Source organism: Rutidosis leptorrhynchoides, chromosome 3 (assembly GCF_046630445.1).
Source record: "Rutidosis leptorrhynchoides isolate AG116_Rl617_1_P2 chromosome 3, CSIRO_AGI_Rlap_v1, whole genome shotgun sequence".
NCBI lineage: Eukaryota > Viridiplantae > Streptophyta > Magnoliopsida > Asterales > Asteraceae > Rutidosis > Rutidosis leptorrhynchoides.
In genome coordinates this window covers 400,282,218-400,354,306 of record NC_092335.1, presented here as the reverse complement: position 1 = coordinate 400,354,306, position 72,089 = coordinate 400,282,218, and the positions used below count along the sequence as shown (strand labels likewise).

At 32.1% G+C, this 72,089-nt stretch overlaps 3 protein-coding genes across 5 annotated transcripts; 2 read left to right on the top strand and 1 right to left on the bottom strand.

The window, feature by feature from the left end:
• The first annotated feature begins 16,763 nt into the window (after positions 1-16,763).
• LOC139901365 (protein FAR1-RELATED SEQUENCE 5-like) lies at positions 16,764-28,444 on the top strand. The gene is made up of 5 exons (XM_071884087.1): positions 16,764-16,827; positions 17,543-18,350; positions 18,443-18,462; positions 27,783-28,006; positions 28,124-28,444. Exons 1-5 carry the CDS (start codon positions 16,764-16,766, stop codon positions 28,442-28,444), a joined length of 1,437 nt encoding a protein of 478 aa, XP_071740188.1.
• Positions 28,445-57,184: 28,740 nt separating this feature from the next.
• LOC139901364 (uncharacterized) lies at positions 57,185-58,886 on the top strand. Its single transcript, XM_071884086.1, has 4 exons — positions 57,185-57,386; positions 58,011-58,100; positions 58,195-58,291; positions 58,641-58,886. Exons 1-4 carry the CDS (start codon positions 57,185-57,187, stop codon positions 58,777-58,779), a joined length of 528 nt encoding a protein of 175 aa, XP_071740187.1. The 3' UTR covers positions 58,780-58,886.
• Positions 58,887-58,908: 22 nt separating this feature from the next.
• LOC139897730 (uncharacterized) lies at positions 58,909-61,667 on the bottom strand. Of its 3 annotated transcripts, none has more exons than XM_071880421.1 (3): positions 61,545-61,664; positions 60,978-61,118; positions 58,909-59,461 (listed from the first exon to the last, which is right to left on the bottom strand). In XM_071880421.1, the coding sequence occupies exons 2-3, from the start codon at positions 61,113-61,115 to the stop codon at positions 59,093-59,095; spliced, it is 507 nt and encodes a 168-aa protein (XP_071736522.1). In that variant the 5' UTR covers positions 61,116-61,118; positions 61,545-61,664; the 3' UTR covers positions 58,909-59,092. The 3 variants fall into 3 exon arrangements, with proteins under 3 accessions (XP_071736522.1, XP_071736521.1, XP_071736523.1); XM_071880420.1 differs by having other exon boundaries at positions 58,910-59,461; positions 60,978-61,166; positions 61,546-61,667; XM_071880422.1 differs by lacking the exon at positions 58,909-59,461 and adding an exon at positions 59,589-60,170 and having other exon boundaries at positions 60,978-61,166; positions 61,546-61,667.
• Between the last annotated feature and the right edge of the window lie 10,422 nt (positions 61,668-72,089).

The following is a 72,089-nucleotide window of genomic DNA, read 5'->3' as shown; positions in this document are numbered from 1 at the left end:
TCACATTAATAAGTTACATTGTACGTTCTTCGAATCTGATTCAACAGTCTTTTACTATCCTACTTACATCCATCGATATACAAATTCGCTCACCACTGAATAACCATATTCATCCAATTTTATATTTGGATTTTGATTTATCAGAATCCAACAAGTGGCATAATGAAGAAAACATTGGACAAAATAAAATTTATTAGAAACAAACAAACTAACTATGAAAAATTTTGTTAAGAATCGACGCTAACTGTTCCTAGCGAACTGTTAATTCCGTATTACCTTTTATTTTATCGCATTTTATTTATCGCAATTTTAATTATCGCAATTTTATTTATTGTCATTTAATTTCTGTTATTTATTTTACGCATTTTAAATATCGGGACACGTATACAAGGTTTTGACATATCATATCGACGCATCTATATATATTATTTGGAATAACCATAGATACTCTATATGCAGTAATGCGGGAGTTAGCTATACAGGTTTGAGGTTGATTCTACAATAATATATATAGTTTAAGTTGTGATCGAGTCTGAGAGATGTACACGGGTCACGATACGTATTGATTAATTCGAATATTATATATTTAACTATATATGAATTATTGAATTGTTAACTGTGGACTATCAACTGAGGACTACCAACATTGGACAATTAAAATGAATTAAAATATTGATTATAACATATGAAACTAAACAATTCTTCAAGTTTGCCACTTGATTTTATCTTAAACCTCATTTGTATCTTGACGATTACAATCTGCGTTCAAACCTTTCATGATTCTTGAAAACAATTCAGTCGAGAAGACGAATCAACCGTACTTCATCTACATAAGAAGAGATTGATGCATATAGTTATGCACTTGAAAACACTCAGAACCTGTGTAAACGTTTAAACATAGCTGTGTTAATTCCATTAGTGTTATTATTACCCAAAATAACTTTGCAATCTCTTTCCAAATTAGCCAATTTTGTCACAGCTCCAGCAAGTCAACTTCGACTTTTCGTTCGAAACAACCTTATTATAACCTTGATATATATGCTTGCTCTTTTATTGTTACCAGGGAATCTTTTATATTCCACCATATTACCAGCAGATGTACCAATTACCTCGTCGCTCCTTGGTTTAAATCCCTCCGACAAATCACTTTCTTTATCTATTGAAGTCCGATCATGTACTCATCCGCATCTTTTAACAAGAATTGCCATACGAATCATCGGAAATTAGCAATCAGTATTTTGAAATCTCACAGCATGCCTATGCCAATAGTTATCTGTGCACATATAACGTCTATCATCTGGACTTACATGCTTGAATGTGAAGTTTCTGAAAAACACCCTGAACTGCGAACTAGTCATCGAAATGCTGATGAAGCAGCAAAAATCGTAAAATGACATTAATCGTCAGAAGTTTTATGATAAAGAATAGTATGTTGGAAAAGCTCAGAAAGGTTGGAACTGAAAAACGGATTGAGCAAACCACGAAGGAGACCAAAGACAAATTCAAGAATCATACCCTATACTCAAAGAATCCAGGTAATTCTGGATCCAATGAAACCTTCAACGAATGTCTTGCTCCGTACTCATGTTAAAACCTTGCGTAAAATCTTTCTTCATCAACCATCGAACTTAGAAATCCCAAAATATCATCATAAATATCTTCGATATTTCTGAGGATATTTTCATAACTCTTCTTGTCCGAAATTAGTTATCTCTTCGTGCTATCCGTATTATATCATAAAGGAAACTATTTTAGTTTCTAAATTTCTTTAAAATTCGAGTTTAAATTATGAATGACTTTTGGAGTAGTGTTGGAAATTGATGCATAAGTTAGTATAATATAATGACACTTGATCAACGTGATTATATTACAGTAAGTCATGCTGAGTTTCTAATGAAACATGATGATTCACAGATTATAACGTCATCATGTGCCATGTTACACGACTCTTGCATTTTATCTGATATATAAACATATCAAGAACATATTTTCTTTATAGTTCTATCTTTCCCGGATATTCTGGTAATTTGACGAATCAAGATCGTGCTATTACCATTTCTTTCTTAGAATATTAACTATGTTCACTTCGAAATTCATATCTATGAATTCTGGATCGTTGCTCGCTTTACTAGAGGACGAGAGGAAAATAAAAAGGCAAAGAGATCCAAAATATAAGAGAAAATATAAAGCCCAATGACAACACCTAAACTGCAAATCGTGGATATCAGTACGTATAGCAATATAAAGATACAGGAGGATTATAAATACAATAATCCCTAGAGCATAATAGAAATAAACAGATTCTTCAGGTGGGAGTTGGAAAAGAAGAACGATCATTACGATAGTTAGAATAAGAACAAGGATCAGAACAGGGTTAAGCATTTTCATAAACCTTTTGAATTTGGGAATTGAGTATAGAAGTGGTGAAAACTAATGGAACGGAAGAGCTTAATTTATAATGGAAATATCAAACAGTGTGATCGAAGCAGATCACCGTATTTAATAGAGAGATCTTAATTTCTTTATTCGCCGAAGAATCAGATCTTATAGATTTCCAAGATTTTCTTTTAAATCCCTTGAATTCCAAAATTCAACCATGACTAATCAAAAGTTATGATGAAACTTGTCTATCTCATTTTACTATTTAGTGATAACTTCATTCGTACGCTTCGAGTGATCAAATCATTTTATCTATATTATTCAATAATGATAAAACTCTATTCATCATGAAAACATTCTTATTGTTAGTTATGACGACCCCACTCAAATTTCGGGACGAAATTTCTTTAACGGGTAGGTATTGTGACGACCCGAGAATTTCCGACCAAATTTAAACTTAATCTTTATATGTTTTCGACACGATAAGCAAAGTCTGTAATGTTGAGTCACCAAAATTTTGAACTGTTTCATATATTCGTTTGACTTTCGATCATTCCCGATGATTCACGAACAACTATTTGTAAATAGATAACATATATATATTTAAATAGGTATTTATAATTTGAAATATAATTTGGAATATTATATAATTTAATTATTAGAATTTATATTGTAAAATAAATAAAATGCGAGGTAATGGAAACTATATTTAATTATATATAGATAAATATAAATATGTATATAAATATTACTTGTAAATATATGTAGTGATATTAAATCTATTTGTTTAAAAATATATTATATTATTGTTTTAGTAATTAAACTTGATATTTTAAAACTGTTTATATATATACATAGTGTATATTAAATATAATTAATTTTGAACTTAAATTGTAAATGTCTATAACTTTCGGTTGACGTTTAGTTATTTTAAAATAGACCTAATATATGTATATGAAGTTTTAAAATAAAAGTTGAACTGTAAATCGATTACGAAGATTTTAGTTTTGTTAAAAGTATTTTTACCTTTTTAAGTTTAAATATTAGTACTCCGTATATATAAATCGGAACAGAAAATAAATAATTTTTGAACCTTTTTGATCAGGTTTCAAACAGTTAATGAGTGAAATAATTAAATATATTTAATCTAAAAGTTTGGGATTTTTTAGAACACTTTTATACATTAACTGTTTAGCAAGGGACATGATATAACAGTACGTAAATTGAAATATCTACAGATCATGATAAGAAGCCGATGGCTTCACTATGGTATTACTGTTTTGAGTTTGATTCTTTCATAAAGTAGTCTCTTTATATATACACATGTTAATTGTTAATTATTAATTATATTATAATTATATATTATTATTAATATTTTATGTAGATAGCTGATTGATTTATTTCTTTGTCTCATGTATCATTCATTTTTTGATATTATACAGATATATCATATGGATATATCATAAACCCATCAAATCTCCCTACAAAACCCACTTGGTTACTAACACTTTCTTCTTTGATCCGATCACCATTTCTTTGTTTCACATCTTCGTGATATCAACCAAGAACACCACCTTGTCCCACAATAAACCGAACACAAATACCATCGAGTCATCACCATATGAAACTCATTTAACCACTCTCAAACTACTCTTTGTTCCTTTTCGGTTTATCACCTGCTCAATTTATATTACTGTCTTAATCGTAATCGAACCACCACAACCATCACTATTTGGACTTCTGTTACTACTTTTTTTTGTTTCTATTTTTCTGTCGAGAAAACCACACCGCCGCCACCATCTCCGGTCATCATCTCAACCATTCCATCGCCAACCGTTTTTATTTATTTATTTATTTTTGTTTGAAGATCACAAAACAACCACCATGTATCATTTACTTTCAAGCGAAAACCACACCCAAAACGGATACAACTGTTATACTATTTATGTTTTATGTTTTGGTTTGAAAATACCACAACCGCCACCTATCACCACTATACAACCATGATCATCACCATCGTGATCCTCCACCGCAACCACCTCCCTCTCTAGGCCATTGGCCACCAAACAAAAACATAATCATCGCCATCAGCCCCGTAAACCATTAATACCGCTTATATATCTTCTGTTTTCTATTTGAAGTGAAACACCACACACCACCACCTTTTTGATCAATCACTGTTCTGCTACTACGTGTATTCTACTGTTAAACGAAGAAAATGATAATGAGGAAGATGATGAACAGTAGATACACGATGATTATTGATTCTGTGAATATGATTATGATGCTTGATGATGACGTTCGATAATAATGATGATGATATGATTAACGAAGGTAACAATGATGATTATGATAATATTATGTTGATGATGATGATGATTGATATATTTATGATTATGATTTTATGTGGTGTTGGGGGTGACGTGATGATATTTGATGATGAGAATATCGGTGTTACGAGAGCGATAATGATTTTGATAATTATGTTGTGATGCATGAATTATGGTGGTTACGGATGAACATGGTGAGGATGATCACGACACCATGATGATGATGAGGGTAAATAGTTCCGGGTCTTTGTTTTGAGAAAATGAAGAACAACAGTTAGATACGGGTTTTATAAATTTAGGATTAGAATAAATCAGAAACTAATGGATGGAGGGAGGGTTTGGGTATGTTGGAGGGGAAACGAGAGGTCCTGAGTTCGAACCTAGGCCATGACAATATTCTTTTTATTATTAAGAGAAACTGTTGGGCTGCCAGATTTTCCTGTTGGGCTGAGATATGTTGCTGGTGAACGTACAAAGAAAGAAAAATGGTAACATAATAAAAACAAGTTAAATAAAAACTAAGTGGGAAATAAAACAGAAAGGCAGTCTAGATTAGACAGTTAAGAGGATGTTTGGATGTGCGAGAGGTCGAGGATTCGAGCCCGAGCTTGGGCGCGGATGGCAACATTTTTTTTTACTCTTTGTGAGGTAGTTTATCACCATTATTTATTATTGTTATTATTATTATCATCATTATTATTATTATTATGATTATCATTGTTATTATTATAGTTAGTATTACAATTATTGTTATTACCATACTTATAAGTATTATAATTGTTATTACCATAAGATTATTATAAGTATTATTTATATAATTAGTATCACTAGTATTATAATTAAATTATAATTATTATTATTATTATTATTATTATTATTATTATTATTATTATTATTATTATTATTATTATTATTATTATTATTATTATTATCATTTTACCATTACAAATATTATTCAAAGTATTATTATAATTACTAGTTTTAACAAAACAATTGATATATATATATATATATATATATATATATATGAAAATAAAATTTTTATATATAATATAACAAAAATTTATAATTTTACTTATTTAACTATATAAAAAGAATATAAGCTATCAATATAAAAGTATAACATTAATATTAATATAGATATATTTGTTAATTATAAGTACGTGTTTTAATATATATACAAATAATATAGGTTCGTGAATTCGAGGCCAACCTTGTATTGTTCAGTTGTTCAATATAGTCATATGTATTTTTACTACAAAATACATTAGGTGAGTTTCATTTGCCTTTTTACCCTTTACATTTTTGGGCTGAGAATACATGCGCAACTTTTATAAATATTTTACGAAATAGACACAAGTACTTAAAACTACATTCTATGGATGGATTATTAAACCGAATATGCCCCTTTTTAGTCTGGTAATCTAAGAATTAGGGAACAGACACCCTAATTGATGCGAATCCTAAAGATAGATCTATTGGGCCCAACAAGCCCCATCCAAAGTACTGGATGCTTTAGTACTTCGAATTTATCATGTCCGAAGGGAGTCCCGGAATGATAGGGGATATTCTATATGCATCTTGTTAAGGTCGGTTACCAGATGTTCACCATATGAATGATATTTTTGTCTCTATGCATGAGACGTATATTTACGAGAAATGAAAATCTTGTGGTCTATTAAAATGATGGAAATGATTATTTATGTTAAACTAATGAACTCACCAACCTTTTGGTTGACACTTGAAAACATGTTTATTCTCAGGTACGAAAGAAATCTTCCGCTGTGCATTTACTTATATTGGATATATTACTTGGAGTCATTCATGACATATTTTAAAAGAAGTTGCATTCGAGTCGTCAAGTTCATCAAGATTATTATTAAGTCAATTATAGTTGGATAGATTATGAAATGTTATGCATGCCGTCAACTTTCGATGTAATGAAAGTATGTCTTTTAAAAAAAAATGCAATGTTTGTAAAATGTATCATATAGAGGTCAAGTACCTCGCGATGAAATCAACTCTTGTGAATCGTTTGTAATCGATATGGACTTCGTCCAGATGGATTAGGATGGGTCGCTTCACCCTAATCATTACTACATTAAATAAAACCCTAATTTACTAAACCCTAATTTATGAAACCCTAGGACACTAATTACTAAACCCTAGTTAATTAAATACCACTTTAAATAACAAACTCTAATTAATGAAACCCTAATAATACTATTAACATATATACACTATTACTATTACTAGCACCTATAACCTACTACTTATATTATAACACTTAAGAACGTTTTGGGATATGTATTAGAGATGTATAGATCTTCGAACTTTCTTGACGAATGGTTCTACGAGACTCTAGGCAGAGGGTTTGGACTTCTGATTTAAAGGGTCCTATGGCTCAAGCCCCTAGATCTCAAATGGCCATTCGAAGGGAAATGGGTGATTGGAAGCTGATCTAATACGACAAGTATCCTAAAATGGAAAACACTCTTTAAGTAGAAACTTTCTAAGTATAGAAACTTACTAGGAACAGAAATTTAGTGAAACAAACTATACATAAACACGTACTTAAACTCAAACATGGGCAAAACATTTAACTACTCTTAAATGTCAATAGGTTGACTTTCCTGCTCACTCGTTCAACTCTCTATTCCGAGGAATAACTCTCTCTCTACTTACTAAGGTGAACTCATAGCCCCTCTTTATTGCTAGCAAATTTACTTACTTTTGGGGTGAGACACATGCTGTTTTTACTTTTTACACTTTAGACACAAGTACCAAACTACTTAAACTATGCTATACCCGGCTATGTCCGACTAAGTCCCTACAGTGATATTTTTAAGTGCTGCGGCATGCTTAATTATTGGGGGTAGGCCTATCGGGAGTAACGTCCCCGATACATTTGACTAAGTCTTTGTATTACTTGAAAATGAAATTTAACCGACAAGGAGAACTAACTTGTCATGCGGCAAACTTAAACATTTAGTCTAAATATCACGCATTGGTATAACTTTTGATCTTGCGAGATCAACTTTACAAACTAAGTCTTGTGGTCTAAAACAACGGTCAAACTTTTGTTAAACCTATGAACTTCACTCAACCTTTTTGGTTGACACTTTAGCATGTTTTGTCTCAGGTGCTGTTTGATTCAAGCTTACCTATCTACTGCTTATGTGATGCTACTTGGACATAGGATCAAGAGATTATCGCATATTTTACCTTTGCATTTGAACAATTATTTATTTCTGATTGTAACGACATTTCATTTTTCCGCTTCGTACTCATTCAAGTTAATTTAATCATTTAGTTTTGTTCTCGTTTATATAATATGTTGGTATATTTTGTTATTAAGTCACATTTCACCCAGGCCCTAACTGGGGGTGTGATACCTTTGTACTGCACGTTCTGGTTTCTAGTAAGGCCCAAGATGGACCCTATCTCCTCGCAGTTAATTGATTTATCCGAGTGATTCTGAGAGCTTTTTGTATTGTTGTTATTGGATGAGTTCTTGGTTTTGATATAACTGAGATAGCCTTTCTTGGGTTGTTTCCTAGCATGAGATTTAACGTTTGAGAACTTGGATGAGGAGTTCCACTGAATTAAATTTGACCAAAGAATATCTGCAGAGCTTAAGGAAGACTTTCATTCCTTCAATTTTTTCTTCTTTTTGTTAGCATTCACCGCTAACTTTTGCTTTTTTGATGGTTTTACAGCGGTCAACTTGGTAGTCAGCTCTTTAGGCCTGGGTAGATTAGTTATAGAGGGATTAACTATAGGGGCATGAGGTGATTGAGTATCATTCAATTCAATCGGGGATTATTGATTAGTGGTTTGTTCGACCATCAGATCATTGAAGCAGGGTAGGGAAAGACCCAGGAGTTCATGTTCAAGATTTCCATTGTTTGAAGGTGAATTAAATTTATCGATGGGTGGATCAGTTGGATTGAACTCATGAATATCGACGATAGGGCTAGAAAGATGGGTTGGCTTTGGGTTGGTGATTGGATTATTTGGTTGCTGGGCGTGAAGGCTTATTAAGTATTATTGGGCTTGGCATTGTGTGGTTCAGATTTTTAGTTGGGCTTGATTGAAGTGGATTTGGGCTTATAGGTGAGTTAGGTGGGGGAGAGTAATTATTTTCTGGAAAACCCCGTTTGGTAGCTGTGGAAGACAATGAAGGGGATTTTGGGGAAGAGTTCAAGTTTGCATTCAATGAGTTGGACTCCAGGTCAATTTTTTCCTTTTCCAAGTTAATATCATCATTTAGTTTCGAGTTTTGCGTCTCGCTTACTGAACCGTCGGATTTTTCTATTATGGGGTTGCTTTCTAGGTCAGCATTAATTGGTGAGAAATTAGCTTACGTGGCAAATATTCTGGATCCGTTGTGACTTCTGGTGGCTCTCGGAGACTTTTCTGCCGGCGGGACTTTTCCATCGTCTTCGTTTTCAGATTCCGATGAATCAATGTCCGATTGTCGGTCTGAGCTGCCATCCAGATCAGATTGTTCGTCAATGGAGTTGGTATCTTCAATTTCTTCCATCTCAATCTCTACTATGCCCTTTACATCCTCGATAAGTTTTAGATAGACAATTTTTCCACTTGCTTTGGCTTGAGTCGTGGTGTTCAATAGTTCATGAGCCCAGAGTTTTACTAGAACTTTGCCCACCACTAAATTTTGGTTTCCTTGAAGTTCACAATTGTAGCAATCGTAAACCTTACCGTACCAAAGTTCTTTTCAGTCCAACAGGAGATTGGCATACCAATGATGTTTAACCAAGTGAGCCTTGGTCTTTGATTGTATTTGTCTTCTAGCTTTCTAATGTTTTGCCGCCAATTTCTAAGGATATGGTCCTTCGATTCTAGGATATTTTTGACTGTATCATCATTGTCGAACATAAGGCATAAATCTAAGCCACCCAAGTATTTGATATTAAAATTGGATAGGCCCTCCGCCGTACACAAAGATGGAAATTGTTCGATAAGGTCGATGTCGATGATTTCACCAACTATGGCGTGTTCTAGTGCATCCATGTTCTGTTTGTCTTCTTCAAGGTCAATTACTCTTGGTTTATTTGGATCGATTCATTTATGTGAATTGTTGTTAACCGCTTCAGAGAAATAACGGCTATCACGAAAAGCATTACTGTAGGAATGTTGTTCATTCACTTTTGGAGTAGAATTTTTAGGGTTGGTTGGGGTGGACTCAATGGGTTTGACTCTGTATTGCTGTGGAATGGGAAAGTTGAGTGTTTTCCGGTTTGGTTGCAGTGGCTTCCTTGTGTTTTCGTGTTTAGGGAGTTGCTCTTTTCTCTCATGAGCTCGATAGGCTCTTAACCAGCTACCATGGATGAATATAGTGTTAAGTCTATTGAGCAGAAAGTTTACATCGTATATGCCCTCGAATCGAACAAATCTAAATGTTTCCAATTTTTGAGGTACTTGGTGTTAGAATTCACCCATGGATTGTTATTGATCACATAAGTCAAATATATAATACATGATTTGATCTCATATCCCTTGATTTTAGGAATCCTACATTTAATATGAGATATCCATAGATATGCCTACATTTAATGCTAGATATTACATAAGATATTGTCTACGTCTAATATCCGTTAACATCCCCCCGCAGTTTGAACGGGAGAGGAATGAACGGTCAAGCTGGATTAAAACGCTAAAAAACTAAATAACATTCTTCTGTCCGAGCAGACTGATATTCGTTGATGTGGTTGTATATTGCTTGACTGCGTTTCCTTTTCCGTAGCGTTTTTTTTTTTTTACGATGTGGCTTGCTTTGCCTAAGGATTGAGCAGGACTTGGGCATAGAACTTTGTCGACGATAACCAGTCTTTATCGGAAGAGATTATTATTCTTATTATTTTTTTTTCGAGGTTTGGAACCTAGTCTAGCTAGGCGGCTCATCCTCACGCCGATTTATAAAATTTTAATTTAGGAGTGGGGATAAAGGACAAAAGTACTAATACTCCGTAATAACTAAGAATAATAAGGAATAGTGGGTAGGTGTCAAAAGTAAAAAAGAAATGCTTAAAAAGATGAATATAATAAGCTAAAGGTGATAGAGGGGAGATGATGATGATTCCAAATACAAAAAGTGAGGCTGAGAGTCTTCTTTTCACACACCACACACGAGCACTTTTTAATAAATGTCTCTCTCATAGCAAATACATCGGAAGGAAAATAGGCGGAGATCGACGGCGAGTGGATGTGCTGTGGTGGTTGGAACAGAGAATCGAAAGAGGAAGATGGCATGAAGTGAAAGAGCATGAAAGAGCAGAAGAGAAAGAGGAAGCGCATGAAGAGCATGAAGGTCTTGGAATTATCAGTAGAAGAGGAAGCGGAAGTGAAAGAGCAGAGGTACACTCTTCTTTTTTTTTTAGAAAGGGTGACAGATTTAGAGATTTTAGAGATGTCACGGTGTAGATTTCAACCGTGATGTAGCTGCTGCGGTGGTGATGCTACGGTGTATATTTCAACCGTGATTTGGGTTTTTTTTTTTTTTTTTTTTTTTTTGATGAATTTTGCAGGAACTTGAAATGCAAAAGAAAATATAGATAGAAGACCGAAGAGGTTCGGTATTGATGGTGGATAGGAAGATTTGCAACGGTGTATATTTCAACCGTGAGTTTTGCAAGAAACAGAAGAAAGATAGATAGAAGAGCAAATTATAGGTTCGGTGGTTGATTGGAAGATTTGATGGGTGGTAGAGCAGAAGCGGCACATATTCGGCCGACTAGGTTTTGGATCAAACCCTCTGATACCATGTTAGAATGTTATAATTCACCCACGATTCTTATTGATCAAAGAGGCTAAATATATAGTACATGATCTGATCTCATATCCCTTGATTTTAGGGATCCTACATTTAATATGAGATATGGATAGATATACCTACATTTAAAGCTAGATATTACATAAGATATTGTCTACGTCTAATATCCGTTAACACTGGGGGGGGGCATAGACATCCTTGACTGATACGTATCTAGTGAAGAATACCCGGAGATCGTTGTCGCTCCAGTGATCCGGGTGATTGAAAAACATGATCGATGTGAGTTGATTTGAGTTGGGGTAGAGATGGTTTGGGATTGGAATGTTATTAGGATATGTCGCCTGAGAGATTGGTGGTCTATAGCTACAGTATGTTCTTACCAGGTGTTGGTTCATTTTCCCTGATTTGTTCTTTCTTTCAACATTTATCCATTCTTCATCTTCGTTTTTATTGGTGGTGTGTTGGTTGTTGTGGTTTGATCGGCGATTGCTCACCGGCGTGAAGGGGGATATTACGTTTAATTTTCTACACGAATTCCTTTTCAGTGATTCAGTTGAGTTTCACGTATTTACTTGTTGGTTACAAAATCATAATCCACGTGTATTGAGCTGCATAGGTGGCAACTCAATAGCAACTATGAATACAATATGCTCAGCCTGCACATGTAACATTATATTTCTTCCCTTTTCTAGAAAAATGACATTAATTAGTTTTTGGTATCTTTTTTACCTACTTTATTTCATTCTTTTTGTGCTCGCGTAAGTCGGCGTAACGCATACTTTTTAAATATTTGACAAATACTACAAAAGAAATTATTCATGCATGTAATATTTGAATGGTCACCCTATCGGTTGAAGTCAGTCAGATGTTAGAGAATGTCTAACATTCTACACATAAATTGAAATTGAATGAAATACTTATAATGAGGGTTTCAATATATAATCTAGCTCATACACTCAAATATATCACATTTTATATTTGTGGATTAAATCACTTGGTTACTCTCGATAGAATTAATCTTGAAGAGAGGTTGGATTTTTTTTTCTTCCTAATGCTACTATTAACAATGTATTTAACAATCAATACTATAAAGTCAATATTTAACCGTGGAATACAATATTTTTATACATGCCAATAAATACTATCTTTAAACAATATTTTCTTTCATAAAAAGTTGTTAAAATTTGTGAAGCCTTATTAGTATTACCAAGTTTGTTACCACGTATATTTTACACCGCATGATGTTTTGACATTGATGACAAAACTAAATATTATCTTTAAGAATATTTTTTTCTGTATTACATAGTTTTTTGATAACAAAATAAATGATTTTAGATCATTACTTTAAATTTATGTTAATTTTATAATTTTTTCTATATTTACGCATATAATTTTAAAATTTGACATTTAAATGTATAAAAAGCAAACCTAATTAAACTTCAAATTACCGATTAATCTTTTCAAAATCATGATTACGGCGGAATAACAAGTTTTGCAACATTGCTCCTAACTAAGAAACGTGTACAGGGGTATATTCGTCTTAATAAATCACAACAAATTCTATCAATTTCTTCTAAATCAAAGCGGTTGCGTTACTATCCTTCCATAGAATTCTTTTGAAAAAACAGAAGGGGCTGATCATCATCATCATCGTCGTCATTATCGTTTTAGGAAGAATTGATGAGGCTGCTCTCGAACAGGTAATTTAGTTTTTGTTTTTTTTTTTTTTTTTAAATTATAATTGGTTGATATGAATTTTTTGTGATTGTTGGTTGGAAAAGGAATTAATTTGATTTTGTGGAAATTGAATGGAATGGTACGGAATGCAGTTGCAGAATAGACAGAGGGAGTCTGAAACCTGGTGATCACATATATTCATGTCGTTTGTGTTTCTGTATTTCATTTTCATTTTGTTTTTTGATTATGTGTTGTAATTACTCTAGCTATCAACCTAATTTACACTGACCAATTCAACCTACGTAGTAATTTGATGGAATTTAGGGGTTTTATTGTTATATAAATTTATTGGATTTTGGTAATTTTGAAATTAGGGTTTCAAAGTATTCCCTAAGAGTTGATACCTGTGTGGATCACTATTAGGCTACCTTATGTTGTTTAGTGCAACAACCAAACTCCAAACAACATTGAAACACCAGCGTTGTAAAACTCGGAATTAATCGGTCAACATCCGATTAAATCGGTGACCCTAAATCAGGGATTATTTGGTCAAAGTGGGAATTAGTCGTCAAAATTGGTGAAAGTCGAACTTAGTTGACATCTGATTATTTCGCAATTTTCTGATTACTCCCACCAAGGTCCTGACCGATCGCTCCCCGGTTATTGTTTTTTGAAACCTTGCCAGATACCATATACTTTATATATATTATATAACATTTTTTTTTTTTTTTTTTGTACTTGCAATATTATGATTACTCAGTATTATGTATCAGGAAAAATATATACGGTTTATTAAGAAAAGGTCATGGATGTTTCCGAAAAGTTGGATGTTTTGCTTATAAAAAGGACTGCAAGTCTAATTTTGCTCATAAAATGGATTGAAACTTTCACTATATCTTTCGAATCAGTGAGATTCGGTTTTATCCCCTTATTGTTCTTAACATCTGATTCTCTATTTTCATCTGACGTATTTGGTTTTAAAACTCATGTTTAAACACTCCTTAGGAAAAAAAACAGAATGAAGTTGGCCCTTATTAACAACGCTTATACGTGTTTGAATACTGTCAACGCTTATACGTTCTTTAGTCCCCTGCACCACCTGCACCCACACCGATGCAACCAACGGAGTTATATACCTGTTGACAGTATTCAAACACATATAATCGTGTTTCTCGCAAAAGCCCGTGGTGGGACCTGCACGCTCGCAGTATCGGACCCACCTGAAACAGTAGTCCACCGAGCTAAATACCTTCTTGAAAACGGGTTTGGTTGCTACAATTTGTTCAAGAATAATTGTGAAGATTTCGCGATATACTGCAAGACGGGTCTTCTAGTTGTACAATGGGTCAAAGTGGACAGGCGGTGTTATCAACGCCTCTTAGGCTTGTGACGACAAATGTTTATGGGATGGCGGCTACAGCTGTTGGTGTTTATTGTGCTAGTCGTTATGCTGCTGATATTGGTATGAGAAAGGATGTTTGAAAGTGGGCCCGGAAGAATGGACCCCGAGGTTAGCAACGGGTGCTCTTACGGTTGTTTAACCAAGTATCCAGTCCTTTGTGGATAACAATAATTAATGTAAATCTATTGTCATGTTGTCTTAAAGAATGTTGTATACGTTTTGAACATTGTCTGTTGAACAGGGTCTAAATATGATTGGTCCACAGTTTAGATCGACCGGTTTGAATCAAGCTAGTTTTACTGTAAACAAGACCGGGCGAAACTAACATGAGACTAAGATTAGAAGCTTACAATAGGAGAATGACTCCATCTTTGAGCATATTGCTCATGCAAAGATTTAGGTTACCGAGAAAATATCTTTTTTACCAAAAATATGACGACACTATGTCTAATGATGAAGACATTATGATATTTATAAAAGTACCTCAACAACCATAAATAAACTCTATATGCTTCTCAAGTTTCATACAAACCCCTCAACAGGTGTATAATATCTCCACAGGAGTGACGCTTAGAACACATATGGTGGAGTCAGAGATGCATTGGCATGTTGTACATTACAAGTCTACAATGCATAAACTTTTGTTTCTGTACCATTTTCTACCATTTGTGTTCTCAGGTCACCCCTTTGGAGCGCCCTGTTTCGTATGATAATGATTTACAACTCCTAGATGAACAAAATGAGTGGGATTTTGCTATTTATACCAAAGAATATGTAATTATCCATCATGGGTAAAATACACATCCACCTCTTGACTTGCTGCTATGTTATTATGCTATTTAGCATTGATAAATTTTTATTATCATTCTTAATGATAAATCCACCAAAAGTTGTGCGTTATTTGTGTATACATTACAAGTACAATCAATACAAGTGCAATCTATTAGTGCGCAATTTTGATCAACTCACTATTTTTGATGGATTTATCTAAAAGAATGATAGAACATCATCACCCATGTTCTTATGTCATGAATTCTGTTTTGCCCATGGTAATAGAATTAATAAACTTCATAATTAATCGTGTTTATAGTGATCATTATGTGGGACCAGAGTAGAGTTTCAGCTAAATTAAAACAAAGCAAATAATTTTATTAATATTAGGTGTGTTTGTACATAATGTGCCTGATTGGCAAGTAAGATTTGTCATTCTACAGGGGTAAATAGATAAAGTAGATGCCTTTAAAGTGATTTTTTTTTTTTAAAATATTATATGCCTACTTATCTGATTTTGTATAGTTTTGGATGTACCTCTATCCTTGTTTGAATAATAAAAAAAGAAGTTAAAAAATAAAACACAAAAAACAAAATTACGCCAATTGTTTCTAAGGTTTATCATTATTTTCACCCTGATAAAGTTTAATTATTCCATGGTAACCTATAATGTTAACATTTGGTTTTATAATGTTCCCGGAATTAACTCTTAACTCATCTCCATTAGTTTGAATAACAGGATAGTAGATTGGTCATTCTATGTTAATTAATATTAAAATAAAATGTTAAACCTAATTGTCACATAATACAAAGACAAATACACGTCACATACCTAGAAGCAAGACTTTTCATGAATAATATCAAACAAACGCTAACATCTTCAATCTAATATGGATCAACTTATTGATATTCCTACATACACTATGCGAATTGAATATGCAAACTTGGATACACCTACTTTTGATCAACTACACTATAATGTTTCATCAATTATGTTTTTTTAAAGTTAGAGTTGTATTCCAAAGAAACCATTAAAAAGGTTGAAATCCAAGGGGCATTTCTCAGCTCTTGGATCACTTTTGATCAATGATCCAGATTAAAGCACCAATTAATACAGGGAGAGTATTCTGGTCATTTTACAAAAAATAGAAATCCTACTTACGAAACAAATCACTGCTCGAACGAAAACCTTCAAAAACCCTAAAAGATCCTGGCAATGGCGATTGACGATTATCCGGCGAACAATCAGTCCAATTCCGTGATTAACTCTGATTAATTCAGTCGGATTGCTTGATTATACGATTACCTAACCGTCGTTAACTTAGATTCATAATCACTCGTTCACTCCGAATTGCTTAACATACGAATTCATTGATCAATCAATTCATATACACCTTCAATTTAAGCAATGGAATCAGAGAGGGAATACGATATCAGTGATGAAGACATCAACGAAATCCAGAATGATGAAGGTATGTATATCGTTTCGTCTTCAATCACATGTGATTAGCTTTTAATGAATTAGTGTTTTGTGACTTTAAGTAATGTCTTGTGTAAAATCACATGTAATTTCTTGTAAAAAATCACATGTGAGTGTTTTATGATAATACATTACTGAGATTTAAAAGTGATTACTAATGAATACAATGAAGATGAAGATAAAAATCGAATTGTTGTAAATTTTTACTCATTCAATCACATGTGATTAGCTTTTAATGAATTAGAGTTTTGTGACTTTAAGTAATGTCTTGTGTAAAATCACATGTAATTTCTTGTAAAATCACATGTGAATGTTTTATGATAATACATTACTGGGATTTAAAGTGATTACTGATGAATACAATGAAGATGAAGACAAAAATCGAATTGTTGTAAATTTTTACTCATTCAATCACATGTGATTAGCTTTTAATGAATTAGTGTTTTGTGACTTTAAGTAATGTCTTGTGTAAAATCACATGTAATTTCTTGTAAAATCACATGTGAGTGTTTTATGATAATACATTACTGGGATTTAAAGTGATTACTGATGAATACAATGAAGATGAAGTTGAAAATCGAATTGTTGTAAATTTTTACTTATTGAATCACATGTGATTGCGTTATATGATAATACATTATGTGATATGTATATTGTCTCTTATTTCAGTTAAACATTCAATTAACATTGTAATTTGTTTTTCACAGATTATAATTCACCAAAAGCAACTGCAACACGTAAAAACGAAACACCGGGAGGATCATTGTATTATGCACCAATTGTTGACAAACGTTTCTTACCGGTCATTGGTCATAATTATGGAACACTTGATCAATGTGAAGAGATGTATATGTTATATGCATATCATGCATGTTTTGACATAAGAAAGGCTGGACAAAAAACTGCAAAATCTGGATTAGTCAAACAAAAATATTACTTATGCAACAAGGTTGGCACACCAAAGGAAGTCTACTTTGACACATTACAAGAAACTAAAAAGCCAATTCAGAAAAGTAACATGGAATGCACAGGATGTAGGGCTAAAGTTAGATTCGACCGGGTGTATGGAACATATACTTTCATTCTTGCTGACTTTGAAGAACAACATAATCATGAGTTGCTACCGAAAGAATACAGACATTTAAGTAAAAAGGAAAGACAAATGAGGTATGCGGAGAAGTTGTTTGTATACCATTCGACGGTATCAAATATTGGTCCAACAAAGGCATACGAAGTTTACAGCAATATGAAAGGGTCTGAAAAAAATGTTCATGGAACTGTAATTGACTTCAGAAACTGGAAACGAGATTTGAATGTGTTTATCAATGCAACTGATTCTCAAATGCTCATTAACAAAATGGAAGGAAGGAAAAAATATGTTTCTGGCTTTTCATTTGAGTACAAGCTTGAAAAAAGTCAATTACATTCCATTTTTGGGGCGGATGAAGTTGCAAAGTGCAACTACAAGGAGTTTAGTGATGTTATCTCATTTGATGCAACATATAGAACTAACAGGTATGATACCTGGTTTTTACAGCTTCTAATCACATGTGATTGACAGGTTGTTTGGCTTATCTGAGTTTCTAACATTGTCTTTTTGTTAACAGGTACAACCTTGAAAGGACCCGTCCTAATCCACCTGGACGAAGTCATCAACATTTGGTCCCATTGCGATGATCGGCTCCAAGTAATGTCCTTATATTGAGCAAATGCACAGCGGAAGACTTAATTCGTACCTGAGAATAAACATGCTTTAAAGTATCAACCAAAAGGTTGGTGAGTTCATAGGTTTATCATAACAATCATTTCAATATGTTAATAGACCACAAGATTTCATAATCATAAACATAATACACTCGCAAGTGTATGTAAAGCATTCTAAGATATTGAGCACTTGGTAACCATACTTAACATTTAATCAACGTCGCATATTCCCTTTATTATGAAATCTCACTATACCGTACCAAGTGTAGTCACCAAAACGAAGTACTGTGCAACCGTTGAATACTGGTCGTCCAGTTCGGTTGGGGTTGTCAGGCCCGATAGATCTATCAACAGGATTTGCGTTTACAATACCCATGTAAATAGTAGTTACCAAGCTACAGGGAAATATGCTAGTGGTACTACTCAACGTAGAATATATTTTTAAGTACTTGTGTCTATTTTGTAAACATTTATAAAAGCAGCGCATGTATTCTCAGCCTAAAAATATATATTGCAAAAGCAATTAAAAAGGGAGCAAATGAAACTCACTTTTACCTTGAAGGTATTTAATTCGTCTTGGTCTCCGATAGATATCACGAACCTAACCATATATATAATATATCAACATATTTTCTTTTTAAGTAATCGTTACATATATATATACTTTTAATACTTTTAATATTTTCTTATTCCGTACTTAGCTGTCCGATGTTAGTGGTCCACAATTAGTTGCTTAAATAAAATAAATAAAGACCCCATCGTATTCGTATTGATTAGAATAAATCTCGATCCATGGTACCATGTTGTCAAATGACGTGTTGCGTACATAAAGTACCGTGTTGTCAAATGACGTGTTGCGTACAATCATGAGGTCTTATGATTAATCTTCTCGTGTTGTTTACGGGTGGTCCTGAAATATATAAAATCAAATCATAAGTAATTATATATAAAATATCATATTAATTAGAAAAGATATGATTAATTTACTTTTTCTCCAAATATTTTCGTAGCTAAACTAGTTTCTGATACCCAATCTTGTTTTAGTCGTAGTTTCTTCATTACAACTCCGTTTTTGTTGGTTCAACTTGCCACTTCCTTGGATCGAGTCAAATTTTAAGAATATGAACTGAAAATACCTTAGTTTGTATTCGAAATCATAGGTTATAGGTCAAATTTTGGTGAAACTTATGAAAGTGATCATTTTCCATCATAAAAACAACATTTAATGGTCATTTTTCTAAAAATACTTACACTTTGAGTTAAACCATGAAATTTTTATGTGTTAACATATTCATAAGAAATATCATTTTTCCAGAACATGAACTTCCAATTCAAAGTTCAAGATGGTTTTTAATTATCCAACCCAAAACAGCCCCCGGTTGCACTCCGACGACGTAGATTCAGTTTTTAAGATGTTCTTTGTAAAACCAAGTTATATCTTGTTAGGTTAGCATATCATTATGATATATTACAGGTCTTGAAGTGTTTTAAAAGTCAAGTTAGAAGGATCTATTTAGTTTGCGAACAAGTTTGAAATCATTCAAACTATGTTCTTGTTGTTAAAATTTTATACCAGAAAATAAGATAGCTATATGAATATGAATTGAATAAGATTATGAACAAGGTTACTACCTCAAGTTAATTGGACAAAGTTACTTCAAAAGATAAGAAATAATTTTGGAATCAAAGAGTGGTGGAGTTAGATCAAAAGGTTGGAAGTAAACTTCTTCAAATGGGTGGTTATTTTGATATGTTCTTGAAAGAGTTTTCTTATGGTGTTTAAGGCTTATAATTGAAGCTAAATGATGGGAAAAATGCTTGGAGATGATCAAGTATGAAGTTAGGAGTATTTTTAGAGAGAAATGAGGGTGTAGGTATGAGAAAATGGAGTGAAGAAATGGTGTTCATTTATAAAAACGTTTTTAGTTTATAAAGAAAGAAAAGGATTCCTAATTTTGTTTTCTTACTAATAATTCATACTACTTGACAAATCCTAGTTACCTCATATCTAGGGCAGTAATAATATTGATTAGGATGTTGATTTGATATGTATATACCAATAGTAAATACGTATAGAAGCTGGGTATGATACGGGTACATATACCCTAGATATACGTATAGAAATCTTGAGGAAACGGAACGAGAATTCAAATATAGATATCTTTTGTGAATATACTTATATTGTTTTATGTATTTAAGTCCTTAAAAAGTCATTAAATACATTATATATACGATACATGTATAAGCATTATAGATTATAAGTATATATATCAAAGAATGTTACGTATAGTTATCGTTTTGAAAACTTAAGTTAGTAGTTTCAAAATATACTTATAACTCATTATCATTAGTACACAATGAGATGTTAAACCATCCTTAGATCATGTTAAATATATATAAATACATATATATGCACAAACGTATAATTATCGTATGTTATATAGTTTGTGATATCATCGGTCATATTGGACGGTCAAACGTTGTGTAAAACTCTTTTCAAAAACACAAGTCTCAATAATTTGGATTGCTTATCATGTTGGTATGGTTTAATTTATGTAAATATTAATCTTATAAGTATAATTTGGTCGGAAAATTCCGGGTCATTACAGTACCTACCCGTTAAAGAAATTTCGTCCCTGAAATTTGATAGAGGTTGTTATGGATAACAATAAGAAGGTTTTCATGAAAATATAAGGTGATAATGGAGTTTTATCATCATTGAGTAATGTAGATAAAACGATTCGATTATGCGAAGAATATAAATGAGACTATCGTAAAAGTGTGAGATGAGTAAAATATATTCGTCTTAACCGATGACGTAGTTATGATTGATTTCCGGGATTTAAGGGATTTAAAGAGAATCTTACGTAATAAGATTTGGTTCTTTGGTGATTAAGGAAATCAGGATCTTCTTTGATTATATGCAATAATCTGTTTCGATTGCTCTATCGGATATTTTACTATAAATTCACCCCTTCGTTTCCTTATTTTCCACGACTCACACCTTCTATTCTTTCTCCCTTGATTCTTACTTTAAAGCATTCATCAATATGCTCCATCCAGTCCTGATTCTTGATATACTCCTAACTTTTATATATGTCATTCTTCTTTTTCATCTACCACCAGAAGAATCTATTTACTTCTACTATACTCTTGTGTTTATAGTGTTTCTAATTCTCCCGTGTCTCTATATTGCTATCTGCATCGATATACATGATTTGTAATTTTGGGGTTATTATCGGAGTTTATATTCTTCATTATTTTTCGGAGCTTCATGCTTTCGTTTTCTCTTCCCGACTTCGAGTCAAGTGAGTAATGGTCTGGAATTCGTAGATATGAAATTCAGAATGAACATAGCTAATGCTCTAAGAAGAAAATGGTAATAGAACGATTTTGATTTGTTAAATTACCAGAATACCCTGGAGAAGACCGAGTCATCCAGAAAAATATTCTCTTGAAATGTTTAGAGATTAGATAGAATGTAAGAGTCGTGTAAATGGAACATGATGACGGTACTATGAATCATCATGCTTCATTAGAAACTCAGCATGACTTACTGTAATATAATGACGTTGATCAAGTGTCATTATATTATACTAATCCATGCTTCAGTTCCCAACACTACTTCAAAACATTCATATTTTAAACTCGAAGGTTTCAGAATTTAGAAACTAACACAGTTTCTTTTATGTTGCAGATATTACGGAGAGATAAATGATCTCAGATAAGAATAGTTGTGAAAATATCGCCAGAAATATGGAGGATATTTATAATAGAACATACGAGAATATCTTAGAATTTCTAATATCAATGGATGATGAAGAAGATTTGTCTGTGAAGGTTTAGAATGAGAAATAAGATGTTTGCTAACGATTTCAGCAGGCACAGAATCATTTGGATTCTTTGAAGGCAAACTTATTCTTTGTGATTTGTCCACGGCTTTCTTCATAGTTTCGCATAATCCGCTTTTTGGTACTAAATTTTCTATCGAGCGTTCCTAACACTCCTTTCTTTATCATCAAACTTTTAGCCATTAAGATCATCTAAAACATGCTGCTTCGTCAGCATTTTCAAAGTTAACTGATCTGGGTCATCGGTTATCAAACCGAGGTAGTTTCAGGAGAATTGTGTTTTTTAGAATGATTAATCATTGATGGTAATATTGTGGAATATAAAAGGTTCCCCAGTAAAAATAAAGAGTACGCATATATATCGCGGTTATAATAAAGTTGTTTCAGATGAAAAGTCGGAGTTGACTTGCTGGAGCTGTGACAAAATTAGCTACTTTGGAAAGGGATTGCAAAACGATCTTCGGTAATAACAATGTCAAAGGAACTAGAACAGATACGTGTCAAACGTTTACTCAGTTTCCGAGGGTTTTTCAGGTGCATAACTATATGCATCAATCTTTTCTTCCGTAGATGAAGTGCGGTTGGTTTATCCTCTCGATTGAGGTGTTTTTAAGAATCATGATAGATTTGAACGCTGATTGTAATCGTCGAGATACAATGAGGTTTAAGATGAAATCAAGTGGCAATCTTGAAGAAATGTTTAGTTTCATATGTTATAATCAATATTTTAATTCATTTTAATTGTCCAATGTCATTAGTCCACAGTCGATTGTCCACAGTAACAGTCCAATAATTCATATATAGTTTAATATATAATATACGAATTAATTAATACGTGTCGTGACCCGTATACATCTCAGACTCGATCACAACTCAAACTATATATATTATTGTAGAATCAACCTCAACCCTGTATAGAGAACTCGATCATTACTGCATATAGAGTGTCTATGGTGATTCCAAATAATATATATAGATGCGTCGATATGATATGTCAAAACATTGTATACGTGTTCCGATATTTAAAGTGCGTAAAATAATTACAGAAATTAAATGACGATAAATAAAAGTGCGATAATTAAATTGCGATAAATAAACTGCAATAAATAAAATGTAATCAGTTAGCTAGGAACAGTTAGCTGGAACAGTTAGCGTGGATTCTTAACAAAATTTTTCATAGTTAATTTGTTTGTTTCTAACAGATTTTATTTTGTCATATGTTTTCTTCATATGCCACTTGTTGGATTCTGGGAAGTCAAAATCCAAATATGAAATTGAATGAAAATGGTTATTCTGCGGTGAACGGATACGTATATCGGTGGTTGTAAGTAGGATAGTAAATGACTGTTGAATCAGCTTCGACGAATGTACAATGTAACTTATTAAGATGAAATCTAATTATTCCTCGGGTATTACCTACCCGTTAAAAAAAAATTTTCACCATTAATATTTTGTACAAAAGAACTTTTAATTACAATCTTTATGAAAACATATATACATATATATTTTCTTCAGATGAAATCATGAATTTAATGAGTTAGTATGATATTAATCTCATTTGCTTTTCGGTTTGAGCTAGAATAAGAAATCTCTAAAACTTTTTGAAACCACATATTCTTCGCAGAATATCAATGAAGTTATGGATCAATACTTCATCGTTCATTATTGTTGATACTCCTTGGTATCTATGGTGCGTATGATGTTGATGTTGATGTTTGTGGGACAGATTATGATGTCGAGACGTGTGATGCGGATGTTGTTTGTTAGTGGTGATGATGGTATTGTTGATGTTATTGATGGTGGTGCTGATTATGCTGCTGGTGCTGCTGCTGGCGTTTGCAACCTTCGCACCATGTTCTCCAAAGCCGTCACGCGAGCGCGAAGTTCGTTAACTTCTGCTAGTACACCGGGATGATTGGCTGTTGGAGCGAGCGAATGAACAAGATTTGTAATATGGGATAGTATATAATCGTGACGAGATACTCTAGAAATGAGAGAGAAAATGGTGTTTCGAATAGGTTCGCCGGTAAGTGCTTCAGGTTCATCGCCAAGAGGGCAATTTGGTGGATGGAATGGATCACCTTCTTCTTGTCTCCAGTGATTTAGTATATTACGAACCCATCCCCAATTCATCCAGAATAGATGATGGGAAATTGGTTGATCCATTCCGGTGACGCTGCTTTCGGAGCCCGAATGGAAATCCATATCGGCATAACTGTCGGAATCTGAAGAATTCGAACTAGATGCGGAATCCATCTTGTATAATGGGGAAAATGAACTTTTAGTATGGAATAGATTATAGGAGTTAGATTTGGTACTCTTCAATACTTAATTTACATATGTATATATAATACCAAAATCCCGTAAATTACGGAGAATCTTTGAAAAGGTATCAGTCAAAGTTCGCAATAACAGATATGCTAAGATAAGAATTCATCTATACACTATCAATGCAGTAAATGCAGTAAAACGTGTCTAGACTTATGAATGATAAGCAGGTAATTTCCTAAGGATGATAAGCAGATGATTTCTGACTAGAAATGATAAGCAAAACTTTTGACATGTAGACACGGTCGAAGTCCAGACTCATTAATGCATCCTAACAACTACTAGTTAGACACACTAATGCAAGACCTGGTTCGCTACGACCACCGCTCTGATACCAACTGAAAGGACCCGTCCTAATCCACCTGGACGAAGTCATCAACATTTGGTCCCATTGCGATGATCGGCTCCAAGTAATGTCCTTATATTGAGCAAATGCACAGCGGAAGACTTAATTCGTACCTGAAAATAAACATGCTTTAAAGTATCAACCAAAAGGTTGGTGAGTTCATAGGTTTATCATAACAATCATTTCAATATGTTAATAGACCACAAGATTTCATAATCATAAACATAATACACTCGCAAGTGTATGTAAAGCATTCTAAGATATTGAGCACTTGGTAACCATACTTAACATTTAATCAACGTCGCATATTCCCATTATTATGAAATCTCACTACACCGTACCAAGTGTAGTCACCAAAACGAAGTACTGTGCAACCGTTGAATACTGGTCGTCCAGTCCGGTTGGGGTTGTCAGGCCCGATAGATCTATCAACAGGATTCGCGTTTACAATACCCATGTAAATAGTAGTTACCAAGCTACAGGGAAATATGCCAATGGTACAACTCAACGTAGAATATATTTTTAAGTACTTGTGTCTATTTTGTAAACATTTATAAAAGCAGCGCATGTATTCTCAGCCCAAAAATATATATTGCAAAAGCAATTAAAAAGGGAGCAAATGAAACTCAATTTTTCCTTGAAGGTATTTAATTCGTCTTGGTCTCCGATAGATATCACGAACCTAACCATATATATAATATATCAACATATTTTCTTTTTAAGTAATCGTTACATATATATATACTTTTAATACTTTTAATATTTTCTTAGTCCGTAGTTAGCAGTCCGATGTTAGTGGTCCACAATTAGTTGCTTAAATAAAATAAATAAAGACCCCATCGTATTCGTATTGATCAGACTTAATCTCGACCCATGGTACCATGTTGTTAAATGACGTGTTGCGTACATAAAGTACCGTGTTGTCAAATGACGTGTTGCGTACAACATGAGGTCTTATGATTAATCTTCTCGTGTTGTTTACGGGTGGTCCTGAAATATATAAAATCAAATCATAAGTAATTATATATAAAATATCATATTAATTAGAAAAGATATGATTAATTTACTTTTTCTCCAAATATTTTCGTAGCTAAACTAGCTTCGGATACCCAATCTTGTTTTAGTCGTAGTTTCTTCATTACAACTCCGTTTTTGTTGGTTCAACTTGCCACTTCCTTGGATCGAGTCAAATTTTAAGAATATGAACTGAAAATACCTTAGTTTGTATTCTAAATTATAGGTTATAGGTCAAACTTTGGTGAAACTTATGAAAGTGATCATTTTCCATCATAAAAACAACATTTAATGGTCATTTTTCTAAAAATACTTACACTTTGAGTTAAACCATGAAATTTTTATGTGTTAACATATTCATAAGAAATATCATTTTCCAGAACATGAACTTCCAATTCAAAGTTCAAGATGGTTTTTAATTATCCAACCCAAAACAGCCCCCGGTTGCACTCCGACGACGTAGATTTAGTTTTTAAGATGTTCTTTGTAAAACCAAGTTATATCTTGTTAGGTTAGCATATCATTGTGATATATTACAGGTCTTGAAGTGTTTTAAAAGTCAAGTTAGAAGGATCTATTTAGTTTGCGAACAAGTTTGAAATCATTCAAACTATGTTCTTGTTGTTAAAATTTTATACCACAAAATAAGATAGCTATATGAATATGAATTGAATAAGATTATGAACAAGGTAACTACCTCAAGTTACTTGGACAAAGTTACTGCAAAAGATAAGAAATAATTTTGGAATCAAAGAGTGGTGGAGTTAGATCAAAAGGTTGGAAGTAAACTTCTTCAAATGGGTGGTTATTTTGATATGTTCTTGAAAGAGTTTTCTTATGGTGTTTAAGGCTTATAATTGAAGCTAAATGATGGGGAAAATGCTTAGAGATGATCAAGTATGAAGTTAGGAGTATTTTTAGAGAGAAATGAGGGTGTAGGTATGAGAAAATGGAGTGAAGAAATAGTGTTCATTTATAAAAACGTTTTTAATTTATAAAGAAAGAAAAGGATTCCTAATTTTGTTTTCTTACTAATAATTCATACTACTTGACAAATCCTTGTTACCTCATATCTAGGGCAGTAATAATGTTGATTAAGATGTTGATTTGATGTGTATATATCAATAGTAAATACGTATAGAAGCTGGGTATGATTCGGGTACATATACCCTAGATATACGTATAGAAATCTTGAGGAAACGGAACGAGAATTCAAATATAGATATCTTTTGTGAATATACTTATATTGTTTTATGTATTTAAGTCCTTAAAAAGTGATTAAATACATTATATATACGATACATGTATAAGCATTATAGATTATAAGTATATATATCAAAGAATGTTACATATAGTTATCGTTTTGAAAACTTAAGTTAGTAGTTTCAAAATATACTTATAACTCATTGTCATTAGTACACAATGAGATGTTAAACCATCCTTAGATCATGTTAAATATATATAAATACATATATATACACAAACGTATAATTATCGTATGTTATATAGTTCGTGATATCATCGGTCATATTGGACGGTCAAACGTTGTGTAAAACTATTTTCAAAAACACAAGTCTCAACTATTTGGATTGCTTATCATGTTGGTATGGTTTAATTTATGTAAATATTAATCTTATAAGTATAATTTGGTCGGAAAATTCCGGGTCATTACAAACCTCAAGTTTGTACCATTTACTGGAATAGATAACCACCGTAGGTGTGTCACTGTTGCTGCGGCAATGATCAGGGATGAAACAGCCGAGAGTTACAAATGGCTACTTAATTGCTTCATGAAGACATTCGGGAAAGAGCCAAACATGATTGTGACAGATCAGGACAAATCAATGGCGATAGCAATAAAAGAGGTCTTTAAGACGGCAAAGCATAGACTATGCATGTGGCACATTATGCTGAAGGTGCCATCAAAGGTATGAGTTTTGTTATTGAAGACTACATGTAACTAATCACATGCGATTGAAATGGTTAATGATACATATACATAATTTGCTTAATATGAATTATTAACCAATCAAATGTGATTACAGATTCAAGAAGCAAATCCTAATATTGAAGACAAACAAGAAAAAGACTTCAAGAAGAGATTTGATAAAATTGTGTGGAATATGTACATAGAACCAACTGTTTTTGAAGAAAAATGGGAAAAGTTGATGGACGATTTTTCATTGAAGAATGACAGTTGGTTCAAATATATGTTTGGAATTAGATCAAGTTGGATACCAGCATATTTCATCGAAACTGAAATGTTTGGTTTGATGCGAACTACTTCAAGATCAGAGAGTGAAAATGCTTTTTTCACACTTTACAAGATCTGCATCAAATCTGTTGACTTTTATGGACGGCTTTGAATCTGCCATGTTAAAACAGAGGTCAAAACAAGAATCTTTGGATGTACAGACAATCAAGAAAAACCCAAAATTATTAACGTTGCTAAGAATTGAAAAACATGCATCGAAGGTATACACAAATACAATTTTTCTGATTATTCAACAAGAGATTGTTGCATCTTTGTATAAATGTTCGTTGGATAAAATGGACAAAGAGGAATACACGAAAATATTTGTTGTTAAAGAGAAATTGGAAAAGAGAAAGGAATGCTCGAATGAAGGGAAGAAAAATGAAGGTTCGAATGAAGGGGAAAAAGATGAAGGCTCAAATATGGAGGATAAAAGGGAAGGCTCGAATGAAGAAAAAGAGTTCTTCAAATACAAGGTAAACTAATTTACATATTTTTTCATGTATGGAATAACATTTGTGCAATAGTTTGAATCTCACTTGTTAAAATAGTTTAAATAGGTACTTATCACTTGTGATTGGCTTATACATCAGTTGTCATATTTAAATAGGTACTTATCACTTGTGATTGGCTTATACATCAGTTTTATACTTTTTTTTTATTATGAAGGTACTTCATAACCGCCAAGACGGATCAATAATATGTACATGTAGACACTATCTACGATTAGGTCTTCTATGTAGACATTGTTTTTGGGTATTGAAGAACGGTAATATAGATGAAATCCCTGAAAAATACATAATGAGGCATTGGAGAACGAATATAATACCACCCGAGTTAAGATCAAGGAGAAACAGATATGGCAACGAAAACATTGATGTTCAAAATTCTATTAATGAAATCACGTCAGTTGTTGATGATTGTGTTGAACTTATTGGCCAGGATGAAACGATGCTACAAGTACTTCTTGAAAAAGTTAAAATGGTGAAGAAAGAAGTTGAGGCTCAAGTGCCAAAACAGTTTAAGAAAAAAGATGTTGTCATACAAGAAATGGTTGGTGTTTCAAAGCCTAATTCATTATACATACAAAACCCACCCGTTGGGAGATACAAAGGTTGTGGAAAAGATAAGCGTCTTATGAGTGGAAAAGAGAAAGGAATTTTGGAAAGCAAAAAAAGAAAGATTACTTGCAGTAATTGTGGATCACATGAACACAATTGCAGGGGTTGTGACAAAGACAAACGTTGATTTTATTTTTTATTTTATATATTCGTACAATTGTTAATTTTGGTGTTCCTATTAAATGTTTGACTTTCATTTTTTTATATTTTGTTAATTTATTTTAAGTACAACTGTTAAAAATTATTAATGTGTTTGGAACATTTTTGATTTATGGTTTTAATTTTACATAATGTATGTTAACAGTTGTAATTATATACTGTAATCACATGTGATTATGTAGTTCAATCACATGTGATTTTATATTATAATCACATGTGATTGAATAAAGCCAATGACATTAAGAATCATTTGTAAAATCAATTAGTCCATAAACCCAAAAACTATGTGATGGGTCCTAACGGTGGTGAGAGGTCTTTGCAAAATCAATTTGTAAAAGAATGTATGTTAACGGTTGTGATTATATACTAAAATCACATGTGATTAAGTAGTTCAATCACATGTGATTTTATATTACAATCAGATTTGATTGAATAAGACAATGACATGAGATTAAGTAGTTCAATCACATGTGATTTTATATCCCATAATGTATGTTAACGGTTGTGATTATATACTAAAATCACATGTGATTAAGTAGTTCAATCACATGTGATTTTATATTACAATCAGATTTGATTGAATAAGACAATGACATGAGTTGTGATTATATACTACAATCACATGTGATTAAGTATTTAATCACATGTGAATATGTATCACAATCACATGTGATTATATATGTAATATCACATGTGATTGTTATGTATTATCACTTGTGATTGCAAATGCAAAAATCACATGTGATTGCATGAGGAATAACTTGTAGCTGTATAGTATTTTTAATCAACTATCAAGAATCATAACCATCAAGCATTAGAGATAATAAATATATGAACATCCAAATCATGCATTAAAATATCAAGTAGCATGTCATTAACCAAAACACATCTTGACCAAAAGAGCCATCAACATCTAACCACTAGCATGTCATTAACCAAAACACATCTTTCTAACCATCTACATCTAACCATACACTGAACTATCAAAGCAGAACAATAACATACATCTTCAAAAAACTTCACTCTTAATTAGATTGCTGGTCATGCACTTCTTGATTTTTAGCTTTTTCAAATCGGACACCTCTTTATTGTTTTGCATAAATGATAACCTTCCTATAATCTTTCTTTTCATGGAATGTGGCAAAATTTCTTGCATTTCTTAACATCTGCTCAGCATGTATGTTTAGATCATGCGACAAAATCTCCGATGCATAGCGAATTCTCAGCTTCCGGAGCTGATTCTTTTGTTCAGCCGAGTCAGGCACCAATACATCAGACCACTCATTCTCTGATCTTGCTTTAAACATGTCCATGTGGAACATAGCAAACACGCCACAATCTACAACATTATCTATTGTTTTCCATGGCAGCGAAATCCTAGTTCGTTCCAATTTTTCAATTTGATTTGCAAAAGGATGCTTATGAAATTTCAGATGTTCAGCAAAAGCATATAGCTGGAAAAAACAAAAACAGAAAAAATGAATAGTTATTAAATTAATGATTGAGCAGATATTTAAAAACAGTAAGTGTAAACAGGGGAAGCAAAAAAAACTGATATTGAAGTGGAAAACGTACAAGTAATGATATTATAATAAACACTAACCAAAAGATTGAAAACTTTGGCGTATCTTGCAGCATAGTTTTTAACTACCGAAGATTTGTCAAGTATGTAGAGCTTGGGAACTTTCATGTCAATCACCAAGACAAAGAAATGCTCATGTCTGCAGATTGGGAAAAATACCTGTTGTAAAAAATTAAAAAAGAAAGAAATTATTAGAACACAAATAATTGATTATGATATTAAGGCAAATAGACCTACAAATGTAAGCTAGAAATAACATACAAGATCAAATTTTCGGAGTGATGCAAGCTTTGGTTAAATTCTAAACCAAGCATTAGCACTTTCTTTGATTATCATCAGCTTATCTTCCTTTTTCATGTTCTTGTTGTCATACAAGTAAGAATACTATAAATAAAATAACACATGTGATCATATATAACAATAACATGTAATTATATATATATATAATAATCACATGTGATTATATATAACAATCACATGTGACTAAGTATTAAGAACCATAACACACAGATACAAACAGCAAGCTAATATAGTACATAAAAATTTTAACAATAAAACTTACAATGATTGAAGAAGGGAAGAAAAACCTAGACGGGCTAGATTGTCCTCTGTACTTTTGCTTTTCGTTCAGTATAAAGCTCCATAAATCAATTACACTAGCCTCAACATAAACATCGGGGTAAAGTGATTCCAAACTAAGACGGTGTATCATGCTGCCTTTTCTTGATTCAAAAACAGTCTCACTAACAAAAAAAGGGGGGGTAGTTTAATACATGTAATTTCATAATATAATCACATGTGATTTCATAATATAATCACATGTGATTGGCTTATAAAGCAGAAGGATTTGTATGTATTAAAAGGAAAAATTTTAGAAAACTCACGAAGGGCTAAGCTTCATCGAAAATAATTTCATAGCCAAAATAAGCTCAGAGTTTGTCAGAATGTTAGACAGAGTAGTCAGCTTGTTGATACACGGAGATCTAAGAACGATTGTCCGATCTTTCTTTATAGCTTTTTTACAAAATTTCTTTGACTGGACAGCCGTTTGTTTCGGTAACGTTTTTCCAACTTCAGGGCTGCTTGCCAACTTGCCCTTGTCTAACAATTTCACAGATTCATCATACTCCTTGTTCTCATATTTATCCTCCTGAGATAAGAGATGAAAAGTCAGTGGTGTTAAATTCATCATTGTAGGAGTATTATGAACAGGTAACCATGTAAGGCTTGTTGGTGCATTAAGTAAAGATATAATTTCACAAATATCAACGACCTCATTAACGTTGTTGTAAAACCATTGTGTCAAAGATGTGTACTCTTCTTCATTTTGATCTTTGTCAACATCTTTCTCAGCAACCTTTGGACCTACAACTTCTGTCACAACTGGAACAATTGGATCGTCGGAAGTAAGATTAACTTCTTGCTCATCATTCACATCATCATCAGCCTTGGATTGCCCATCATCAATCTTTTTCTCAGACTCAACCTTGTTTACATCAACACATTCATCATATTTTTTCTCCGAATCAGCCTTCTTCTCATCACCCTCATCTTTTTTCTCCGAATCAGCCTTCTTCTCATCATCACCGTCATCATCATCATCTGTTCCCTCTGACTCATCATTATTGTCATCATCATCATCATCTTTTCCCTCTGACTCATCCTCCATCTCATCATCAGTCTTCACATTACCCACATCCATTTTAAAAACTTCGTTCAACTTCTTTTCATAAGATATCAATATCTTCTCATCTGGGTACTTGGACAAACTTTCACGTATTGTCCGTGACAAAAAATGCTTCAACTCATTGACCAATTTAAACTTCTCCTCGATAACTTCACAATAACCCTGCATATAATGTGCAAAAAGCTTAGAATAGTTATAAAAAAAGATCAAAGTTATCGCATAATATAATATTATTTACTGAATGTATAATCAGACCAAGTATTATTTAATTAGTCAAAACAGGTGATTGTATACAAAAAATCAATCACATGTGATTATATCATAAAATCATATGTGATTGTATACAAAAATTCAATCACATGTGATTGTGTACAAAAAATCAAACTAACACAGCATGATTTAATTAGTAAAAACAGGTGTTTGAATTATAAAAAAGCAACAAAAAAAAACTACCTCAATCGCACGCAGATCAGCCTTATCCTCATCTTCAAGTTTGAGAAAACCCTCCCCATTTTCTGCTTCTTCGTCATATTCATCTGCAAGTTCCAACAGGCCAAATGATCCGAGCTCAGCCTCTTTCTTTGCACGAACCGCAATGGCTCCTTTCTAGTTCTTGAAATCTGGACGCCCACGTACAACAGGAAAATAATCAAACTTTGTACGGTCCAGATAGAGCAGCTAAGAAACAAACACGAAAAAAATCATAGTTATCAAACCAATTCGTAAAAAAGATTGTTAAAAATCATATATGATATATAGATAATGAAAAGATAACTCACAGTGAGAAAAGTAGCAGCACCGGTGTAGAAACAGTTGGGATCATTTCTGTTCCATCCAATTTTGCTATATTTCAATAAAGAAAGAAAAAACATGGACTAGTTGATACTTGAAATATCAACATCGTCAGACAACCTCGTCACCACATACGAACTCACTTTCCCATTTCTTTCACATGACACCATCGTGCTTGCAAACAACATGATAAAGTTCATCTGAAAGATACTATCAACTTCGGTTGAGGTCAGGATCTTAGCACACAGTGAAGATGAACGGGTGACGAACGGGTGTGGTGGAAACTGATCGAACCAATTTTTAACAAAAAGACTACCACTCTTGAGTTCCAAGGTGTCTATATCAGTACCAACATCTTCGAGTCCAAGCACATTGTGGACAGATTGGGAATCAACCTTAATGTTTCCTTTTTGAGTCTTTATTATCATCTCATCACCATCGAAATTGTCAACAACATAGTAAACAAGACTACCCGGCAATTGGTCTATATTAAACCCAATTAAAGAACGAAACCCAAGTCTCGTGACACAAAGTTTTTGTTCGGGGGTCAACGAACACATCACCTTTGCAAACTGCGCCGGTGTGGTCCTTATCCTAAGAGCAGGTAGCTTAAACTCAACTTCATCATCAGCAGAAACATCCTTACCTTTGTGTACCACAATCGCCTTAACTTTGTGTTTCTGTTTGGGATTATCAATAGCATTGGTAACAGATTCGTGTTTTCTTTTACCTGAAAAATGTGGTTTACAAAAGTAAATCAGTAACATTGAACAAAACAAATCAAAGGTGATATCATTTGTTAACAGTTAAATGTGAATTTCATAGTGATTTCTTGTATAATCACATGTGATTGAAAAAACCTAGAAGATAGTCACAAAATTTATACTTACACTCTGATTTAGCAACAACAAATATGCAACTCATAAACAGATAAAAGGCACATATTAAACAATCACAACAAATAACATGTGATTAAAGAAGCAAATATCATTTGTTAAAAGCTAAATGTGTATTTCAAAAGTGATTTATTGTATAATCACATGTGATTGAATAAAACCTAAAAGGTGTGCAACTCATACAAAAGATAAAAAGCACATATTAAACAATCACAACGAATAACATGTGATTAAAGAAGCAAATATAACAGCTAAATGTGTATTTGAAAGTGATTTCTTGTAATAATCACATGTGATTGATAAAACCTAAAAGGTAATAACAAAACTTATACATGCAATCTGATTTAAGAACAACAAATGTGCAACTCATACAAAAGATAAAAAGCGCATATTAAACAATCACAACAAATATCATGTGCTTAAAGAAGCACACACACGAATGCTATATGACGAAACCCTGAAATTTGAAATCATCAAAGGAATACAAACAAACTTGATTGATTATAAACGAACATCAACAAAACTTGTTAAAATTACCAGTAGTTTTGGTCGGAGCTTTTTTATTAGCCGGAACATGCTTTTCAGCCGATGACAATTTTTTGATTAGAGAATGCTCCGATTTAGCCATGTTTGATGGAAGATAATTGAAAGGATCCGTTCATATACATTATAAACGATTCACAATAGTTGATTACATCGCGAGGTATTTGACCTCTATATGATACGTTTTACAAACATTGCATTCGTTTTTAAAAGACAAACTTTCTTTACATCAAAAATTGACGGCATGCATACCATTTCATATTACATCCAACTATAATTGACTTAATATTAATCTTGATGAACTCAACGACTCGAATGCAACGTCTTTCAAAGTATGTCATGAATGACTCCAAGTAATATCCTTAAAATGAGCTAATGCACAGCGGAAGATTTCTTTAATACCTGAGAATAAACATGCTTTAAAGTGTCAACCAAAAGGTTGGTGAGTTCATTAGTTTATCATAATCAATTATTTCCGTAATAGTAATAGACCACAAGATTTCAGTTTCTATAAATATCCGTACACTCGCAAGTGTATAAAAGTATTCTATAAGTTGTAGGCACCCGGTAACAAGCCTTAACGTTCATGTTTTACCCTCTGAAGTACACCAGATCAGGTGTGCTTAAAATAACCTCGAAGTACTAAAGCATCCCATAGTCAGGATGGGGTTTGTCTGGCCCAATAGATCTATCTTTAGGATTCGCGCCTACCGTACATAGACAAGTAGTTTAATGTTACCAAGCTAAGGGTATATTTCTGGTTTAAACCCACATAGAATTAGTTTTAGTACTTGTGCCTATTTCGTAAAACATTTATAAAACAGCGCATGTATTCTCAGCCCAAAAATATATATAAAAAGGGAGTAATGAAACTCACCATACTGTATTTCGTAGTAAAAATACATATAACGTCATTTAACAAGTGCAAGGTTGGCCTCGGATTCACGAACCTATATTAATTATATATATTTATATGTTGGTCAATATTTGTCTAACAATTTTTGGTCAAGTCATAGTGTACCACAATCCTAATGCTCGAGACTAATATGCAAAAGTCAACAAAAGTCAACTTAACCCAAAATGACTTCTAAAATTTATACGTGTTTATTATATAACTTAACTATAGTCATTTTATATATTTAAATATATTTATTAGATTTTATAATAATAAAAGTCATTTATTAATAAAAATTTATATTAACGTTTATATATGATAAAATATACTTTTATATATCTTAAGTAGTAAAATTTATAAAGTTCACTTAATATCATAAAACTATAGTGGTAAGTATTATTAATGTAATTATATTACGCGTGGTGAAAAATATCTTTGTATCCCCTATTTATTTGATAAAATAATATTGATCATAATAATAATAATAAGTAAAAGTAGTATTATTTTGTAATAATAATTATTATTATTCTATAAAAAAATAACAATATTTATATTTATTAAAAATGTTATTATGATAAAATGATAATACTAACATAATAGTAATAATGATATTTTATAATAACAATGATATTTCTATTAAAATAATAACGACGATAGTAATAATAATCATTTTAACAATAATACTAAAATTCAGTTGACTATAACTTCTAATCCGTTCATCGAAACCATTCGATATCTAAATGAAAAGTTCTTAATTTTTCGCTAGCTTTCCAATGACATGCATATCATATACCCTATCTCAGTAGCATATGTATCTAATTCAGGATTCAACAAACCTATCTAAGGACAATATCGAATGTACAAGCATGCATAATCCTATATACTCGAGCACTAGTCAGGGATACACTATTGAAATATAAAAGTTAAGTTATGAGTGCTCACGTATCAATATTGAGATTCAATATTGCAGGAAAGTACGTAGACGAAACGAAAATGATAAACGTTAGGTTGACCTCACGAGCAATACCCTCGATCAATACCCATAACCTCCATAGCTATAACCCATAATTTCCTTAGCTCTATTCCGTTTGAAAACTTATTTTAAAATCGTCTGAATATAACTCCGTCGTAGTATTTTATGTATACTAATAATAGCTTGAAATAATACAAAGAAAATATATATGTGTAATTCGATTGAGAGAGTTTAGAGAAATATATTTTCAAGTTTCTATGAAATAATAAAACCTATTGAATTCTATTTATAATAAATTTTTGAATTATTAAAGTGAATTATTAAAGTATGAATTATTAAAGTGAATTATTAAAGTAAATTATTAAAGTATGAATTATTAAAGTGAATTATTAAAGTATGAATTATTAAAGTTAAAGTAAAGTAAAAGTAAAGTAAAGGTAAAGTTAAAGTTAAAATATATTGAAAAAATATAAAACTATGTACGTATAATACGCGTATAAATATATATAATATTAATTTAAATCGTTATATATATTTGATAAAATAAAATATAAATATCGTTATTTTATCATACTAGTTAAGTAATGAGTGGTCAAAAAGAATAGATTTCTTAAATCACAGTGGACCTCATAACATAGGCCAGTAATCATATCATAATGTATCTGATAATTCAATCATTTGATATTATCTCTTAATTCTGTCAATAAATATATCGAAACAAATACGTTCATGTAAAGTATCATATATCTAATACTTTGTTAATGTTTTCATTTAATATTATATATTATATATACATATCTATATACACATAATTGTTCGTGAATCTTCGAACACGGTCAAAGGATAATTGATTACATGAATGTAGTTCCAAACTTTTTGAGATTCAACATTACAAATTCTGTTTATCATGTCGGAAACATATAAAGGTTAAGTTTAAATTTGGTCGGAAATTTTTGGGTCGTCAAAATAATCGATTAATGTGTATAGTTGTTGATGATTGTTGATAATGGCAGCTTTGATCGGTGTTGATCGAAGGAAATTAGCGTTCGATGTTGAAACCCTAGAAAGAAGTGTGTGTTTGTGTGTGAAATACAGATACGATCGAATGAAATTCCAAGCCTGTGGGTGTATAACATATTTTGCCTGTGTGGACGAAAATACCCCTCCGCCCCAAAATAATGATATATTGGGACTTTTAATCTGATCCATTGATCAATCTCAATCTAAAGGCTGAGATTTGTCCCCTCAATCTCAACTTAAATATGAGTTTCATTTGAATATTCTTCTTTAAAGTTATTATTACAAATGCTTCATCCATTTTCTAATACTTTTATTTATATTTTGAATGCAGCTCCATATTCAGAGCTGTGTACTGTGAAAATTCATCATGGATGATATTTCAGCGTTGCTTCATGTCGGGAATACTTGAGTGATAATAGTTTTTTTTTTTTTTGAACGAAAAATATAATATAAAGAGGCTAGCAAGAAGCTAAAGCCAAAAACAAGACATTACAAATGAGAGATTAACCAAGAATTCCAATCACATACTAACTACATCTAGAGTGCAACCAAGAACAGGAAATAAAACGAATGTTGTCAAAAAATTCAAAAATCTTGATCTGGCTATTGCCAAATATAGTGTCATTCTGTAATGTCCAAATCCACCATAGCGTGGCAGAGACAATGCAATGTAGTCGAATCTTGCTAGAGGAAGAAGCCGGCCGTTGATCCATCCAATCGAAGAAATCAATAACCGAGTCAAAATGAGGCCAATAAAGATTACACCAAATCTGGATGTGTTGCCAAATAGGAGATATAGATTTGCAAGACAAGAAAAGATGATCTATAGACTCGCATCCCACTCCACAAAGAGGACAAATGATAGAAATTTCCGAAATTCCTCAAGTTACCAAATTTATCTGAGTAGGAAGATGATCAAGAAGAAGCTTCCAAGTAAAAATGTTTACCTTGATCGTGTCAAGACCCGTCCTAATCCATAAGAATGAATACAATAACATATGATTACATTGTGAGGTATTTGACCTCTATATGATACATTTTACAAACATTGCATTCGTTCTAAAAGACAAACTTTCATTACATCGAAAGTTGACAGGCATACATACAATTTCATAATATCCAACTATAAATGATCTAATCTGTCATTTACTTAATCATAATCTTTATTGAACTCAATGACTTGAATGCAACGTCTTTTGAAATATGCCATGAATGACTCCAAGTAATATCTTTAAATTGAGCAAATGCACAGTGGGAGATTTCTTTCAATCCTGAGAATAAACATGCTTACAAGTGTCAACCAAAAGGTTGGTGAGTTCATTAGTTTATCATAAACATTCATTTCCATCATTTTAATAGACCACAAGATTTTATATATTTAATTGTACACGTAACCCGAGTACAAAATAACACGCGTAACCAGCGAATTAAAAAATCATTCATATGGTGAACGCTTGATAACCGACTTAACTTTAATGCATAGAATATCCCCAAACAGAACCTCTCGTCTGTATAATAATAATAATCACGAAGTACTAAAGCATCCGTACCCCGGATGGGACTTGTCGAGGTCCATAGATCTATCTTTAGGATTCGCGTTAATTAGGGGCTATACCCGTTTCCTAATTATTAGGTTACCAAGCTAAAAAGGGGTGATATTCAATATTCATAATCCAGCCACAGAATGTAGTTTTTGATCACTTGTGTCTATTTTGTAAAATATTAGTAAAATCAGCGCATTATTCTCAGTCCCAAAAATATATATAAAAAGGGAGTAATGAAACTCACAATACTGTATTTTGTAGTAAAAATACATATGACGACACTGAATAATGCAGGGTTGGCCTCGGATTCACGAACCTATATCATTTATGTATATATTAACACACATAATTGTAATCGAACAAATATATATATTATATCTTAAATTATATATCTTATATATTTAGTTTGTATATTCATTTAAAATTATATATATGTATATATATATATATATATATATATATATATATATATATATATATATAATCAATAAGTTGTCATATGTAAATATTTATATAAATAGTGTTGATATGTTTATTCTATAATTTTTATGTAATACTAATATATTATGTATCAAATATATTTTTATGTATCTAATATTTCTTTGATAAAATAATGTTAATAATAATAATAATAATAATAATAATAATAATAATAATAATAATAATAATAATAATAATAATAATAAACAAATAAATAAATAAATAAATAACTACCTCAAAGAAGTAGCCCTTTAAAAAAATACTCAAGTCCGGGTTTGAACCCGCGACCTCCCGCTAACCCGATAACATCCTTTACCATTCCTCCATTTTGATTTTCTGTTGTATAATCATACTTAATTTTATTTAACCCATAATATTCTGTTTTCCCTATGTCTTCTCCTTCTTTTTCTAAAAAGAATGTCACAGGCAGGGTTCGAACCCGCGACCCTTCGAATAACAAACACCTACAGAACCATGGAACCACTCGATACATTCTTGTAATACTTCGCAGGTTGAATTATTTTACATATACTAGACAGTTTAACACTTTTCTAGTAACACTATCATCATTAACTCGATCCATATTATAATCATATTTCTAATATCATTATCTTCATAAACTATTATCGAATCATCATCATCAACTCTTTAATCTCATCAACTTAACATATGATCATCAATTTCTTCTCGGTCATAATCATCTATATCATCATCATTAATATTTTCAAACCGTAATCCTAATCAAACCATCATCTTCTTTCTTTGTTTATAGACATCATCATCATTACCAACTAAAAAATAATAATAATAACTAAACGTTTTCATTGTTGGTCGGCCATGAAGTTATTGCATGTCCCACATGCACCACTTTTGTCTCAATGATTGATAGTGCATTATATAGAAATCTTGAATGCATTCAAAATTGATAAAACTTTAAACTGTGATTATAATTGAACCCTTTTTGTCACTTTAAATAGCTCGACTCACATGCATATCGTGTACAATCTTCTTCTCTCCATCCCTTGTATATTTTAGATTATTTATCATCTTCAACAGAAACGTACCATAGCTGTATAACAAGGCATTTTTGGCTTCGGTTTTCTCTTGACAGAAATAGAAATCATAGCAGCTACTATTGCAGCAAAAAGTGACGGATGGTGATGGTGTTTGGTGGCGTTCGAAGCAGAAAAACAGAAAACATCACAGCAGTTAAAATAGTGATGAGTTGGGTTGTTTTCGTACGTGCCAGAAGCATAAATTACACGCAGGAGTAGTTAAAATTTAATGGTGATGGGTTTATGTGTTTTTGGGTTGATCATTGTACTGAAATTGAAAGGTTTGAACAGCAGCAGTCGTGGGTTACTTAAGTGGTGATGATCTTGGGGTTTTGTGGTGATCCGAAACTAGAAAGGTAGTAATAGCAACATGTGGTGTTAGATGGTGGTTGTTGTGGTCTATTGGTGGTAGTGACGGTTTAATGTGGAAGAGGGTGGCTATAGTGGTGGTTTGATGGGTTGTTGCGGGTGTTGCTAGTTGTCGGGTAATAATAAGAAACAAGGTACACGTTGTATGAAATAATATCGAGTTATCACGTGATAGTTTGTAAGGTGGTTGTGGTGATTCAGATAATTCTGACTGCAGTACCCATAACAACCAAACAATAATCAATGGGTTTCTTGTTGGGTGGTTTTATGAACCAAAAGTGATAGTGACGGTTTAAAGATGGTGGAATGGTGGTTTAGGATGGTGATCAATGATGGTTTGATGTGGTCGAAAGTCGTGGTTAAATGGGTGTTGAATACACAAGGTAGAAGTTTAATGGTGATGAGTTGAGATGGTTGTAATGTTTAATGATTAGGAAGTTGTCGATACAAAAGAAAAGAAGAAAGGAAACTAGCGTTTATAATGCAGTGTGTTTATCTATGTGTCACTCATACATATCTATATAGATATAGGCATATAATATATATATATATATATATATATATATATATATATATATATATATATATATATATATATATATATAATAGATAATAGGTAGATCAGTTTAAAAAAAAAAGACAATCACAGTAATATCTATTATAATCACATTAATTTCAAAAGTGCTACAATACTAGTGATCGATTAGAATTCAGTTTCATATCGCATTCCAAGAACAGTAATATATGTCTTAATTCAGATTCACAAGTTGTTCACAGAAATATATATTAATATAATATATCTTACAACAAATAAGAATTCAAAAGGAAACAGTACGAAATAGTGAGGCCATCGGATAATTGGATTATATTACCGATAGTTTTTAATTACGGATATTATATCGTGCTCCATTGTAAATCAGTGGCGAATAAAAGTCTTCGGAAAAATCCCAAATTTTTATGGTAATTATCTTTATTTATTTTGGTCATTATGGTATAAAATTTGATTATTAACTGCTAAATAAATATTACATCACTGTTCGCGCTCGATTCCAGGTAAAATATGAAAAGTGTTCAAATTTAACAATTAGCTCATAAATACATTTTTAATAAGCCTATAAATTATAAAACTCATTTTCGAATCACCGTTTATTTTAAAATCACATAAGTTCGAATTAAATTTTTCTAAATAATAATCGCAACGTCCAACGGGTATTACAATTATTAAATTATTATATTTGATATACTCTCTCTCTATATATATAGATTTATTTTCATAACAATTTAATTATATTGTATAGTATTCTATATTTTCAGTTCTATCGATTAAATCGTATATTATTATTTTAAGTTATTATATATACATATATTTATATTTATATTTTTATGTATACACATTTATTTACAAATAATGGTTCGTGAATCATCGGGAATGGTCGAAGGTTAAATGAATTCATGAAAACAGTTCAAAAATTTTGAGACTCAACATAACAGACTTTGCTTATCGTGTCGAAATCATATAAAGATCAAGTTTAAATTTGGTCAGAAATTTCCGGGTCGTCACAGTACCTACCCGTTAAAGAAATTTCGTCCCCGAAATTTGATCGAGGTTGTCATGGCTAACGATAAAAATGTTTTCATGACGAATATGAGTTGATGAATAGAGTTTTATTACCAGGGTAATATGGATAAATGATTCGATTATTTGAAGCATGTGAGTGAAGCTATCACAAAAGAGTGAAATGAATAGATGCATGTTTGTCTTAACCGGTGACGTAGTCACGGTTGAATTCTGGAATTCAAGGGATTTAAAGAAATCTTCTAATCTGAAAAAAAATATAATAGCACGATCTTTATTAGTTAAATTATCAGAATTCAAAAGAATAGAACTATCAAGAATATATTTTCTTGATATGTTTAGAAGTTAAGCAGAATGAAAGAGTTACGTAACATGGCACATGATGATGTTATGATCTGTGAATCATCGTGTCCCATTAGAAACTCAGCATGACTTACTGTAATATAATCACGTTGATCAAGTGTCATTATATTATACTAACTCATGCATCAATTTCTAACACTACTTCAAAATCATTCATAATTCAAAATCGAATTTTTCAGAATTTTAGAAACTAAAACAGTTTCTTTATGATATAACACTGATTGAGCGGAGAGATAATTAATATCAGACAAGAATGTGTATGAAGATATCTTCAGAAATATTGAGGATATTAATAAAGAAAGATATGACGATATCTTAGAATTTCAGAATCAAATTGTGATGAAGAAATTCATTCACAATGATTTAGAGCGATTAAGGAGCAAGGTATTCGCTAAAGATTTCATCAGAAACAGAATTATCAGGATTCTTTATGTACAAGTTTAGTCCTTGTGATCTGTTCAGAGTCTCCTTCATGGTTTGCTCAATTTGTTTATCAAAATCTGTGAGCTTTTTCAACACTCCAATCTTTATCATTAAACTTTTGACTGTTAAGGCAGTCTTCAGTTTTCACTGCTTCATCAGCTTTTTCAGAACTCAGAGATCTGATTTGTATGCTAGAGTTCTTTTCAGGAATTCAGAGATTCCAAATTGAAATTCATCAGTCCAGAAGATATACGTTATATATAGATATATAAATATTGATGTAGGAACGCTGCGAAATTCGAGAATTAATGATTAATGCTTTTCGGTATTTGGTATGGCAATTCTCGTTACATGATGCGGATGAGTTCAAGATAAAACTTCAATAGATAAATATAGTGATTTGTCGGAGAGAGTTAAGCCAAGGAGCACCGAGATTGCTGGTACGTTTGCTGGTAATATGGTGGAATATAAAAGGTTCTCCGATAACATTGACGAATAGGGTAATCGTATATATCAGGGTTATAATAAGGCTATTTCGAATGAAAAATTGAAGTTAATTTGCTGGAGCTGTGACAAATTTGGCTAATTAGAAAAAGAATTGCAATGTTATCTTCGGTAATAGCAATGCCAAAGGAGCTAGCACAGATACGTATTAAATGTTTACTTAGGTTCCGAGTATTTTCAGGTGTATGACTATATGCATCAATCTTTTCTTCCGTAGATGAAGTGCGGTTGGTTCAGCCTCTCGATTGAGGTGTTTTCAAAGATCATGAAAGGTTTGAACGCAGATTGTAATCATCAAGATACAAATGAGGTTTAAGATGAAATCAAGTGGCAAACTTGAAGAAATGTTTAGTTTCATATGTTATAATCAATATTTTAATTCATTTTAATTGTCCAATGTCATTAGTCCATAGTTAGGAGTCCACAATTAGTAGTTCAACAATTCATATATAGTTTAATATATAATATTCGAATTAATTATTATGTGTCGTGACCCATTACATACATGTCTCAGACTCGATCACAACTCAAAGTATATATATTATTTGAGAATCAACCTCAACCCTGTATAGCTAACTCGAACATTACTGCATATAGAGTGTCTATGGTTATTCCAAATAATATATATAGATGCGTCGATATGATATGTCAAAACATTGTATACGTGTCCCGAATTATCAGACGATATTTAAAGTGTGTAAAATAAATAACAGAAATTAAATGACAATAAATAAAATTGCGAGAATTAAATTGCGATAAAATAAATTGCGATAATTAAAATGTAATAAGGAATTAGCAGTTAGCTAGGAACAGTTAGCTAGGATTTTGTTAACGTGGTTTCTTAACAAAATTCTTCATAGTTAATTTGCTTGTTTCTAACAAATTTTATTTTTTTCCAATGTTTTCTTCATTATGCCACTTATTAGATTCTGATAAGTCAAAATCCAAATATAAAATTGAATGAAAATGGTTATTCTGTGGTGATCGGATTCGTATCTCTGTGGATGTAGGTAGGATAGTAAATGACTGTTGAATCAGATTCGAAGAATGTACAGTGTAACTTATTAATGTGAAATCTAAATATTCCTCGGGTATTACCTACCCGTTAAAATATTTTCACCATTAACAGTTTGTACAAAAGAATTTTTAATTACAATCTTTATGAAAACATATATACTTATATTTTCTTCATACGTAATATGAATTTAATGAGTTAATATGATATTAATCTCATTTGCTTTTCGGTTTGAGCTAGAATAAATAATCTCTAAGACTTTAGAGATTACGTAATCATCGCCTAATAGTTCTCCAATGAAGTTATGAATCAATACTTCATCGTTGATTCTTATTAGTACTCCTTGGTATCTATGGTACGTATGACATTGATGCTCGAGGTACAGATTGTGATGTTGAGGTATGTATTGTTGATGGTACGGGTGCTGTTGCTGGTGGTTCTGTTGATGTCGGTGATGTTGTTGAAGCTGGTACATTTTGCACCATATTTTCCAAAACTATAACTTGGGAAAGAAGTTCGTTGACTTCTGCAATTACTACGGGATGATTGTCGGTTCAGACGATCGGATGAATAAGATCTAGAATTTTAGATATTATGTAATCGTTGAGAGATATCCTAGAAATGAGAGTGAAAATGGTGTTTCGGACTGGTTCGCCGGTAAGTGCTTCAGGTTCTTCGCCAAGAGGGAAATTTGGTTGGTGGAAAGGAATTGCCTTCTTCTCGTTTCCGTTGATTAACTCGACTACAAACTCATCCCCAATTCATCTAGAATTGAAGATGACTAGTTGGTTGTTTCATTTCATTTACACTGCTTTCGGAGCTTAGGTGAATATCCATGTCGGAATAGCTATCGGAATAACTATCGGAATAGCTATCGGAATCCGAGGGACTCGAACTGGTTGAGGGATTCATCTCGTACGATCAGATGAAGGATTTTTGATAAGAAATAGATTATAGGATGTACATTAGTACCCTGCAATACATAATTTACATATGCATATATAATACTAAAATCCCATAAGTTACGGAGGAATCTACGGAAGCTGTCAGGCAAAGGTAACAATAACAGATACGCTAAGATATGAATTTATCTATACACTGTCTATGCAATAGAGACAGTAAGATGTGTCTAGACTTTAAGGATGATAAGCAGATGATTTCCGACTAGAAATGATAAGCAAAACTTTTGACATGCAGACACGGTCGAAGTCCAGACTCATTAATGCATCCAAACAACTACTAGTTAGACACACTAATGAAAGACCTAGTTCGCTAAGACCAATGCTCTGATACCACATGTCAAGACCCGTCCTAATCTATAAGAACGAATACAATAACATATGATTACATTGCGAGGTATTTGACCTCTATATGATACATTTTACAAACATTGCATTCGTTTTAAAAGACAAACTTTCATTACATCGAAAGTTGACAGGCACGCATACCATTTCATAATATCTAACTATAAATGATCTAATCTGTCAATTACTTAATCATAATCTTTATTGAACTCAATGACTTGAATGCAACGTCTTTTGAAATATGCCATGAATGACTCCAAGTAATATCTTTAAATTGAGCAAATGCACAGCGGAAGATTTCTTTCAATCATGAGAATAAACATGCTTTCAAGTGTCAACCAAAAGGTTGGTGAGTTCATTAGTTTATCATAAATATTCATTTCCATCATTTTATTAGACCACAAGATTTCATATATTTAATTGTATACGTAACCCGAGTACAAAATAACACGCGTAACCCGCGAATTAAAAAATCAATCATATGGTGAACGCTTGATAACCGGCTTAACTTTAATGCATAGAATATCCCCAAACAGAACCTCTCGTCTGTATAATAATAATAATCACGAAGTACTAAAGCATCCGTACCCCGGATGGGACTTGTCGAGGTCCATAGATCTATCTTTAGGATTCGCGTCAATTAAGGGCCATACCCGTTTCCTAATTATTAGGTTACCAAGCTAAAAAGGGGTGATATTCAATATTCATAATCCAGTCATAAAATGTAGTTTTTGATCACTTGTGTCTATTTCGTAAAACATTAGTAAAATCAGCGCATGTATTATCAGTCCTAAATATATATATAAAAAGGGAGTAATGAAACTCACAATACTGTATTTTGTAGTAAAAATACATATGACGACACTGAACAATGCAGGGTTGGCCTCGGATTCACGAACCTATATCATTTATGTATATATTAACACACATAATTGTAATCGAACAAATTTATATATTATATCTTAAATTATATATCTTATATATTTAGTTTGTATATTCATTTAAAATAATTAATATTTATATATATATATATATATATATATATATATATATATATATATATGTGTGTGTGTGTGTGTGTGTGTGTGTGTGTGTGTGTGGTTAGTATTATGTTGAAAATCAATAAGTTGTCATATGTAAATATTTATATAAATAGTGTTAATATGTTTATTCTATAATTTTTATGTAATACTAATATATTATGTATCAAATATATCTTTATGTATCTAATATTTCTTTGATAAAATAATGTTAATAATAATAATAATAATAATAATAATAATAATAATAATAATAATAATAATAATAATAATAATAATAATAATAAACAAATAAATAAATATATAAATAACTACCTCAAAGAAGTAGCCCTTTAAAAAAATGCCCAAGTCCGGGTTTGAACCCGCGACCTCCCGCTAACCCGATAATATCCTTAACCATTCCTCCATTTTGTTTTTCTGTTGTATAATCATACTTAATTTAATTTAACCCATAATATTCTGTTTTCCCTATGTCTTCTCCTTCTTTTTCTAAAAAGAATGTCACAGGCAGGGTTCGAACCCGCGTCCCTTCGAATAACAAACACCCACAGAACCATGGAACCACTCTATACATTCTTATAATACTTCGCAGGTTGAATTATTTTACATATACTAGACAGTTTAACACTTTTATAGTAACACTATCATCATTAACTCGATCCATATTATAATCATCTTTCTAATATCATTATCTTCATAAACTATTATCGAATCATCATCATCAACTCTTTTATCTCATCAACTTAACATATGATCATCAATTTCTTCTCGGTCATAATCATCTATATCATCATCATTAATATTTTCAAACCGTAATCCTAATCAAACCATCATCTTCTTTCTTTGTTTATAGACATCATCATCATTACCAACTAAAAAAATTAATAATAACTAAACGTTTTCATTGTTGGTCGGCCATGAAGTTATTTCATGTCCCACTTGCACCACTTTTGTCTCAATGATTGATAGTGCATTATATAGAAATTTTGAATACATTCAAAATTGATAAAACTTTAAACTGTGATTATAATTGAACCCTTTTTGTCACTTTAAATAGCTCGACTCACATGCATATCGTGTACAATCTTCTTCTCTCCATCCCTTGTATATTTTAGATTATTTATCATCTTCAACAGAAACATACCGTAGCTGTATAACAAGGTGTTTTTGGCTTCGGTTTTCTCTTGACAAAAATAGAAATCATAGCAGCTACTGTTGCAGCAAAAAGTGACGGATGGTGATGGTGTTTGGTGGCATTCGAAGCAGAAAAACAGAAAACATCACAGCAGTTAAAATAGTGATGAGTTGGGTTGTTTTCGTACGTGCCAGAAACAGAAATTACACGCAGTAGTAGTTAAAATTTAATGGTGACGGGTTTATGTGTTTTTGGGTTGATCATTGTACAGAAATTGAAAGGTTTGAACAGCAGCAGTCGTGGGTTACATAAGTGGTGGTGATCTTGGGGTTTTGTGGTGATCCGAAACTAGAAAGGTAGTAATAGCAACATGTGGTGTTAGATGGTGGTTGTGGTGGTCTATTGGTGGTAGTGATGGTTTATTGTGGAAGAGGGTGGCGATAGTGGTGGTTTGATGGGTTGTTGAGGGTGTTGCTAGTTGTCGGGTAAAAATAAGAAACAAGGTACACGTTGTATGAAATAATACCGAGTTATCACGTGATAGTTTGTAAGGTGGTTGTGTTGATTCAAATAATTATGACTGCAGTACCCATAACAACCAAACAATAATCAATGGGTTTCTTGTTGGGTGGTTTTATGAACCAAAGGTGATAGTGACGGTTTAAAGATGGCGGAATGGTGGTTTAGGATGGTGATCAATGATGGTTTAATGTGGTCGAAAGTCGTGGTTAAATGGGTGTCGAATACACAAGGCAGAAGTTTATAGGTGATGAGTTGAGATGGTTGTAATGTTTGATGATTAGGAAGTTGTCGATACAAAAGAAAAGAAGAAAGGAAACTAGCGTTTATAATGCAGTGTGTTTATCTATGTGTCACTCATACATATCTATATAGATATAGGCATAACATATAATATATATATATATATATATATATATATATATATATATATATATATATATATATATATATATATATATATATATATATATATATATATATAGATAATTGGTAGATTAGTTTAAAAAAAAGACAATCATATATATATATATATATATATATATATATATATATATATATATATATATATATATATATATATATATATATATATATATATATATATATATATATATATAGATAATTGGTAGATTAGTTTAAAAAAAAAAGACAATCACAGTAATATCTATTATAATCACATGAATTTCAAAAGTGCTACAATACTAGTGATTGATTAGAATTCAGTTTCATATCGCATTCCAAGCACAATAATATATATCTTAATTCAGATTCACAAGTTGTTCACAGAAATATATATTAATATGATATATCTTACAACAAATAAGAATTCAAAAGGAAACAGTACGAAATAGTGAGGCCATCGGATAATTGGATTATATTACCGACAGTTTTTAATTACGGATATTATATCGTGCTCCATTGTAAATCAATGGCGAATAAAAGTCTTCGGAAAATCCCAAATTTTTATAGTAATTATCTTTATTTATTTTGGTCATTATGATATAAAATTTGATTATTAACTGCTAAATAAATATTACATCACTGTTCGCGCTCGATTCCAGGTAAAATATGAAAAGTGTTCAAATTTAACAATTAGCTCATAAATACATTTTTAATAAGCCTATAAATTATAAAACTCATTTTCGAATCACCATTTATTTTAAAATCACATAAGTTCGAATTAGATTTTTCTAAATAATAATCGCAACGTCCAACGGGTATTACAATTATTAAATTATTATATTTGATATACTCTCTCTCTATATATATAGATTTATTTTCATACCAATTTAATTATATTGTATAGTAAACTATATTTTCAGTTCTATCGATTAAATCGTATATTATTATTTTAAGTTATTATATATACATATATTTATATTTATATTTTTATGTATACACATTTATTTACAAATAATGGTTCGTGAATCATCGGGAATGGTCGAAGGTTGAATGAATTCATGAAAACAGTTCAAAAATTTTGAGACTCAACATAACAGACTTTGCTTATCGTGTCGAAATCATATAAAGATCAAGTTTAAATTTGGTCCGAAATTTTTATATGATTTTGACAGGATAAGCAAAGTCTGTAATGCCGAGTCTCAAAATTTTTGAACTGTTTCATTTATTCAATTTGACCTTTGACTATTACCGACGATTCACGAACAATTAATTATAAATAAATGTGTGTATATATATATATACATAAAAATAAATATATGTGTACATATAATAGTATGAAATAATAATATGCCAATTAATCAGTAGAATTGAATATGTAAAATAATATATAATATAAAAAAGTTATTATTAAAAATAAATCTATAGATGTGATTCTTATATACAAATAGTATTATATGTATATTATAATATATATATATATATATATATATATATATATATATAAAATTTATAAATGATAATTATTCAATAAAAGTTGTTATGTTATATGTAATTTTAGGCTAATGTATAAATGTCATATTAATTACTTTCTGTATTATTATTAATAGTAACATTAATAATTGTATTATTAATAATATTACATCTAATATAAACTATATAGATATGACTTATATGAGTGACGATATTATTAGTACTATTATTATCATTAATAATATTAATATTATTATAACAAATAAGATCATTATTATCATCGATATTATTATTACTAATAATTAAAATTATTAAAATTATCATTAATGTTACTCTTAATATTCTAAAAATTAAGATTTTTAATAACTTTTCTAAAGTTAAGATTAGATAGTATTATAATTTACAGATTTATCATTTTTATTAAATGTCAATAATATTGATATCACTTTTAGTATTATTGCTATTATTGCTATTACTAGTATTTTTAGAATATAGAATAATAATTTTTTTATTATTATTATTATTATAGTTAAGCTCATTATTATTATCTAGTATGATTATAGTTATTGTTAACATAATTATTATTAGTGTTATTATTATATACTAGAAGATAATACATTTATTTATTATTAACACTAACAATATATTTATTATCATTTTTTATTATTATTTATTATTACTATTAATATAATTATTATTATTATTAATTATTAATGATTATTATATAAATTAAAATTTCGTACGATCCACCTACAGATATCCATAAATCTGTTTTACATGCTTGTTCATATCCTAATCTGTTACATATCAGTATCATCTTTAATTTTTTTTTCCTTCCCTCTGTACTTCATGTCGACCACCAATGCTAGATACCAAATCAATTACTGCTCTAATTATTCGAGTAATATCATATTTATAGTTTATATATCCTACTCGTACCTACTGCTAATTGAAAAAGAAAACAGATTTTTTTAATAAACTTCTACTTCGCTAAACTCTGTCCTTGTGTCATTTTTCAATTACCTCAAATACGAAACAATTTTCAAAAACTATAAAAGCAGATTAGTTAGGAATCATGTGTTAAATCTTTCTGCAAAGTTTCAGCTCTTAACTCCTTAAATTGAGTAGGAATTTCGAAGTCAAAGTTTTGGATTTCAAAAAGTCAACATTAATTCTTTCATCAAATTCGTATTATTCTTTCTGATTCGAGCTAAATTGAAGCTTTGGAAAGTTTCTATGAATGATTTCCAACCAATTTCATGTTGTAACAAATATCCATAACGATCTCAAAATGATAATCAAAATATATATTTTTTTCTTATTTTCGTCAAACAGCAGGTATCTCTGTGTTTTTTTTTTAATTTTTTTTTCTTTTCCCGAAGCATAAAAACAGAAATTGAAGATTTTAAATCCTAAGATGTTATAATTAATTGGTTTTGATCTGTGTGACGACTTGTTGTTATGATGAAGAAGATGAAACAGGTTTACGAATATAATGGATATATAGATTTAAGTTTGGTTTATAATCAGAAAGTGGGCAATAGCCCAGACGGTTTAGGATTATGTCGGGTTTCGAGAGGTCGGGGGTTCGAGTCCCTGGAGCAGCACTTTATTTTTTTAGGCCGTTTTTATTAAAGGAAGCCCTATTTATTATTATTATTATTATTATTATTATTATTATTATTATTATTATTATTATTATTGTTATTATCATTAGTATTATCATTAATTCGATTATTATTAGAATTATTATTATTGTTAATATTGAAGTTATGAAAATCATTATTATTATTATTATTAGTATTATTAACTATAGTGATTATTAATAAGTAAATTATTATTAGTATTAACATTAATATATATTATATCATTATCATTATTAAGTTAGTTATATGTATTAACAATATTATTACCATCATTTAGTATTATCATCACTAATATTATTATCTATAGTATTATTAATTGTGTTATTTTTTGTTAGTAATAATAATAGGATTTCATAAATACTAAACAGGTTATTTTATAATAAAAGAATTATGATAAAAATTAGGAGATTGATATAATTATATGAACACATGTAGATTATGATTATGGATACAAATTTAAATGAAAAGAAACTATAGTCATTAGTTTATAAATTAAACACGAATGTTACGACTATTATAATTATGAAAATACAAGTTTAATATTGTTAATATTTATAATATAGAAATTTTAGATATAAATATTATGATGAAAATTATTAAAATCTTAACTAATGTATGTTTTAAAGGAATTATTATAATATTATTATAGTTACTTTAATACAATTTAATATTATTATCATTACTAATATCATTATTAACATTATTATTATCACTTTTATCATTATTATAAAGTATCAATATTATTACTAATATTAATATTATCATAATTATCAACTACAAAACAAAAGGTAATCCCTATATAAAAATATATTTAACTTAACTCTATTAACAATTATGTATATAAAATGAAAATATATAAATAATAAAACTTATAAATTATTAAACATATAAATTACATTACTAATAATAATATATATTTAATCGATTACGATTATATGTGTTAATGAATATACAAATGATATAGGTTCGTGAATCCGAGGCCAGCCCTGCATTGTTCAGCTGTTCAATGTCGTCATATGTATTTTTACTACAAAATACAGTATTGTGAGTTTCATTTGCCCTTTTTACTCTTTACGTTTTTGGGCTGAGAATACATGCAAATGCTTTATTAACTGTTTTACAATATTTATATGCGTGAGTTTCATTTGCCCTTTTTACTCTTTACGTTTTTGGGCTGAGAATACATGCAAATGCTTTATTAACTGTTTTACAATATTTATATGCGTGAGTTTCATTTGCTCCCTTTTACTCTTTACATTTTTGGGCTGAGAATACATGCAAATGCTTTATTAACTGTTTTACAATATTTATATGCGTGAGTTTCATTATTCCCTTTTTAAATGCTTTTGCAATATATATTTTTGGGACTGAGAATACATGCGCTGCTTTTATAAATGTTTTACGATATAGACACAAGTAATCGAAACTACATTCTATGGTTGAATTATCGAAATCAAATATGCCCCTTTTTATTAAGTCTGGTAATCTAAGAATTAGGGAACAGACACCCTAATTGACGCGAATCCTAAAGATAGATCTATTGGACCCAACAAGCCCCATCCAAAGTACTGGATGTTTTAGTACTTCGAAATTTATATCATGTCCGAAGGAGGATCCCGGAATGATGGGGATATTCTTATATGCATATTGTGAATGTCGGTTACCAGGTGTTCACCATATGAATGATATTTTTGTCTCTATGCATGGGACGTATGTTTATGAGAAATGGAAATATGAAATCTTGTGGTCTATTAAATTGATGGAAATGATTATTTATGTTAGACTAATGAACTCACCAACCTTTTGGTTGACACTTGAAAGTATGTTTATTCTCAGGTACGAAAGAAATCTTCCGCTGTGCAATTGCTCATTTTAAAGATATTACTTGGAGTCATTCATGACATATTTCAAAAGACGTTGCATTCGAGTCGTTGAGTTCATCAAGATTATTATTAAGTCAATTATAGTTAGATATATTATAAAATGGTATGCATGCCATCAACTTTCGATGTAATGAAAGATTGTCTTTTAAAAAAAAAACGAATGCAATGTTTGTAAAATGTATCATATAGAGGTCAAGTACCTCGCGATGTAATCAACTGTTGTGAATCGTTTATAATCGATATGGACTTCGTCCGGATGGATTAGGACGGATCTCTACATAGAGAAGCATTCCCAAGCCATACATCTTTCCAACACTTGGTGGTGCAAAAACTTCCAACTTGTTTCCTCAAAGAGTTTCGATCAATAGCCCCAATAGAATGTAAATAATTTCGAACACCAACAATATCTTTCCAAAGTCCATTAGTTTTGCACCCTCTAGAATCCATACTCAAATTGACACCATAGATAGCTCGAAGGAGTTTGACCCAAAGAGAATCTGGATTATGGACGAGACACCAAAACCATTTAAGAAGAAGCGAAAATTTAAAATCTTTAAGGCTAACGATTGCAAGACCACCTTTGTCATGAGATGAAAGGGTAGCTTCCCATTTGACCCAAGCAACTTTTTTTGACCTTCTTTGCAACCCAAAAAAACTTAGAACGCAAACTCTCCAAAACTTTTTAAGATCGCAATAGGAGCTTTGTACAAAGATAAATGGATAGATTCCAATACTCCCTAAAATGCTCTTTATGAGAGATAGTCTGCCGCCAACAGAAAGTAACGAACCACTCCAAGCAGAAAGTCGATTCTTAAATTTGTCGATGACATAAGACCGGTCGAAGATTCTCTTCATGTTAGCTCCCAAAACATAGGCAAGGAAATTAAAAGGCAAGGAACCTGCACTACAATTATATTGAGATGCAAGCAAGGTGACAGACGCATCAAGAACACCTACATCATAAAGATTAGACTTGTTTAAATTGATTTTAAGTCTTGGGCAAAGATGGAAGTCGTTAAGAACTTGAATGATATTGTGCAGATTCGGTTGACTCCACTTCGAAATTATGGCAACATCGATCATCTGCAAAAATAAAATGAGAAAGTTTAACATTTCTAGTCTCAACGCCATGGATGGGGCGGTCTGCAATGGTCTGGTTAATAGATAAATGAAGGCCTTCCATAATAATGATGAAAAGGAAATGTGACAAAGGATCTCCTTGACGTAATCCACATTTCAAAGAAAATTCCGAAGTATGACTACCATTTACTATAATAGAAGATCTAGCGGAAAGAAGGCAACCTCTAATCCAAGCTCTCCATCTATCTCCAAAACCTAGTTGCGAGAGCACAAAATCGAGATAGTGCCAATTAACCGAGTCATACGCTTTCTCGAAGTCGACTTTAAAAATGAGGAGTTGCTTTCACTTCTTTTTGTACCAATCAATGACCTCGCTAAGCATTAAGGGCTCGTCAGAAATTTGATGATCTCTAATGAAAGCGGATTGGTCGTTACTAATCACCTTGTGAATGACCATGGACAATCGATTAGCTAATAATTTAGCAACGATTTTAAAAGGTGCACCGATAAGAGATATTGGCCGAAAGTCTTTAATGTTGACAGGATTATTAACTTCTTGGATTAGCGAGATAAAAGATGAATTTGCGTCATGCCGAAACGATCCAGATGCTAAAAAGCTATCAACAAAACACTTAGAGTGATAATAGTACCTATGTAGATATGGTTAACATGGTTGATTTTTTAGTGAAAAATATTTTGTGATATTGCAAAGGGTTGGGATATGATGGTGTACTACAGGTAAATATGAAAGACTTTACATTTAGTATTGACTTTGTATTACATCAACATTAACTATTTTGTAAATCAATTATGGACGATAGAAGGAGGGTTGTAAATTTGTAATCTGCAGATTAGGGTTTAAGATTGAAAACTTGAATGTGATTCAATTTTTAATGCTGGAAACGAATAGTATTTGTCTTATGATAGACAGTAACACAAATGACTATTACACCATCGTCTATAATGTACGTGATACAAACTAACATATATAGTTAGTTCTGAGGATCACTATGAAACCAAATGTAAATATTAGGGGTTACCATGCAAAATTGAAACTTTAAGGTTCGGGATAAAATTAATAGTAACCTTTAGGGACGATGGGCGTAGTTAAGTACAAAAAATAAAAACATGTAATTTAAATCAACGAAAAAAAAAAGTGTAGAAAGAAAATTAAAATGTTAAAAAAGATAAAATTAGAAAAGATATACTCCGTATATAAGTTTTAAATCAACCAAAGCAAACAAGCCACCTCATATTTCAATAAGAACCAATGATTTCCCTCTGCTTCATTATCTAGTTTGAAGATGCACCACTAAAATGTATATATCCTTCTTTCCATTTAACAAACAAACGGAAGAGCAGAAGAAGCAACCATGGTTTCTTCTTCTTCTTCATTAGGACTTCCATCCCACACTTGTTTCTCCCCTACCATCACCGCTGCATCTCGAAACCAATTTAATCGTATCTCACATTCATCATCACCATTAACATTAACATTCCAAAAAAGAAGCTGGTTTGACATGTCTCTACTTCCTCTTGCTGCTTCAATGACTCTACTTCTCTCCCCATACCCAGGTATATCCATTTCTCTTTACATCGATTCGACCCTAACGGGTTAGATTGACCCGTCAACATATTTTAACCATTAAAGGTTCCTTGGCCTGGCTGTATGTTACTAACCTATAGGTTGTGGACTCAAGTCTGAATTGAAACGAAATATTTATACTGTCGATAGTAGTAATATGTGATTTTAATTTGTTTGTATTTCCGCTTCTAAGGGTGCATTTGATTGCCTGTAAATTGATTCAATGATGTAGCACAGAATGTTGAACCGTTCAATACTCAGAGCATTTGTTTGTGACATACAAATGAAGCTAAATCGTTCTTAAATCTGTTTTGAACCATTTAGAGTTGAAATACTCTTTTAAGCATTCCTCACATTCATTTTATTTAATATCGTCCTTCAATTACATACAGACAATTATCATACAATTTTATTCGTTTATTTATTCATTTATAAGATAAGATTAGTATATAGATTTTATATCACTGAGTTCATTCAGAATGATTATTAAACATATTATTTTTATTAAGATTCAAATTCAATCAAAACCTATGAATAAATTTAGCTATTAATCATTATGTTTTATAAACGCACCATAACCGTTTTGATGATAATGATGATGATGATAATTAAAGCTCATGCCGGTATACTTTCGGGATTCTCCGGACTGGAATCAGTCCCTGGACCTGAACTACCAAAGATTGATTCTCTCGCTCGCTTCAATGGTATCATATCGTATACTTCTTAGAATCTCTTAATAACTCATATCACATGTTCAGTCACATTATATAATGCAAATTTTATCATGCTTGATTTCAGAAGAAAATCAGAAAAGGTATGCAGAAAATGATGCTAGATTTAAAGAGTCACCCCTGCTTAAGGAGCTGCTAGAAAGATCCAGATTAAACAAAGAGAAGTAAGACCCTATTTATTTAGGTCTCATCAAATATAACTTGTGAATGATCAAGGAGCTTCAATCTTAAATCATGATTTATTTACATGTCAACAAACTCAAAGTTGTATTTTGTACGTCTTTTTTTTCCCTTTCGGGCCTAAGTGATTCAACTCGCAATGTGAACTGACTAATTTCGAGGTGACTTGTTTTGCGAATTTCCCGAAGTCGTAATGGTAAACCTCCGTGGCTGAAATAAGGCAATTCGCTTTGTGAATAAATTTACACCTGCTCATGATTCGCACCTGGAACCTGTATTATTTTGTATGTTGCGTTGAATATTTTGTGATCGGTTTTTGTGGGATATTTATAGGAACAAACAAGCGATTCAAGACAAGTATTGCATACGAGGAGCAGAATGGGGAGTTGGTGACTGTTCGGCTGAAGGGATGACACCGCAAGAAAAAGATGAGTTTATCGCGGCATTAAAAAAGAAAGCCGGAATAGAATGAGAGTTTTCTGATGTAGTTGTACTTTTTGTAGACTTGGTAGCACTTTCGTTATCGATTGATTACATGAAAAGAAAAATGTTTACTTAAGATTAATGTTTTATGTTTTACTTGAGTTCTCAAGCATATCACTTAACACAAGGAAAAAACAGTCTTCATTTTCCCATTAACAAAAGACCAACAGCAACCCATAAACAAGGTACAACATTTGATAAATAAGTTACAAGTCATTATTGCATAAGCGTACCCAAACCAATTATCCAACAGGCAAAATGGGTACTACCTACTAGGCTACTATACAAAAAACAACATAACTTCAGCGATTTAAAGCTAGATTTAGCTGAATTCTAGCCCGTTTTGCTTCTTCGAACTCTCGAAGATTTGTAACATGCTTGAACCCAGCAACATGATACTCCATAACCCTACCGCTCGAACACATAATATCGCAAAGTTCACAATAAAAAGGGTTACCGATGCCCTCGCCTGCATTCCTTGACTGGTCAACTTTGGTTTTATGTGCAGAAGTTTCCCCGTGCATCCTTAGATGGAACGCAGTAGCAAAGGCCACACGGCAGACCACACAAACGAACCTTGTGGAAGACTGCACCATCCGAGAGTCTTGTGCATTGCAGGGTTGTACTTTTCGCTTACGGTCAACCACTGTTTGACTTTCAGTTACCGGCGCCTATATATAAGAAATAGCAATTTGAAACAAAAAAATCATACCCAGCAATCGAACCACTTCAATCTATCTAAAATTCAAAATCATGACTAATATACTAAACAAAAATATCTACTTTCACACAAGTAGCATCAAACACCAATAAAATTGCAAAAATCTTATTTAACAAAAAAGAAAATCAACATACAAATAAGGAATAAGTTGAATTGGTAATCATTTTTATAAAATCCTCATCAAAGAAGCTAGCAAATTGCATCAAGGTCTTACAAATTTAATGATATATGAAGAAGAATAACATATCTATAAACTAATATTTGTGACGAAATTTTGGGTTCCATGAATTAGTGATTTATCTTTTTTTGCGTTTACGGTTTATGGTACGATCTGTGTCCAATGATCTATGCCTTGATCCCTTAAGATGACGTTCCATTTCGTCCAAACTTGAACATGAAGATCCACACGATTCACACCAAATCGGGTTGCTAATCGCGACTCTACTCTTCTTCATTTGAGATATTTTAACGTTGTGTTCTCGACCTACAATGTGACTACTAAGGTGAAAAATGGTAGCAAATGTCATCTCACAAGCCTTGCAAGAAAACGCAACTTTTTCTTGATAACTTTGGCTGTTCGAAGAAAACGGCAGCGTCGGAAGAACCTTTTTGGAGCTACTAGGAGCCAACTTGATATCACTGGCTTGCGTTGATGAACCCTACAACGTGGATTTCTAGGGTCAAAATATTTTGAAAAAGCACGCAAGGAGTTGTTGTAACAATTATTATACATTTCGTTTGGCAAGAAAATTTTTATCTGCAATTTTAGATTTCTATCTACTTTTGATTTAATTTTAATAACAATAAGAAGAACAAAATATAATAAAAATAGTAACTATGGCAATAGAGTGGTGGGAAGAGAGTGGCGCTCAATAAACGTGACGGGAATGGAGCAACTAGAAGAAAAAAAATCAACTCGTGTTTGGTCATGTCTTGTATTATACATTATTATTTATCTTTCTATAATCTCCAACATATTATAAAGCATTTCGGAACTGGTCTTGAAAATTTGAATTAAGTTAAATGTGAATTACTGTATAAATATTCAACAAAGTGAAGCTTTCTTATAATACAATAATATAAACTTTATCAACCATTGCAAAGGCTAGCATAGTTATGTTCAATATACTTTTTACAAAAGTCACTTTAACTGGAACAAATTAGAAAAACTATAAAATTTTAAATATTACACCTTATTATAATAGTCTTATTACGAAGAGTTACTATGGTTGTAGAAATGAAAATAAATAAAAACATGAAAATGTCTAAATCGTTTAAGAGTTAAGAGTTAAGAGTAAAGTACCCAACAACTGAATCGTTTAACCAATCCCAACTCCTAACCTAACCTAACCCATTCGACACAATCAATTCCTTACTTCAATTAGATTAGACCCACCTTAGTTTGAATCCTAGATTTGTCACTCCCAAACACACAACTAATGTGTTTTAATATGAAAAACAGTTACCTGTCCGAGTACGAGAGGTTGAAATTCATTTTGACCATGATTATTTAAAGATTCCATCTTCTTGCGATATTCTAGCTCCCTTTTAATTGCAAGCTCCACTGGCATGATATTAGATAGTGAAATCATCTCTTCCTCCATCCTAAATTTGTAATGTATGAAACGAACAAATCGATGAACAAATCACATCTGAAAAATAATTAATAAAAAAAAAAAACTTAATCATGTAACTAAGAAAAACAATGATGATCAATCAAACACATGGTACAAGCTAATGAAGATTTTATATACCAACACATAAACAAAAAAAATCCTAAAAATACCCAATTTGAACCATTGGTATTTAGAGCCCTAACCTGATTTCTGTCAGGGAAATGAGTATTCCTTCAATTAATTTAGACACGTGCAAAAATTAATCAAGTAGGGTTAACTAACAACAAATCTGGTAATAAAACTCAATCAAGTAAATCAAGCGGAGCGAACACTCCGATTAAATTAAGTCGTTTAAATGTAAAAATTGAGAGAAAGTGAAAAAAAAAAAAAAAAAAAAAAAAAATCATATAACTAACTGGCTAGTTGTGAGCCGACAAGAACTCGATCGAATTACAGGTGAGAAACATACTTAGGGTTTACCAACTGTTTGTAATTTTAGGATGTTGAATAAACTGGTATTGTAGGAACTTCCTGCGTTTTGGTTAGTACTTCACTGATGACGTATATTTAGTCCTTATACTTTGACAATAATTACTAAATACCCCCCATAGGCCCATAATAATTTTGCGTATGCTTTGCTTTGGTTTAGGGATGGGAGAAAAAACCCGTGATCCGCGGGTACCCGATCTACGATGGACGGGTAATATCATTAAATCTTACCCGCGGGCAGGGATATGGGTAGGGGTGTTCATAATATCCAAATCCGCGATCCGAATTATCCGAAAATCCGATCCGAAAATATCCGAAAAATCGAATATCCGAATTTTCGGATATCGAAAATCGGATATCCGATTTTTCGGATTCGGGTTTCGGATGAAATTTTTAAAAATTTCGGATATTCGAATATCCGAATATCCGAAAATAAATATACTTTGTAGAATTATATTTATGTTTTATGTTTTATATTAGATGGGCTGTACTAAAAGGTATAATGGGCTTTAACTAAAAGGATAAAATAAATAAAGGTTGTAGTGGGCTGTAACTAAAAGAAATAAAAACCCTAGATCTAAAAATCTACGGAGTATTAACGGATCAATCGACTCGACCGATCTTTAATTCTTTATTCCTTCATCTCATCTTCTGAACCGATCAATCGGCCTTAATCTCATCTTTATACTTCTCCGACTTCTCCAATCAATCGAATGAAATCATTTGATGATGAGACTCAACAACTGGAGGTATGAAATTTTCAATTGTATGTGAATCAAGATATATCTCCTTGTTACTTTAGAATGTGTAGATGATGAGACTCAACAACTGGTTGATTTCAGGCTGAAAAGCAAGCATCTCGGGTCCACCATTGATGGATTCCCACGGGAGAATGAAAACTTACGTAAATTAAACAAGTTAATTTGTATATTGAATCAAAAGAATGAATATGTGTTTATATTTATTTTATTTATATGCCTAACTAAATACTGTAACTAATTAATTTGTTTAGTCTTAGATTATACTAACATATACGGAGTATTTTGGATTCAAAGTCTCTACATTTTCTAACCTTGGCATATGTTTCAGTATTTCAGCTGAGTATTATTTTGCAATTTGTATATATTTGGGATTTTCGGATAATCCGATATCCGAATCCGAAAATTCGGATATCCGAATTTCGGGTATCCGAAATTTCGGATTCGGATTTCGGATGACCAAATTCACTATCCGAATTTTCGGATATCCGAAATTCGGATATCCGAATTTTCGGATATCCGGTTTTGAACACTCCTAGGTATGGGTAAAAATTTATGTCCGTCGACGGGTCGGGGCGGGTCGCGGGTAAAACCCGACCCGTGAATATATGAGACTTTTTGTTAATTTATCCACGAATTAATACTTACAATTATAATGATACCGCAACCCGGATGCGCAATACATACATATGCGGGCACTCGCTGGCATACGTATGTGTGTACTTTGTATGCGGTATGCGGCATGCGGATTCGTATCGAATGCCTATGTTTCTGGTACGGCGGTTACTTGGTCCTCAAGTAAGTATATTTTCCATAATTATATCCGTGATTCGGGGGAGTTGGTTATGGAAGAGATTACCATTATCTCGGATGGTTCTAGAATTAGGGTTTGCCTATATATACAAACCCTTATTATCATTCTAACAACACAACAACGTTACGTAACAATCATCAATCACGCATCTTACGTAACCAACATCATCTCGTCTTCTCAAGGTTAACAGGTTAGTTCTTTGTCGACTAGCACCTACAGCCTTTATTATGGGGCCTTCTGATCAACGAACGTTATCAAAGGTGGACTTAATCCCTTGGCCACCCCGCCGACATCATCATGTCGGCCAGGGTTATTCACGGTAGCCGGACCAGAGAGCCTTGTTCTAAGATCCTTAAACCCCCCTTTTGCATATTGAACAGGCATATTAACCCTATGGTAAAAATATGCATGATCAAGTGGTGCTTTCATTGAGAGCCGAACTAATTCAAGATATGTTTAATTGTTTTTTCTTTTAATGTTTTGAATTATAAGGCTTATTATTCACAAAATTGTTTGAATTTTTTCTTTAACAGTATCATGGCTTCCGGGGACTCATCGGAACGTACTCAAACAGATAATCAAAACACGCCGTCTGGTAATCAGCAGACGCAAGCTATGGCTACGGGGGCGGGATATGCGCCATATCCTCCGCCTGTATCCGGCGAGCCTTTTCAGAGGTATAAGCCGATATATCCAGATGGGATTACACCGCCAAGGGCAAACTCGCCAGTCACAACCACGTGGTTGGATTTTTCCTCGGTGGATCCAAGGGTCATCTTGGTAGGCACTAGCAGCGAAACAGTAGGCCCGCATGTGGTATGCTGCGGTCAGGTACCTATTTATAGTACCACGGTTTCAATCCCTTTGCAGACGCAAAGTGTTCATGTAACGTCCTCCCAATAGGGTCTGGAAGGAACGTCACTAATATCAAAACATACCAACATATTATAATAAACGGGAACAATACTAAATGATGAATTTAACTTTAATGAGTACGCAGCGGAAAATGAAATATCGTTACAATGACAGGAATAACAATATCGTAAATGTTCACATGCAGAAGTAATAAATGTGATATCTCTTGATCCTATGTCCAAGTAGCATCACATAAGCAGTAAGTATAAGAGCTTGAATCAAACAGTACCTGAGACAAAACATGCTAAAGTGTCAACCAAAAAGGTTAAGTGAAGTTCATAGGTTTAACAAAAAGTTTGTCGTTGTTTTAGACCACAAGATTTAGTTTGTAAAGTTGATCTCCCGCAGGATCAAAAAGTTATGCCAATGCGTGATATTTAGACTAAACGTTCAAGTTTGCCCCATGACAAGTTGTGTCTGTCCTTGTCGGTTTAATTTCATTATTAAGTAATACAATGACTTGGTCAAATGTATCGGGGACGTTACTCCCGATAGGCCTACCCCCAATAATTAAGCATGCCGCAGCAATTAAAAATATCACTGTAGGGACTTAGTCGGACATAGTCGGGTATAGCATAGTTTAACAGTTTGGTACTTGTGTCTAAAGTGTAATAAGTAAAAACAGCATGTGTCTCACCCCAAGTAAAAGTAAGTAAGTTTGCTAGCAATTAAAGATGGGCTATGAATTCACCTTAGTATGTAGAGAGAGTGTTATTCCTCGGAATAAAGAGTTGAACGAGTGAGCAGGAAAGTCAACCTATTGACATTTAAGAGTAGTTAAGTGTTTTGCCCATGTTTAAGTTTAAGTATGTGTTTAAGTATAGTTTGTTTTACTAAGTTTCTATTCCTAGTAAGTTACTATTTTTATAAAGTTTCCATTTTTAGAAAGTTTCTTATTTTACTAAGTTTCTATGACTAGAGAGTTTCTACTTTTATCAGTATTTTCCATTTTAGGATACTTGTCGTATTAGATAAGCTTCCAATCACCCCTTTCCCTTCGAATGGCTAATTTAGATCTAGGGGCTTGAGTCATAGGACCCTTTAAATCGGAAATCCAAACCCTCTGCCTAGAATCTCATAGAAACCATTCGTCAAGAAAGTTCGAAGATCTATACATCTCTAATACATATCCCAAAATGTTTTTATGTTACAATATAAGTAGTAGGTTATAGGTGCTAGTAATAGTAATAGTGTATACATGTTATTTATTTTATTTTTAATTGCATATAATTTATAACATTATTTACATATTTCGGTAAAAATAATAACCGAAGTAAAAAGTAAAAAGTAAAAAGTAAAAAGTGAAAAGTAAAAAAAATAAAAAATAAGAAAAGAATACTTACTAGTAGTAATTCTTCAAAGAGAGAATGAGAGAAATTTTAGTGTGAGTTTGAATGAGAAATGAGGGGTATTTATACTTGAAAAAATTAGGTAAAAAGAATAAAATAATTAAAAGAAAAAGAAATATTTAATTCTTAATGGGATTTTAAAATTAAAAAGTATTAAATGTTAGGTCATGGGATAATGCACAAAATAAAATAATAAAAGTAGTTTTTTCATTAAAATTTTTAATTAAAAAGTAATTTATTTATTTATTTATTTATTTATTTTTTATTTATTTTAAGGATTTTTTTTATGTAAATAAACAAATTTATTTAATGTTTTTCCAAGAATATTTGTCAATAATATTTTATTTTTATTTTTTTTATTTTTGTTTTATTTAATTATTAAATACAAATTTTGCATAAAAATAATAAATAATTCGGTATTTTGTATTTTTAATAATAATTATGATTTTAATTATTAAACTATAGTTTTAGTAAGTTTGTATATATTATTACATTTATATATAATTGGATTTATTATATAGTTAAATATATAATACATTAACTAAATAATAAAAGTGATACAAAGTTTAGTTAAATTATGTCAAATTATATAAATTAATAATATATTATTTATTTAAGCGTACATTGTTGACTAAAAATTACTATTCGGTCAATATTTAATTGTATATAACAACCCTTAATACATATAGTCAGACATACAACCCTAGGGTTAATTCAGTAATTTAGAAGTCAAAAAGTGAGGGTTGTTACAGTACCTCCCCGTTAATAAAAACTTCATCCCGAAGTTTTAGGTAGACTTCTCGGATGCAATAGCGGTTGAGAAGAGATGGGGATATTTCTGTTTCATTTGGTCTTCACGTTCCCAGGTATGTTCGGGGCCTTGCGTGTTTTCCAAAGGATAGAATATTATTTTGTTTCAAGCGTTTAAGTCATACAAACCATAATCTCTATAGGTTCTTCTACGAAGTGCATTTTATCATTAATGCAGAGATCATTCAAAATGATGATGTTATGCAAGTCATTTCAGTAAATTGGATACATGAAATGTATTATGAATAATATTGAGCTCATTTAAAACCTTGAGCGTTTATGCTGCAATATTAAGCAGACAAAACAGAGAGGAGTTCATGAAAATCATAGTCATGAAATTTGATAGAGATCGTCATTCTTTATAACAAGAATGATGAATTAGAGTTTTATCGACATTAAATAATATGGATAAAGTAATTCGATTATAGAAAGAGTATAAACGAAGCTATCGTAAAAGTGTAAATGAGAAAATTAAATGTTTGCCTTAACTTTTGTCGTAGTTACGATTGATTTCCGGATTTCAAGGAATTAAAAAAATCTTCGAAATCTTTATAAGATTTGATTTTCCGGTAATTACAGAAATTAGGATTTTCTTTAATTAAAGGCGGTGAATTGCCTCGATTGCTGTGTCTGAATTTTTGCTATAAATTAGCTTCTTCCGTTTCATTATCTTCACCACTTATATACTTTCTTTCTCAATTCATACTTTCAAAAGTTTTGTTAATATGCTCAATCCAGTTCTTGTCTTTGACATTATATTGGTTATCGCCACAATCATCCTTCTTTTCCAACTCCCACCAGAGGAGTCTGTTTACTTCTACTATGCTCTAGAATTTATTGTGTTTTTAGTTCTCCCGTGTCTTTATATTGCTATACGCATTGATATACACGGTTTGTAATTTCAGTGTTGTTATCGGGATTTATATTTTCCCTTATATGTCGAAGCTTCATGCTTTTGTAAAGCAAGTAACGGTCCAGAATTCGTAGGTATGAAGTTTCGAATGATCAGGATATTCAAAGCAGAAGGAAAGGTAATAGCACGATTTGATTTGTCATATTACCAGAATATCCGGAAAAGACCGAATTATCAAGAAAAATATTTTCTTGATATGTTTAGAGTTTAAATAGATAAGAGTCGTGTAACATGGCAAATGATGATTATAAAGTCTATGAATCATCATCTTCCATTAAAAATTTAGCATGACTTACTGTAATATAATCACGTTGGCCTGACGTCATTATATTATACTAACTCATGCTTCAATTCCCAACACTACTTCAAATCATTCATAATTTAAACTTGAACTTTACAGAATATAGAAACTAAAACAGTTTCCTTTATGATGTGATAAAGATATCGCAAAGAGATAATTAATTGCTGACAAGAATCGTTATAAAGATATCTTCAGAAATATAGAGGATATTTATAACGAAAGATACAGTGATATCTCAGAATTTCTAAGTTCCAATGACGAGGAAAATTCTTTTGTTTCCTCTGCATTTAATGCTACCATATCTGAATCATTGGTTATCAATCCGAGATGGTTTCAAGAAATTTTATTTTTTTAGATGATTAAACGCTAATTGTAATCGTCAACGGATCTAATGGTTAACGAATAGGCGATGTTGATGATAATTTCGGTGGTTTGATGTGATAATTCATCATAGAATACGAATGAATATAATTCATGAATGTAGTGATCTTTAGGAAGATAACACCTGCTAAAGCTTTACTTGAATTCTGGTATGTTAATTTCAGAATGTGTAATTAAATTTGTATGAAAATGATTGTGTATCACAGTGAAGGCAGTGAGTATAATTAATGATTTATGAATCGAAATTGAAGAATGTACAGTGTATTTATGTGAGATGTAAATATTTCTCGGGTATTACCTACCCGTTAAAATATTTTCACAATTAACAGTTTTTACAATCTTTATGAAGATATACGTTCATATATGTATTCTTCAGATATAATCATGGATTTAATGAGTTAATATATATTAAACTCATTTGATTTGCGGTTTGGAACGAGAGTAAATAATCTCCAAAATCTTAGAGATTTCATAATTGTTGCGAAATATTTCGCTAATGAAGTTATGAATCAATACATTCATCGTTATACTTGATTTATTATGAAATGGAGTTTATTGTGCTGAAGCAGTGATTAACACTTGTTAAGTCATTAGCGAAGGGTGTACATCATAGCATATTAGTGATATGAATTAACCAAGTGGTACATACTAGTTGAGATTCTCACGTAATTGCTTAGTACGACAAGATTTATTATTGTTCCAAATCATATATATATATATATATATATATATATGTTGAGTCCCCAAAATAATTAAGGATTTAATTATGACAAAACAATATTTATTTGCACTAAAGTGTTATGTGCAGCCAGCACACGTTTGTTTATGTATAGTCAGCTAATATAGCTGTGTCGAGTGTTTAGTATGCTGCCTAGTCTATCAGCACAAGGTAGATATGTATTCTTCGAATCAGCACAGGATGTGCACCCAGCAAATCAAGAATATCAAGTGACTCAGCATATGAAGGACCAGTAAGTCTGGTTATTAGCATACAACACAAGACAGCCATGCTCCATTACAAGCATGGTAGTTTCCCAGAGTGGTCTACATCAACGCACTATTCAACAGAAGTCGAAGACAAAGTTGAACAGAAAAGGACAGGAGTCGGCGGCTGACAAGTGACCTTACAAGACCACGTGGGAATGCAGAAGTGGAACGCATGTGCAGACATGTGTTATACTTTAATCATACCTAGGGAACACAACATTCCATTTGTTTAAATCAAATGGTAGTGCCAAACCGAATGGGTGTGTTCCAGCAAATAGCTACCTAAGAGGAAAGAAGGAAAGCACGCCTTCTGACACAATTGTCCCCACAAGTACAAAGCATCCAATGTACTAGTGGACAATAGACTAATTACACAGTTAATAGAACTACTATATATATTGTAGTATCCACTATTGTAAAAAATAGTGGTGTGGGTTTATCTGTTAGAGTCAAAACCGTGTAATAGCTTTAGTTTATCTCTTAGCTATAATCTAGGTAATCTGTATCAACCAACTATCATTTCCGCCAAGGATAGTTGTGATTCTTTCTGATTTAATCAATAAAGAATAACAGTTGAAAATTACCTGTGACTCTATCTTATTTACTACAGAATACTAAACGTGATTAACTGACTAGTTAATTAAGAAAAGAATTGTATTCACCCCCCCTCTACAATACTCCTGTTGTTATTAAGGGACCAACAACTGGTATCAGAGCTTCAGTCTTGATAATTAATATCTTGGATCTGAATTCTCTTATGGCTTCGTATTCAAACTCAGCTTACCTTGAGAATGGCTCATCTAACAGACCACCTAAGTTTGATGAAGATGAGTATGAAACCTGGAAGGCAAGGTTCATGCTCCATCTTGAGTCTGTGGATTCACTCATGCCTGGAATTGCCAAAAATGGCCCGTTTGTTCCCACTGAGACAGTTGGTAGTGCACCAGCAACAGCTGACACTCCTGCCATCCCTGGCAGAGAGGTTATTCTCACTCCCTCTAGATGGGATGATGAGGATAAACGTCGAGTTGGTCTTGACCCTAAAATCAGAACCCTGTTAGCCATAACTTTGCCTAACCCACTGTTCAAACTGATCAAGGGAAAAGAAAATGCTAAGCTTATGCTTGACTACCTGGATGTCACCTATGAGGGTATGGGAGAAGTTAGGCAGAACAGGATGATTGCTCTTAAAAGAGAATATGAAATGTTCTTTGCCTATAAGAATGAAACCCTTAAGCAAACCTTCATTAGGTTTAACTCTTTGATAGCAGACCTGACCACTTTAAATGTAACCTACACTGAATTTGAACAAGTGAACAAATTCATTGATGCACTGCCATCTAAATGGAAACCTGTTACTGACCCATTAAGAACCACACAGACCCTAAAGAACTTTAACCTGTCTTCTCTCTACAGTTCCCTTTGGAATCATGAGAAGGCAGAAGCCAAGTTTGAACTTAACATGAAAGAAAACTTTAGGTCTGCCCCCACCACTTCAAAATCATCTAAAAATGATGATGCTGCTCTTATTGCTGCTGCTAAATGGAAGAAAGCTCAAAAAGCTTTACTGGTTCAAAAGTTACTGGCAGAACAAGAGTCAGCTGATAGTGTTGAGGAAAGTGGTACTGGGTCTGAAGAAAGCAGTACAGATGAAAGTGATGTAGAAGGGTTTGCTGAAGGTATGGCTCTGCTGGCTAGGCAGTTCAAAAGGTTCAATCGTAGTAGAACCAGCAAGTCATACAAATGGAGCAAAAAGCCAAATGCCAGGTACAACAGCAAGTCAGTCAAGGGTCCTAAATCTGAGTGCTTTAATTGTGGGAAGGTTGGACATTTTGCTGCTGAATGCATGTCCAAGAAACCTTCCACGTCACATGCTAACACTTTCTCAAAAGCTGATAAGTACAAAAACAAGTACAAAGCTATGAAAGCTCAGATGAAGGAAAGTGCAAAGACTGACAAGAAGGGTAAACAGCCAGAAAAGGTTCTAGTTGCTGAACATCATGACTGGGATGAAGCCAGCACGTCCTCATCTTCTGATAGTGATACTGATGATGATGGTGCTGGTTATGCTACTGGTAAAAAGCTGTGTTTGATGGCCAAAGAGGTCGAGGAGTCTGATGAGGATGATGGTAGTAGTACGTTTTTGGCTGATATGAGGGAAGCTGATCAAAACAGAGACTCTCCTCAATGGAAAACTGAAATGATGTATAAGGTTGATAATTTTCGAACTTATACTGATGATGAAAAAGCTGAAATGTTTGACTACCTAAGAATTGATTTATGCAGAAGCTGCAAACGTGAAGAGAGTTTGAAATCTAATAACAAATCTTTAAATGAAAAACTCAAAGGCAAAAATGATGAAATTAAGATCTTAAAAGATACAATTTCCAAACTTGAAAAACAAAACTTTGCTTTAGAAACTCTTCACGTTGAGGCAGCAGAAGTCAAGACCCAGCTGGACAATCTCAAAAGAGTTGTTGCTTCATGGTGCACATCTGCTCAACGCACAGCTAAATGTGTTAATGAGCAGGTGCCTGCCCAAGTTCAAGCCTTCTTTGCTGGTGACTATGCTGCTGCTGCTGCTATTGCAGAAGTTACTTTCATGGACCCGACTCTTGAAACTGATCCTGAAGCTGTCTTGCCAAATACTTTTGCCAAGATAGTTGAAGGTAAAAAGGTTGTGACAAACAAATTTGTTAGACCTACTGTGTCCCCACCACCTGCCATGAAAGAAATTTTGGAGGATGAAGTTAGAGCAAGAGAAGCCAGTAACTCAATTGATGAGACTACTGACCCCTCAAGCATCCACTACATGACTCCGAAAGAAAGACGTATTAAAAGGGAAATCACTGAAAACAATTTGAGAAAAGTTAAACCAACTGATTCCCCTTCGTGTTCGAGTTCTACCAGTGCTAAGCCAGCTGATGACCAATCTACTGGTCACCCAGTAGCTGCAGACAAGCCAGTGAAACGAAATACTGGCAAATCTAAGGCAGCAGTTAAGATACCTACTGGTTCATCAGCATCAGAAGAAAAGCCAGCAACTTCCCACGCTAACTTGTCAAATGATAAAGAAAAGACAGTTCGCCATGGTCATAGTACTGGTTCCAAAAGGAAAGCTGCCCATAAGGGAAAAGCAAAAATTGACTCGACTGATGAGCTGTCTATCACTGAGATAATGACAGCCAAGCTTGACCAGCTAATTGAGGCAGTAATTAAAAGTCGACCCGATCCTACTGCCCTTA

Bases quoted from the DNA above. Each gene is read 5' to 3' on its own strand.
- LOC139901365 (XM_071884087.1), top strand. From the start codon at position 16,764: ATGGAATCAGAGAGGGAATACGATATCAGTGATGAAGACATCAACGAA. The intron at 18,351-18,442 runs GTATGATACCTG...TTTTGTTAACAG, and splicing joins GCAACATATAGAACTAACAG to GTACAACCTTGAAAGGACCC. The intron at 18,463-27,782 runs GTCCTAATCCAC...TTACTGGAATAG, and splicing joins GTACAACCTTGAAAGGACCC to ATAACCACCGTAGGTGTGTC.
- LOC139901364 (XM_071884086.1), top strand. From the start codon at position 57,185: ATGGTTTCTTCTTCTTCTTCATTAGGACTTCCATCCCACACTTGTTTC. The intron at 57,387-58,010 runs GTATATCCATTT...TGATAATTAAAG, and splicing joins ACTTCTCTCCCCATACCCAG to CTCATGCCGGTATACTTTCG. The intron at 58,292-58,640 runs GTAAGACCCTAT...GGATATTTATAG, and splicing joins TCCAGATTAAACAAAGAGAA to GAACAAACAAGCGATTCAAG.
- LOC139897730 (XM_071880420.1), bottom strand. From the start codon at position 61,115: ATGGAGGAAGAGATGATTTCACTATCTAATATCATGCCAGTGGAGCTT. The intron at 59,462-60,977 runs GTAACTGTTTTT...TCTTATATATAG, and splicing joins AACCTCTCGTACTCGGACAG to GCGCCGGTAACTGAAAGTCA.